The sequence below is a fragment of the Pipistrellus hanaki genome (assembly GCF_964339955.1).
Source record: "Pipistrellus hanaki genome assembly, chromosome: 3".
NCBI lineage: Eukaryota > Metazoa > Chordata > Mammalia > Chiroptera > Vespertilionidae > Pipistrellus > Pipistrellus hanaki.
The window spans coordinates 168,204,882-168,265,175 of record NC_140505.1 but is presented as its reverse complement, the minus strand read 5'-3'; the positions used below and the strand labels follow the sequence as shown (position 1 = coordinate 168,265,175).

At 39.1% G+C, this 60,294-nt stretch overlaps 1 protein-coding gene across 1 annotated transcript; it reads right to left on the bottom strand.

Moving 5' to 3' along the window:
- Window positions 1–23,153: 23,153 nt before the first annotated feature.
- On the bottom strand, window positions 23,154–41,833 carry LOC311619760 (NKG2-A/NKG2-B type II integral membrane protein-like; the record flags this gene model as incomplete). Its single annotated transcript, XM_084878286.1, has 9 exons — window positions 23,154–24,018; window positions 25,183–25,286; window positions 30,186–30,337; window positions 30,812–30,865; window positions 31,357–31,452; window positions 31,836–31,994; window positions 33,139–33,210; window positions 41,184–41,282; window positions 41,764–41,833. The coding sequence occupies 9 exons, from the start codon at window positions 41,831–41,833 to the stop codon at window positions 23,898–23,900; spliced, it is 927 nt and encodes a 308-aa protein (XP_084734412.1). The 3' UTR covers window positions 23,154–23,897.
- Window positions 41,834–60,294: the final 18,461 nt, after the last annotated feature.

Here is a 60,294-nt window from a genome sequence, read left to right as displayed (position 1 = left end):
ATTAACTGAGAAACTTATATGCATATATGCATAGCCCATGGGCACAGACAATGGTCTGGTGAAGGCCTGGAAGTGGGGGTAGGGTGGTGGGAGTCAATGGGGGAGAAGACAAGGGGAAGATCTGTAACACTTTCAACAATGAAGATAAATTAAAAAGTGAAAAGAGTTTGGATCTCTGCCTGCCACCCCCAGTGAACAGTGTCAAAGGAAAATATAGAAGGTTCACTTAGTTAATTTTGAGTTCACATTGACAAACTTTCTGAAGGTCCAGAAGCAAGCTGATGAGAAATAGAAAGTGTTTGTTGCTCCAGTGGGAGCCAGTTCTGGAGAATTTGGTAGTTTTTCCTGAGGAAAGCTCAGAAGAAAAGAATCTTATATCCTGGGAAAGCCAAAGTCCACCTCAGGAGCAGGTGCAGGATGAGGAAATTAGGGAGCATGACCTTTGCCTTGCTCATGAGAGTCTTCTGTTAGGTAATTTGAAGCGGATATTATCGATATAAAGGACCTATTAAAAGATTTGTGCATGCCAAAAGTGGTTTGGCTCAGTGGGTAGAGCGTTAATTTGCGGACTGAAAGGTCCCAGGTTCGATTCCAGACATGGGCATGTACATTGGTTGAGGAAACATCCGCAGGGGGGTGTCTGCAGGAGGTAGCTGATCGATATATCTCTCTCATCGATGTTTCTAGCTCTACATCCCCCTCCCTTTCTCTCTGTGAAATATCAATAAAATGTATCTTTTTAAAAAATGATTTGTGCATGATTATTCATGAGCAAGATGATGTGATAGATAGCATAGAAAGCAAAGTTGAAAGTGTAAGAGTGCATGTCCAACAACTGTCAAGGGCAGCAGAATATCAGAGAAAAGGACTCCTGCATGTTGCTGTGCAATGCCCAAGCCATTAAAGAAGTATAGAAACCTACAAGTGGCTAGCAATGAAGAATGGAACAAAACTATTAACCTTTAAATTTTAAGTGACTATATTATAATTATTTTGCCTCTGGTTTTAATTTGTATTATTGAGATTTTGGATGCAGTAAAAATAAACAATGAGAATAATTTTTGGGCAATTTTTAAAAAGATGTTTCAGTTACAATTGATATCCAGTATTGTTTTGGTTTCAGGTGTACAGCTTGTTGATTGGGCCCATGTATACCTTTTGAGGTGAACACCCCACTGGGTCTGCTACCCATCTGACACCATGCATGCTTATTAGAATACTAGAGGCCCAGCGCACAAAATTCGTGTAAAGAGGGTTTCCTCAGTCCGGCCTGCAATCTCTCCAATATGGGACCCCTCAGGGGATGTCCTATTGCCAGTTTAGGCACAAAACTGGCAGTCAGACATCCCTCTCACAATCTGGGATGACTGGCTCCAGCTTCCTCACCTGCCTGCCTGCCTGCCTAATCGCCCCTAACTCCTCTGCTTCCTAGCCTGATTGCCTCGACCTTGTCCCCCTACCGTTCTGATCACCACTATCCCCCCCCGCCCGAAAGCCAGATCACCCCTAACATCTCTACCTACCTGCCTGATTGCCCCTAAGTGCCCTCCCTGGCTGGCCTGGCCACCACCAACTGTCCTCACTTGCAGTCATTGTCCCTGCCAACTGCCATCCCCTGCAGGCCTGGTTCCCCTTCCAACTGACCTCGCCTGCAGAAGTGGTCACTCCCAACTACCCTCACCTGCAGGCCTGGTTGCCTTTAAATGCCCTCCTCTACCAGCTTGGTTGCTCCCAACTGTCCTCGCTGTAGTACTGGTCACCAACTTCTCTGCTCTGCTAGCCTAGTCACCCCTAAATTCCTTCCCTTGCAGGCCTGATTGCCGCCAACTGCCCTCCATGCTGGCCATCTTGTGGTGGCCATCTTGTTTCCACATTGGGGCAGCCATCTTTGACCACATGGAGGAGGCCATCTTGTGTGTTGAAGTACGGTCAATTTGCATATTACCCTTTTATTAGATAGCATGAGTCATTTAAGTTTTTAATTAATGTGCACAATCATGGTACCTTCAGTTTCCTTGATGTATAGTAAAATCAAGTAGCAAAGTTTACATTAGAAAAAAGCATTTATAGACACATGGTTCTGTATAAAATAAAATGGAAACATTTAAATCTTACCATTTCTTCTTCATTATCTATGTAGAGCAGGCTAGAGTTCTTAGAAGCACAGGCCTTTAAACTCTCATTCCATGTTTTTTTTTCAGTACTAATGTAATACCAATTGTTGGAATATGTAAACCACTCCTTTGGACAAGGTCCACAATGATATGCTAAAGAAAGATTATAAAATTTTATCAAAAACAATTTAAAATTTAAAAAATGAAAATTAATTTACATATTTGCCTAGGTATAGACACATTGGTGCAATACATATAAAAGAAAGCACACTCACAGAGAAGGGTTAGTCTCTTGTTTCCTGGTTTATGTCCCATATTAAGAAAACACACAAAGTATCTACTCTCTACATGTCCTGAATGTCAATTCACATTTTTAGAATCTTTAAATTATCTTTGAGTCCATCTGCAACAATGAGTATGATGATCTTAAACGAATATTTTTTCATATTGTTGCATAAGAAAACACTTTTCTATAATCATTATTTATGAACATTTATTGCCAGGTATTATAATTTATGTCCCCATTCCAAAAGAGCTATTATTTTTGACTACCCTATGTTAGAGATAAAGTATAAACTAAACTAATATCAGAACTGAGAAAGTAATTATGTACCTTTCTGGATCCTGATTTTTAAGGAAGAATTATTCTGCTCCAGCGGAGCATTAGCTGTGGGGGGAAAAGTAATTCTTATAAAAATCAATCTTGATCTTACTTCAACATAATACTTCTATTTCTTACATTTAATTTGTTTTATTGTCTAGGATTAGAACTATCTGGAATAAAGTTTAGTTACCAATGAAAATTAATGTAGTAATGATAATTTTGAGGAAAAACATTTTGAAAGTCTAGAGAACTACATCACTCACAGTATTTGGATAAACAATCTCAAAAAATAATTTGTATTTCTCAATAAGGTGTCCTAAAGCATGTCTTACATTATAAAATGTGGTCATATATTTATAAACTACTCTGTAAAATCATTCTGATATTTATACCTTGGACAATTTCAGAATTACCATTTTTCACTTAATCTAAACGCATACTTTAAGATAACAGTTCTATTCTATAACACTCTGAAGTATTCAGAGGCACTGATGGACATAAAAGTGAAACGTTCTGTATAACATTACAAAAATTTACTTACAAGGAATGACAGTGATTGTCACCACAGCGGATATCAGGACAAGACAAATGACCCCTAGGGTCCCAGCAATGAGCTTCTCTGGAGGTGATGGTGAAACTGCAGGAAGAGAAAAGGAAACACTGAGAAAGGAGAAAGAGACCATTTGTTTAGACAGTTTACGTAAAGAGAATAAAATATATAAACTTGGACACTAAGCCTGTCCCTACAACTGTAATCCTTCTCTCAGAATATGCTATTGCATGTTTAGGAAATAGAATGCTCCATGAGTTAGTACTGGTCAAAGACTACATCTTCAACACTTACCTGAATAAAATTAACCCTGGGCTTTTGTCTTAGAATTCTGTATTCCAACTTTAAGCGCTGGTTCTCACAAATGAAAAAAATATGCGAGCTAATGCCCTATTTCCCCCACATCGCTGCACCCCAGCTGCACACACTAGAACGGTTAGACTGTGTGTCTATTGAATGCGTTACCTTTGGAGTGGTCCTTCTTGTCCCTCCCTGGAAGATCCCGGGAAGCATTTCCAAGAGTTAAGTCTGCGTAGGTTATTTCCTGCTCAGTTACTGGAGTGCAGCTTTGAGTGCCCTTAGGTTTCCTTTGCTGTCTCTTGGCGGACTTGGCCAAATTCAGATCTGCATAGGTTACACTTTGGTTATTCATCGCTGCAGCTGAGTGGCGTTTGAGTCTGTGCTCTAACTTAAGTGTCCTTACAAATAAGTGACATAAGCAATAATGCGATCTCCAATACAGTAAAACTGGGCGGGGTAAAGGATAGTAGGGCTCATTTCCTTGTTGAAAAAACGAAAGTTCTGATTTTAAATTTGTTAGATCTTTAAACAAGTCCTTCATAGTAGATGTAAATTTTACGATATTCTACATTTGGCAATATATTATTTGTTTGAGCCATAAAATCAAGAAATCAGTGAGGAATAAAGAATAGCATAAATAATGGCATTGTCATTAATTGAAAGACAGATTCCATGAAAATATTTTTAACATTATTAGAATGCTTGTATTAAAATTGAAATGTTATATGAGAAAAAAGAGTCTCCAATATTTATGATAAATTTGAAATCAAATAATGATTAAAGACTGAATGCTTCAAAGATGGGACATCAGTTGTGTTGGCATATATTGTAATTTTGAAGTAAATTAATTTTATTTAATGACATACTTTATTTATAATGCAACATAATTCGTTAAACAAGAGTTTCATTGTCAGTGTGGTGCCATTTCTTGCAATGTTTGTTTAATTTTTAAAAAATATCTTTTGATTTTTTATAATTCAGCTTAAACTTGCACTTTATGGGAGCTACTTCATCCTGACTTTTATTAAAAGCCAACTATTTTTATTTATATTAAATAAGTGTACATTTAGATTACCACTGTAATTCAGAAAACTCATTTAAAGAATCTCTTTTTAAAGGCTGGGCTAAGTATAAAATATACCTATATTGATTATAAAATCAAAATAACTCTTCTTTGTCATGATTCTTGCTGGATTCTCCATTAAATTGTTTTTGCTTAACACATCAATTGTGCATGGGTGTATGCACTTGAGTCATTCTCTAACAGGCAAGAATTTGAATAGTTTGATTGCCTCCAACATATTTCATATTTTATTCTTCTCATTTTTTTGTCCTCAATTATTTAAATAAAGACACCAATGTTTTCTTTTATGTGGTTGTATCTTAATTGTACCTCACTTGCATCACATCTACCATTTGTAATCTCCCACTACATGAGACAGGCTAATAGAGGGACAGGAAAATAGACACATACCTTCTGTAGTCTTTAGTGGGAGACCAGGTTTCTCTAGTAAACAAACAATGACTGTGGTCTTCACAGACTGCCCCGTGAAAGTTCAGAATGAATCATGAGTGGAAAAAGTAGATTTCTCATAAAGTTTGAACAGGAAATTCTTACACATGGGCTATTTTTAAGATAGTTTACGTCATCAAACACCTCCAGAATATGGGATACTTGGGGTTGGTAAGTGTGCGCTGTGGTTTATCCCCATTAGCAGTGCCTCTGAGAAGTTGTTATCTTATTCAAAAAGATATCAGAGGACAAAAGACCTCAGCAACCATGCTGTTAACTTACATCTTAATCACAAATTCTGAACACTGAAGCCTTGTTAGGAGTATCTCAGATGTTTAAATCCTACTCTTAGACAGGTTACTAAACCCTGGCATTACATACTTCTTTTCCTTATACTCTCATTATGGAATTTTTATTACAATTGGGAAAATTTCTAAAATCATAATCCCATTAACTATAGTTATTTAATGATATTTGTCTCCAATGATCTGAAGAATTGCTATTATTTTCACCTTTATGTTAACTGTCACAACAATCATTGATCCTCAATTTCTTACCTTCTCAATTTCACCTTCTTGGATCTTAAAAAAAAAGTCCCTCATTCATTTTTTATTCCTAAATGTTAGACTTCTCTTGGCAAAAATAATATCTCTGTGAAGGATATAACATTAGATAATGTTGAACTATAGCACCATGACAGAGATTAAATTATTATATAACTAATGGTTGTATTTTTGTTGGCTCATTTTCTAATCAAAACCATCTCTATTTTAATGATTAATTATGATAAATGACAAAGCAAAACTCTACCTATGTAGAGGGATACAAAGTAATTTTTTTTAAAAATGTCCCTTACTTTAAAAACCAGAGGTCTGGTGCACAAAATTCCTGCACCAGGAGGTCCCTCATCCCACCCTGTCCTCTCTCACAGTTCAGGAGCCCTCAAGGGATGTCCTACTGATGGCTTAAACTCACTCCTAAGCCATCAGTAGGCCTCCCTCTGCAAGAGGCAACCTGGCTGATCAGGGGAATGTGCCAGCCCCATCACCCCACTGCTGCTTCCACTGCCCTCTACCACAGCTGCCAAGATGTTTTCATCAACACGGACTCCAGTACCTTCACCACGAAAAAATGACAACTTTCTTTAGACATTTTCAAGATGTCTTTTATAAGCTATGACCTTTCTTCCTTTCTTCCTTTTTCTCTATCTTTATTTCTTCTTTCTTTCTTTTTTTCTCTTTCTTTTTTTCTCTTTCTTTCTTTCTCTCACTCTTTCTTTCTTTCTTTCATCCTTTCTTTCTTCCTTCCTTCCTTCCTTCCTTCCTTCCTTCCTTCCTTCCTTCCTTCCTTCCTTCCTTCCTCCTCACCTGAGTCTATTTTTCCATTGATTTTTAGAGAGTGGAAGAGAGAGGGGAAGTCAAAGGGAAACAGCACTGTGAGAGGGACACTGCAATTGGCTGCCTCCTGCATGAGCCCAGACCCAGGCCCTGGCCAGGAAGGAGCCTTCAGCCTAGGTACATGCTTTTGATCAGAATCAAACCCAGACCCTGCAGTCCACAGGCCAGGGCTGTATCCACTGAGCAAACTCACTAGGCCAGGATATGAAATTTATTAGCCCCTCCAGCAGCAGACTTCCATTTTTTTCCTCCAGGAGTGAGGTGGAAAAACCCTAGATCACCTTCTTGGATTGTAATTGCCCAAGTTACCAAGAATACTGCAAGTAGCATACAGGGAGCTTAGCTAATGAGCTGTCAGAAAAGGTGTTTCTTCTGCAGCTCAGGCACAGAGGTTGGTTTGCTGGTGAGAGCCTGCCCTCAGCCAGGAGGGAGCCTCCCTCTCCCTCTCCCTCTCCCTCTCCCTCTCCCTCTCCCTCTCCCTCTCCCTCTCCCTCTCCCTCTCCCTCTCCCTCTCCCTCTCCCTCTCCCTCTCCCTCTCCCTCTCCCTCTCCCTCTCCCTCTTCCTCTCCCTCTCCCTCTCCCTCTCCCTCCCCTTCTCCCTCTCCCTCTCCCTCTCCCTCTCCCTATCCCTCTCTTTCTCCCTCTCCCTATCCCTCTCCTTTTCTCCCTCTCCCTCTCACTCTCCCCCTCCCTCTCCCTCTTACTCTCCCTCTTCTTCCCCTTCTCCCTCTCCCTCTCTCTCTCCCTCTCCCTCTCCCTCTCCCTCTTTTTCTCCCTCTCTGTCTCCCTCCGGTCCACTATCTCTAAGAAGCAGTGAAAAAATATCCTCTAGTGAGTACTAAAAAAGAAAACAAAACACAGAATAACGGGCCTTCTCCTTGGAGATGCTGTGTATGTAGGCCTGAAAGAGAGAATACTTGGCTCTGCGAAGATCCCTACATGAATTTTATTAACCGTATTTGGAAAATTAGCCTAAGCCACACCAATTACTCAAATTTGTGCTTTTCTGTGTTCCAGGGAAGAATCAAATGACCCTTTATTCAATTGTGTCAAAACAAAATTGTGCCTGTGTTACATATATAATTCTTATTCAAATATATAATAGCAGATGCAAAAGCTCTGTAAATCAGTGAAGGGAATGGCAGGATGTTAATGCTGTTCAAAGGAGATTGCCAAAGATGAAATCCTGAAGTAAAACTGCTACAATTGATACAACCTGGCTAAAACCTTACAGGACAATAAAACCATCACTTTTTGAATTGGTTTGTCTTCTAGACAGAAATTAGTTACATCTTTAAAAAAACCTAGAAATTATTTTCATCTTCTCACTTTGCTGATCATTATATGTAACTTTCCAGGGCTGTAAAATGTGAAAGTAAATGGAACTTGGTTAATTGTAAATAGTGTGTCAGAGTTATGTGTTTCATAGAAAAGGAAATGATCATTCTGTGGGCCTCCAATGCCCCAATTATACTGAAAGGACTTGCTGTCAACCTTTTACTCCAGGCCTGTGCTCAGCCACAGAGGTTTGGGCGGGGGCAGGCAGCCCGCCCTTTCCTCTCAGCCCTGTGATAGGCCTGTGAGGCTGCTGGGTGGGCTCCCCGCTCCTCTCCCAGCCTGCCCCTCTCCCCACCCTGTCCCTGACCTTGTCAGCTCCAGCAGGCCTGCCAGAGCCATAGCATGATGGCTCAGACCAGCCTCTTTGTACCTGTCTGTGTCTGCTCCTGAGCCACTGCACAGCGGCTTGGCTAGCCTCTCCTGTCTCTGTCTCCATCTCTTTTCAAGGCCTCACCTATGTGAGCAACCTCCTCCTGTCCAGTCATGACCCGTTAAGGCATCATAGCCTAATTTGCATTATATATATATATATATATATATATATATATATATATATATATATATATATATATATATATATAAAACAAGTTAAAATACACACACGCATCAAAAGAAACAAAATTTTACAGCACGGTGGTTTGATATACATGTACTGCAAAATGATCACCACAATACGTTCAACTAACACCCATCTTCTCATACAGATCAAATAAGAAAATAGGAGGATATAGTGTATTCACATTGTATATTCTACCCGCCCACTAATCACATAATAGCTGTCCAGGCTGCAAGACAGACTGCTGTGACATTGCAGTGCTTGTGTTCAAGCAAGCCTTATTTTACAAAATGGAGGCATAAGATCATCCCATGGAGTGCAGTGTTAATGTTACCCATATGATCACCGAAGGATTACAACTTTACAGCAACACATTGATGAGTTAGGGAAACACACACACACACACACACACACACACACACACACACACGCACACACACACACACAGCTACTTCCAGTAACAGTGTTCTTCCAAAACTATTCTGCTGTGATAGTTCCTGCGCGGGTGCATGGTGACCACACTCTGCTGGGGCAGCAATCCGGGAAGTTAGGCCCATCCCTATTGCTTTGGGCCCTGGGGGCCCTCACCTAACAGCAGTGCAATGGCAATGTTCCACCACATTGATGAGGGGATAGGATAAGGACCTGGAGACCTATTTCCACTCTGCTCTTGTGATAACTTCTGCATCACCAAGAAAAACGTGGAGAATGGGGAAGACAAAGCAACCTGTCCTAGCTGCTCTCTTTATAGAAAGTGACTTATGGGCCTGGCCAGGTGGCTCGGTTGGTTGGAGCATGTCCTATACACCAAAAGGTTGCAGATTCCACAATCTCTGGTGGGGGACATTCAGAAGGACTGATGGATGGTCTCTCTTTCTCTCTCTCCCTCTCCCTCTCTCTCTCTCTCTCCCTCTCCCTTCCCACTCCCCCCCCCCTCTCTACTTCCCTCTCTTAAAAAAAATAATAAAAAAATAAAATAAAAAATAAAAAAATAAAAACATGAGTGGCATTTTTGCTGTTGTTGCTGTCATTATTGCCTGCAAGCAGCAAGATTATGTGTGGCCATTAGCTGAGACACAAAACAAATTACCAAAAATGCGTGCTGGAAGTGCTTGCTACACTATATGAAGCACTAGGGGCCCAGTGCAGGAATTTGTGCACCTTGAAAGAAACTGTGGGCTGCAAGGCTGCAGTGAGCACAGGGCTCTGTCTTGGCCTATCCTCTGGCCCCCACCTGGCTTGTTCTTTTGCAACCCCTGGTCACCTCTCTACCAGCAGTTCCACTCCCACCACCACTGCTCCTGTGTGCTGACAGCACTGAGCAATTGGGGCTGGCACCAGCAGTGGTTGTGAGTGGGGCCAGCACTGCCAGTAGGTGTCAGACACAGCTGCTGCCTTATTGACCCTCAGGAGCAGGAGGAGGTGGAGTAGCCCTCAGGGGCAATCAGGACCAGTGCCAGGTGCCTGCAGCAGGTGCAAGAGGGGACATCACTGGCAGCAGGTGCAAGAGGGGACATCACTGGCAGCAGGTGCAAGAGGCAGCTGCTGCCCCAATTGCCCCTCAGGAGCACAGGGAGGTGGAGAATTCCTGAGGGGCGATCATGGCCAACAGTCACGACTCACCTGCTGATGCTGCCAAGCAATTGGGGCCAGTGCTGGGTGCGGGCAGCGGGTGTGAACATGGCCAGTAAGTGTGAGTGCCTGGTGGGATAGCGAACCATGGGAGCAAAGAATCTTCAGTAACCACCAGAGGCTTGTCCCAATGGCAGTGACTGGAACCCCACCTTGGTCTGATGCCCTGTTCACCTGCTCCACCCCCCTTCGGTGGCCTAAACCTGCTATGTTCTGCACATGCCCCCTGGTGGTCAGTGCACATCATAGTGACAGCTTGTTCAGTTGTTCAGTTGTTCTGTCGTTTGGTCTATTTGCATATTAGGGTTTTACATGGAGAGATTTTATATGGAAAAGATTATATGGCATAGGCTGATGTGATGAGACTTCGCATTGCTGTTTGAGACATCTCATTATTAATGCCCCAGTGATGGCTTTGGAACCAGTGATGGCTCAGATGACCAGAGCAGGTGCTGTCTGTCAGAGATGAGCTACAGAGAGAAACCAACTGCCCGGTATTCAACGTTGGTGGCTCTGTAAACATTGATGATTTTAGTTCCCTTGGTTAAGGGTGAATTTCAAACAGGAGCAGAGACTTTAGATACAGGTCTGCGAGCACAGAAGAGCAGGAAGAAAGGTGGTCAGAGTCCAGATGTTTCAGGAGAAAGGAAGCATGAATGGCAGTGATCAACTGTCAACCTGCAATCATGGGAGCGATTTTGTTTCCAAAGCAACCAAGTCACTAAATTTGTTAACAGGAATAAAAGAACTTAGCAGAATTTGATCTAAACTTCTGTCAAACAGGAAGTAAAACCAGAGGGTTTCAGACATGACCAGAGTTCTGTGTGACATGTGTGCCTTAGTTAACACAAAAGGCATTTCTGGAGCCCCTCTGAGTACTCATCTGTCTTTTACTATATTGTAATCTTCTGAAAGGAGAGTGGATTCTTTAGCTCTAAACTTAGGATACCGGGGCAGGTTATTTTTAAAGTGTCAGTTCAGGCTTCATAACCCGCAGGAGCTGAAATGCTCATTGAAATGTATATAAATGCAAAACTATCTAAGTCATGAAAGAGACTCCATTCTTCAGTAACTTTATGTTACCACACTTTTTAGTTTGATGATTATAAAGTCAACTGTGTACATGACTTTGCACATCTTTTACATGTTCAGGAACATTTTCTTACAAAGCACTAAATGTTTCTGTAACTATATAAATCTCTCTGTCTGAGTGTGTGTATTAATTTATCAGAATAGTTCTATTGGCATGTTCAATATATACTAATAAGATAATTTAGACACACACACAAACACCAAAAAAAGTATTTTATAAAATACCCTTTAACTGTCCATCCCTAATCATTGGCATGGTCTGTTCCTGACATCCAAACATTGACATTGTCTTGAGTTGATGATCGAGCATCATCCTAAACCAGTGGTCGGCAAACTGTGGCTTGTGAGTCACATGTAGCTCTTTGGTCCCTTGAGTGTGGCTCTTCCACAAAATACCACGTGCAGGTTTACATGTACAGTGTGATTGAAACTTCGTGGCCCATGCGCAGAAGTGGGTTTTTGGCCTGCGCGAGTCTATTTTGAAGAAGTGGCATTTGGACACTCAAGGGGCCAAAGAGCCACATGTGGCTCTCAAGCCATGGTTTGCCAGCCACTGACCTAAACAGATGATCCTCCATCTGATGTACTGACAGGTCAACAGTAGCTTAATGTTATATCACAGTATCTACATCATTCACCTCATTTTATGTTATCACATAGGCATTATATCATCTGACATAATTATAAGTAAAAAGAAGGTGACTACGATACTATATAATAAAGAGCTAACATGCTAATTAGACTAAACAGCAGGATGACCGTCCAGATGAAGCCTGGGCTGTGAGGGCCAAGGCAGCCCAGGCTACGAGGGCAGAACCCCTTGCATGAATTTTGTGCATTGGGCCTCTAGTATGACAAGATATTTAGAGAGAGAAAGAATCCATTTTCACAAAACTTTCATTACAGTGTATCATTGTCTTTTATTATTAGTTATTATTGTTAATTTTTCACTGTGCCAAATTTTCACATTAAACTATATCAAAGGTATCCTATATATTAAAGAGGTAATATGCAAATTGACCATCACTCCAGCACACCATATGGCCGTCCCTATGTGGTCAAAGATGGCTGCCCCCATGTGGACATAAGATGTCCAGAAGGAGAGGGCAGTTATGGGTGATCAGGCCAGCATATGAGGGCAGTTGGAAGGGACCAGGCTGGCAGGAGAGGGCAGTTGTGTGTGACCAGGCCTAAAGGGAGGACAGTTAAGGGACACAGGCCTGCAAGAGAGGGCAGTTCAGGGTGACCAGGCCTACAGGGGAGGGCAGTTAGGGGAAATCAGGTTGGAAGGGGAGGGCAGTTAAGGGTGACCAAGCTGGCAAGGTAGGGAAGTTAAGGGTAACCAGGCCAGCAAGGGAGGGCAATTGAGGGTGACCAGGCCAGCAGGAGAAGGCAGTTTGGGGCAATGGGACTGGCAAGGGAGCAGTTAGGTGACTATCAGGCTGGCAAGGGAGTGGTTAGGGATGATCAGACTGACAGCAGAAGTGGTTATGGGCAATCAAGCAGGCAGGCAGGCAAGTGATTGGGAGCCAGCCGTCCTGCATTGTGAGAGGAATGTCACAGATTGGAGAAGGCACAGCCTGGGATGAGGGACAACACCCCCCATCCCGCCTCTGTGCACGAATTTTGTGCACTGGGCCTCTAGTATACATATAAGAAAAAATATTGTATATTTTGTGTTCGGTATTATTCATGGTTACAGATATCCACTAAGAGTCTTGAATGTATTCCCAGCAGACACGGAAACTACTACATCACATAGAGCAGTGTTAGCTATAGTCATGTTCTACATTATATCTCTCTTACTTATTTGCCTAATATCTGAACTTTGTGCATTTTGAGAATCTTCCTTTAATACCTCTCTCCTCCAGCCTCCCACCTTTGGCAACCACAAATTTGACCTCTTTTTCTATGAATATTTTGTTGTTTGTTTTATGTACTACTTAAGAGATCAGACAATATTTGATAATTATGGCTTTATAGTAAGCTGTCAGAAGAAAGGGCGCCTGGAGGGACTGGATGGATGAAAGAAGGTGAAGGGATTAGCCAAAGAACATACAGACACAACACACACACACAGGCAGCTTGTGGTAATAGCCAGAGAAAAAGGGAGAGAGGGCGAGGCCTAGGTGGAGGTGGACAAAGGTGGGGAAAATGGAACATCTGTTCTAGAGTCAACAATAAAAAATAAAAGGTGTTGTGTTTTTTTTTAAAGAAATTGAAGCATACATCTCAATAAACTAAAAATGGAAAAACTATAATTAATTCCAAATGAAGATAGCAAACCACACAAAAAAATTCAAAACCAAGAAAAGAAGAAACAAGAGTAGAGAGAATCAACAGGTCAGAGTTATTCTCATTGAAAATGATAAAATTGATAAGATATTGAAAAAAACTAACAAAATCCAAATCTTGCATTATCTAGAGTAAACAGTGGAATAGCCTTAAGTCCTTAGCCAGATTCATTTCTGAGTCATTTTATTCTTGGACATCCATCTTTGAGGCTGAGTTAAGACAGGATGGTGTTTAGGGTAACAGTACTTAAGTATTTAACAAATGATGTGAACAATGACAAGAGCCTTTGGGGGTGGAGTGTGAGATAAGTAACAGTACTCACTTTGCATTTGACCAATGTGAAATCTTGTTCTAACTTACATAGAGATTGAAATGTGCTTCATGATAGAATAATAGTTCTTAAAATGATATTCTGTGTTTGGCATAATATTATTGGTTGAAGCAATGAAAAGTAAATTATCAAAGAATAAAGAAATTCAGAATAATGATATCATTATTAAAGTCAGAGTCCACTGAAACATTTTAATACAGTTAGAATAACTGAAAATTTAAATGTTGTATAGAAAAAAGTGATGCCTTAATTTTTATGACAATTTTTAATTCAGCAATAAACATATTGAGTGTTTTAAAGTTGGGGGAATACTAGTATTAGAATACTTTTCTGTAAGAAATTAATTTTATTTAGTAATTTATATTTATTTATTAAAAGGGCAAATTATATTTTAAAATATCAAGTGATGTTTTAAATAATTGTGGAGTTCTGAGAAATCATTATAATTTAAGAAAATATTTTATATGCTGAAAATGCTACATGACACACTAAAAGTGTCCAAAACTTACAAATAATAAAAGCAATAGAACATTAAAGGAATTTTAAAAATACTAACTTTACACAAGTAACTTATAATTTATTTAATGGTTAAGATACGAAACCATAAAATGACTAAGAAATATCTATGTCATTTATGGAGGAACATTGTTGGTGCAAAATTCCAGAAAGATCCTATGGCTATCAAAGTCAGCGAAGGTGACTTTAGTGTGTAGGCAAATGTAATAAATCTGATAATTTATTCAATAATTCAGTCAATGGGCTCTGCAATCAGTGAGATCTAGAATAAATTCTGGCTTTGAAATTGATAGTGTATTACCTTTAAAAGTTTTTTAGTGTTTAACAACCTAGCTTACTAATCTAAGGTAGGAATAAAAATATGTTAAGATACAATGCATATAAAGATAACACTCAATCTGACATTTATTAACCCTCAATATGTCACTTGATTTAATTATTTTAACACAATTGTCTTGTTACTATTTCTGATTATTATTAGACAATGAAAACATAATTCATTAGACAGGACTCTCTTATCAGTCTGGCATATTTTTGCATGTGTTGTTCAATTTCTAAAAATATTTTGATTATTTATGATTATGTTTAAATATTCAACAACAAACATTTTCAAAAGTTTAAATAAGCATTTTACCAAGACTACTAAATCCTGATTTTTATTGCAAGTTACACTCATTTTATTTAATCAAAGTGTATGTATAAGAAATTATGTTTTACCTTCACGGCTTGATGAATTCTTGTTAAGAATCTATTTTTAAAATCTGGGATAAATATGAAATAATATACATTTATAATTATATCTATTAATTACAAAATACAATGGAATTTTATGGAAGTTATACTGATTTTCAAGCCCAAATATACATGTATGTATGCTCTTTAGTAATTTTATACAGGCAAAAATTTGAATATTTTAAGATATCTACCAACATATTTCATTTTTTACCTTTTTTGCACTAAATTGTTCAAATAAAGATAACAATGTTTTCTTTTATTTGGTTGTATGTGAATTGTACTTCAGTAATACCACATCTAGAATTTGCAATTTCCTATCAAATGAACTGGGCCAGTAGACAGACAGGAGAGTAGACACACATACCTCTGGGAGCCAGAAAGTTATGAATCCTTAGTGAGAGGCCAGGTCACTCCTGCAAACAAACAATGTCTGTGATGTCCACAGACTGTCCTGTGAAGACTGGGAGTGAATCAAAAAAGAAAAAGAAAAAAAGTAGATTTCTCATCTCTGTGTCACTTAGAGTTTGAACAGGAAATACTTACACTTGGGCAAATCGGAAGGTGATTTTTCTCATCACACATCTTCCTAGTATAGGAGACTTTGCTCTTTTAATGCGTCACTTGGTTTGTCCATTGGGAAATGCCTCTGAGAAATTATTCTCATATTCTAAAAGATTTCTGGGACAAAAGACTTGACCCCTCAACATGTTAGCTTATTTTATCTTAACATCACGAAATCTTAGGCCTTGTGAAGAGTATCTCAGATGTGTAAGTTCTACTCTTAGACAAGGTTGCTAAGTAATGGCCTCACGTCATTTTACTTATACACTCTTATGTTATTTTAATTAGAATAAATCTAAAACCATAATTTCATTAACAATAGCTACTTAATGATGTTTGTCACTAATATTCTGAAGAATTACTACATTTTCAACGTATAGTAACTGTTACAAATATTTATTTTCAAATATATCTCCTCACACTCTAGTTTTTAAAATTGCTATATTTAATTTTATTATTTATATATTAAAAATATAAAGTTTCCTGATATTAATAAATATCTGTGAAGGATAAGATAGTAAGCAACACTGAACTATACCATAGTGTATAAAATTGAAATATAAAATTAATACTCATATTGTTGATTAATTCATATTCAAATTATAATCAGTAATTTATATTTTAATAGAAGTATTTGTTTTAAATAACAAACACCCATGTCTAACTATGTAGGAGGAAAACAAATGTAATTTTTAAAAATTTCACTTGATCATAACTGGGGAGGCAAAAATATTAGACTTTGAAAACACATGTTAATTGACACATGAACATTAGAAGAAATCAAACATTACATTTAAATTATCTAGTGTGTATCAGAATTTTTTCATCTGTCTCATATTACATCATGAAAAGAGGAAATGTTTATCTTCATTAGTAAGTAAGTTAAAACTGGGAGTACCACATCATCCAGCAATCTCATTTCTGAATGTGCATCCAAAGAAACAACACAATTATTTTATAATTTTTAATTTATTGATTGATTTTCAAAATAGAGAAGGGGAAGAGGTTAGATAGATAGATAGATATAGATAGATAGATAATAGAAATAAATCAACTTGTTTGATTCCTTTTTAAGATTTTTAATTCATTTATTTATTTAACTTTTTTACAGTTTAAAATTTTTAATAAATTGACAGAATTGTGCATCTATTTTAAAAAAAAAACATCTAAAAACCAAAAAAGCATTTTTAGATTTTTTTTTTATTAAGATATGACATATGTGTCCTTAATCCTCCATTACCCCCTACCCTCCATCCCCCCTCATCATGCCTTCACCTTACTGGTGTCTATGTCCATTGGTTATGCTTATATGTATGCATACAAGTCCTTTGGTTGATCTCTCCTCCTTACCATCACCTCCCCTACCTTCCCTTTGAGGTTTGACAGTCTGATCAATGCTTCTCTGTCTCTGGATCTGTTTTGTTCAGCAGTTTATGTTGTTCATTATATTCCACAAATGAGTGAGACCATATATGCACCCTGCCCAGGGAACAACCAGTAACCTTGGTGTATAGGGACCATGCTCTAAACCAGCGGTCGGCAAACTCATTGGTCAACAGAGCCAAATATCAACAGTACAGCGATTGAAATTCCTTCTGTGAGCCACATTTTTTAAACTTAAACTTCTTCTAATGCCACTTCTTCAAAATAGACTCGCGCAGGCTGTGGTATTTTGTGGAAAAGCCACACTCAAGGGGCCAAAGAGCCGCATGTGGCTCGTGAGCCACAGTTTGCCGGCCACGGCTCTAACCAATTGGGATATCCAGTCAGATCAACGCAATTATTGGCAGAGATATCTGTGCTCCCATGTTCACTGACGCGCATTCACCGTGGTTAATGTTTGAAAGCAACCGAGGTGTCTTCGATGGATGGACGGATAAAGAAAGTATCACACACACAGAGGGTGATTATTCACCCAGGAGGAAAAGAGATTTCCCTGATTTGTCATAGGTATGAACCTGAAGGCAGTTTGCTTAGTGAAACAAGGTAAACAGAGAAAGTAAAAATACTGTATGGTATAATTTATATGTAGAATTAAAAAAAATATGAAATTCATTAAAAAGTGGTTGCCAGAAGTTGGAGTTGCAGAAATTAGGTTTGTAAAAAGGTAGAAACTTCCAGTTATAAGATGAATAAAGCCTAACCATCTAAACTCTTACAGGAGGACTAAAGTCAATAACATTGTATTTAAGAGTTGAAATTTACTAAGAGGTAGAACGTAAGTATTCTCAACCAAAGGTAAAAAAGGTAACAAAATAAACCACAGATTATAAAAATTCCCATTGAGAGGCACCCTTGCTGAAAATTTGAAAAATTCTAAAAGAAAATTCTATAAATTTTTTAAAATCTATTTTTATTGATTTTTTTACAGAGAGGAAGAGAGGGATAGAGAGTCAGAAACATTGATGAGAGAAAATCATCGATCAGTTGCATCTTGCACAGCCCCTACTGGGGATGTGCCCGAAACCAAGTTACATGCCCTTGACATGAATCGAACCTGGGACCCTTCAGTCCCCAGGCCAACGCTCTATCCACTGAGCAAAACCGGTTTTGGCAAATTCTATAAATTGATAGTTACAACATTGTCATGGGGATATAAAGCCTAGGGAATATAGTCCATAATATTGAAATCTTATATAATAAAAACCCAGTGAACATAATGGCATAACAAGAAAAAAAAAAACAATGAGAGACCAGAACCACCTCTGCCCCTTGCAGGGCTGGCCCCGCTCCCCAGCAGGCACTTAGAAGTGATCGGGTATGCAGGCTAGCAGTTGGGGGCAATGAGGCAGGTAGGCAGAGCCCCAGGATCAATGCCTCAAAGAGGGAGACCCAGGCCACAGCTCCTGGGAGGGATGCTGGGTGACTGCAACAGGAGGTGCTGGCAGCGTGGACACTGCAGGGCAGGGCTGGCGCCACAGTGGCTCCTGAGCGGGCATGGCACCTGCAGCCTGGCCCAGGCCCCAGGGTCACAGCCTCTCCCCATGGCTTCTGCAGGGCTGGACTGCCACTCCTCCTGCTATGATGCCTGGGCAGATCCCAGATCCTTCCATGACTTCAGGCTCTTCGGCAAGGCTCAGCTCCCTGACTGGACTCCCCAGCTCAGCCCTGACTGCAGAGGAGCTGAAATACCCTGACATCCACAACACGGGGGCATGATCGCCCCTTTGTGCTTCCTGAAGGTGAATCTGGGCAAGAGGCCTCAACCTGTGAAAAGTGAGCTACATGAGGGAGAGGAGTGGAGGAGAAGGTGTTGGGGAAGAGACAGCCCGACGCTAGAACAAGAAGAATGAGGTTCTGCAACAGGAATCTGAGTGGCTGGAGCTCATGACTGTGGAGCTGAAAACCCAGATGGAGGAGCTAAAGCAGGAGTGGCAGCAGTTCATCCCGATGCTCAATTGCCCCACCTGCATCTTCAGGACCTACAGCATTAAGACCCCAACTCAGAAGGCAACCCACTGCTGGAGCAGCTGGAGAAGTGACCATGGCCGGGAGGAGGAGGAAGAGCAGGAGGAGGAAGAGGAGGAGGAGGAATAAGAGGAGGAGGAGGAAGAGGAAGAGGAGGAAGAATAAGAGGAGGAGGAGGAGGATGAAGAGGAGGAAGAGGAGGAGAAGGAGGAGGAGGAGGAGGAGGAGGAGGAGGAGGAGGAGGAGGAGAAGGAGGAGGAAGGAAGAGGAAGAGGAAGAGGAGGAAAGAGGAGGACCCAGAGGTCTCTTCCTTGCTGCATGAAAACTCTTCAGTGAGGCTCAGCACAGCCAGCATCAGCCAGGCTTTTTTGTGTGAAACTGAAATCAGCCACACCAAGCTGATGAAACCCAGCACCAAGCACTGAAACCATAAAGAGTGCTGAGGAGAGGCTGTTCTGCCTACAGCCTGGCTTGCAGGAGGCAGAACAGAGGCTCTGGGCTGGATAGATGCCCAAGAGGCAGCTGTGGGCACTTCTCTGGCCTCTGCTGGGGCACCCACCCAAGGGACCTGCGACCAGCCAGGAAAAGCCATGAGTTGCAACCAAAATTAGGCTGAGTATGGGTCTCAGAGTGAAACTGCGATCTGCCTGCCCCCAGCCCTGACCCTGACCCTGACCCTGACCCTGATCCAGATGCAAGGCTGGAAAAGTGCATAGTGCCAGGCCCTGCTGTACCCACTCGCCCTGGTCCAGCTCAGTCTTCCCAGACTGGCAGCCTGGGCGCACCTTCACTAGCCCTGCTGGAGTTTCTGTGGGCCTGAGGCATGGGTGCCCTTCCAAAGCACATACTAACTGAACATTTACAGACTGGCTGTCCTGAGGGCTTTTAACTGCACATGCTTTTTATACTTTATTTTTAATGATTTTTACAAAAAAAAAAAAAGATTTTATACAAGCAACATATACATGGATTTCTACAATCACTCAACATGATACAGTATAAATATGCTATGGTTTCTTTGTTAGGAACAGATATTCAACAGTTATGGCCATTGTGTGTAAGTACTGTAGTCTCTGGGTGTTGGGGGTGGTGGGAGCCGGTGCTGTGCATTTCCATCCTGGTAAAACCTTCATAAAAATTCTGCTTCTCTCCGTAAACATTCCTCTTAAAATAAAATAAAAAAGAAAGAGGGAGGCCCAGGCCACCTGCCGGTGACACTGTGGCAAGTGTGCAGCTGGCCAGCGATCGCCCAGCAGAGGGAGGCCCAGGCCAATCAAGCCACCTGCAGAGGAAGGCGACCAGTGTCAGTGGAGGGAGGGAGCAGGGCTGCACAGATGTCACATAGTGGCAGCAGCGGGGACAGGTCCATCTGCCTGCAGCTGGGAGAAGGAAAGCCCCAAGAGTCCCTGATCTCAGGTCAGGCCTAAGGAATCTACCCGGATTGTGAGAGGGTGCAGGCCTGGCTGAGGGACCTCTCCGAGTGCACAAATTTTCATGCACTGGGCCTCTAGTAACTGTATATGGTACTCAATACTTTGAACCAGTGGTCAGCAAAATCATTAGTCAACAGCGACTGCTGTCGTCTACACACGCCTCAGAGGCCAGCAGCCAGACCCTTGTCATGGGCGCTGGGCTGGGGGCTTAAGTCCAAACTGCAGCTTCACCCCAGAGCATCTGCAAGCGGCTGGGGACAAGGTGGGACCATCCCCCACCCCTGTCGCAATTTTCCCACCCTGCCCCCAGCCAATTGGTGCCTGCACTCATAGTCCAGGAGTTTATATGGTTTAACATAACAAAATGCTTAGCACAGGGGTTGGTGAAGGACAATTGCTCAGTATGTGGTAGCTTTGCACTCATAGTCACAGAGTGGCCAGGGGCATAAACACGAACCTATAGGCTAGGAGTGGCCTGGGTCTTGATGATGCTCCTGGAACCTAGGTCACTCCTCACTTGCATATACAAATTAACTACCATCTTTATTGGGTTAATTTACATGCCCACTCTAATTAGATGGTAGTGTAGTGGAGGTACAGTCAATTTGCACGTGTCTCTTTTATTAGATAGCATTGGTTTTGGGGGAATCTATATTTTGTCCCTTTGACCACTATGAGAAGAGTATACTTTGTAGACAATTAAAAAGGTTGGCCATGTGACTTGTTTTGATAATATAGTGTGATCTGGGAAGTAACAGTTTATGAATTCTGAGTTCAGGCATCAAGAAGCACATTTCGGCTAGACGTGCTGAGAGTTACTAATCACTGCTATGAACTTATGTACCAGGTAGTCCACAGTTCAGAGAATAAAATGTTAAAAACAAAGATATGAGCTTTATCTGTGGTCTTGAGCTGAGTCCATACATACCCAGTCTACATCACCTGAAAGCCAACCAAACCACAATAGGGGAAATGAGAAATAAATGAATAAAATAAAAGGTATTTTTTAAATGTCAAAGCAACTTCAGCAATTAGACACAAATTAACTTTGAATGTTGACACATTTTCTCTATGTAAACCTAAGGAATAAATGTACAGAACATAAAGACAACATCTATGTCCAAAGAAATAAATGTATATAACTATTAATTCATTTTACAATTATTAAGTGAGTGCAGGATCTCTCCCACCTGTAATGGAATTATAGCAAAAATATCTCCAAATGATTGTGTCAAATTACTATGGTTCATCCCACTTTCTGTCAATAACTAACTCTTTGATTCACACAGATATTGTATCCTTTTAATTTTTGTTTTCTTCATTACTTAACACTTGATAACACTTGATTGCGTCCATCAAACATGCTTCCAATGCATGTTTTTAAGTAATTAAGAGTGTCAAAAGGAGAGACATAGAATTTAATAAAACAAGGTACCTTCCAAAATATCTAAAATCCAGTAGAAAAACAAAACAGACATGTAAAATATAGCAAAGGACTCTGATTATTATCCAGTGAAACCACCAGTCTTCATCCAAAAAAGATGAATCTAATGACTGATATTGCTGCACCAAATTAGATTTCGAAGATATATGTGTTGGGTCCATATTCTGAATGAATGGGAAATACTTAAATGGCTTTTCTATAGAAATCTTGGTGTTGTGGCATAATAAATAACCTTGAGTGTCGATTAAGAATGTATTACTCTGGACTCCAAATCTATGTTTACTGCCCTTGGTGAGTGAATGGTGCTAGGTCTTCTACACATTGTCTTCCCTGTCAGCTCACCTGATGTTTTCCTGGTAAAAGGCACCAGAGAGGCGTGCCAGAGAAAGGACCCTTCTTCCTGGCTTCACTCTGTGTTCTCACTTTTTGCTAGAGATGTGGTTAACAGCTGAGAGCATGCAGGAAGCTCCTGAGGTGCTGGCCCTCCAGCAAGTGTTTGTAGCTGGTCACAGCTCTCTCCTCCAGCCTCTGCCTGCTGACCTGTGGCAGGGAGGCCTTCCTGCTTGTTAGTCATGACTTGAGGTCCATCCTCAGCAGTGTGGGCCAGCAGACTTGGAACTGCTCTGTCCTAGCACAGCCCAGTGAGCATTCCTGCCATAAAGCTTTCTGCAGTGACACTGTCTTCAATGAAGTCTAAAACCTGGCACCCGTGTGATTTTCTTTTATTCCCCTCTCCTCAGGCTCTCGCCAGCAAGTAGGTAATAATAACCTTGAATCAAACTTTCCCTAGTTTTTTCGCTCCTGACTCAATACATGTATACACCTTGTAACCCTGGGATGTTCAGCCCCCATTTGGAACATTTAAAGGCTAGGTCAAGTACATTAATTTGAAAATATTTGCTCAATTATTGATGTGATTGGAGACTTAGAAATAACAGTTTTGGGGTTTTTTATTATTAATTTCAGAGATGAAGGGAGAGGGAGAGAGAAATAGAAACATCAATGATGAGAGAGAATCATTGATTGGCTGTCTCCTGCACGCCCCCCACTGGAGATCAAGCCCGCAATCTGGGGCATGTGTTGTTCACCAGAATCAAACCCAGGATCCTTCAGTCCAAATGCTGACATTCCAAACCTTGAAGGGCAGAAATAACAGTTCTTGATATTATGATTCATTATATGTACATGATTTATTTTAGTGAATATCAGAAGTTTAACAGTGTACAATATGTAACTGGATAGATAGATTGATAGATAGATAGATAGATAGATAGATTTAAAAATGAATTTGTAATACCAAGGGTGAAACATCAAATTAACTATAGACTTTGAAATAGAAATTTAAAATGATTTTAGAGAGAGGAATAGAAAGATATAAAGATCAATGAGAGGGGAAATTGACAGGCTGCCTCCTACACACCTCCTAATAGGGATTGAGCCTGCAACCTGGCATATTCCCTGATTAGGAATTGAACCATTGACTTCTCGGTGCATGGGATGATGCTCAATTGCTGATCCACGGCAGTCAGGCCAAACTATCGACTTTAAGTGCTATGAAGAGTCAAAGTACAATATGTACCATGGTGGTGAGTGATGTTGATAAAAGGGAGGCTCTGGCCGAAACCAGTTTGGCTCAGTGGATAGAGCCTTGGCCTGTGGACCAAAAAGGTCCCAGGTTCGATTCCGGTCAGGGATTCCAGTACATTGGTTCGATTCCGGTACATTGGTTGCGGGCACATCCCAGGTAGAGGGTGTGCAGGAGGCAGCTGGTCGATGTATCTCTCCCATCGATGTTTCTAGCTCTCTCTCTCTCTCCCTTTCTCTCTGTGAAAAATCAATAAAATATATTTTTTTTTAAAAAAAGGGGGGTGGGGTGGGAGGGAGGCTCTGCTTGGGTGGGAACAGAGGAATAAGGGAAATCCCAATAACTTCCTCTTAATTTTGTTGTGAGCCTAAAGCTGATCTCAAAATAATATCTTAAAAAATAGTTCTACAAAAATAATTGCGGTGCTTTTAAAGAAACTAGAAATGTATTATTTTTAGATGGTGCAGATACCATTGTACTAGATTTAGCTAAGCTAATGTGGCTGGTGCTTACAAACATAGTTGTTATTTTGTAAACAGGATTCAGAAGAGAGCATGTGTTTGTCAAGCCTTGCAAATGTACAATTCTTAGGAAATCCTGACATTATTGCAGATCTGAAATACATAAATAATATATCATTTGTGTGATCATATATAACTTCATATTTTAATGAGTAAACTCTTTACAGTAATATTTACATATCGAAATCTGAACACCTCTTACAATTTTTCAGCAGAAACATTTAGTTTATGGTAAACACTGGATTTAATGGACAAAATTTCAGGTTTGTATATAATATGTGAAATTAACACCTTGCTAATTTTTAAATGTTTTAAAAAAAGGTTTAGCCCTTAGTAGTTTGGTGCAGTGGATAGAGCGTCGACCTGCAGACTGAAGAGTCCCAGGTTCGATTCCAGTCAAGGGCATGTACTTTGGTTGCAGGTACATCCCCAGTAAGGGTTATGCAGGAGGCAACTGATCAATGTTTCTCTCTCATCCATGTTTCTAACTATATCTCTCTCTTCCTCTCTGTACAAAATCAAGAAAATATATTTTTAAAAATCAATGGAAATATATTTTTTTAAAGTTTACTTATAATTATATTAACAGATTATTTTTTTTGTTTTTAATCACCATTTTTTTTTTTAAATTTAGCAACTGGGCCATATGTTGGGAAAAAACAATGTAGTAATTTTACTGACATGAATAAATATTACATATTTACTACTAGAGTCTAAATATTTAAATCCAAGTGTAAAAACTCATAAACAATGTACTGCTAATGGTTAGCACATGATCACAAACCTCAACTGTGGTAACTGGTGCTGTTGCCCTGAGGCCAGACTCTGCAGCTGTTTTACAGCCTGAGGGCTGAAGCAACACCCCAGCCAAGCACATTTGTTCCCAGGCCATGACTGGTGAATGCATACATTTACTAAACCTTTTCAGTATAAAATTTAAATTATAGTAGCACATACAGAAAGCTTTCCTGTGAAATGAAACTTTTCCGATATACTTCCTTTTAATTACACAAGTGTGTCATCATAAGTACAAACAGGTGAACTAATTGGTCAATTTTTGAACATATATATTTGTAAAACCTACTTTCTAACATAATGGCTTTTGGCTCTAGTTGGTAGCTCCTTGCCTGAGTTAGTATGCTCTACCAAAGTTTTACTGTATTTATGTAATCGTTCATGCATTGATGTTCATTTCTAAGATTAATTTCTGACTTAAAGCACAAAGGCATAAATTATATATGTTCTCAAGAAACTTACAGTTTGGAAGAGAAAGCTAAGCCATTTTTCCACACCAATAGATTATTATTGTCTCTCTGGTAGGGTTGAATCCATGAATATTTAACAAAAATATTCAAAAATTTCTATGAGAGATAAAAATGTTTATGAGAAATTAGGTAATTGATTTCATACAAAGAACTAAGTTGGTCCCTGGCTGGAGGAGGAGAAGGGAAACGAGGAGGCAGGGTGACTGCAATTAGTGAATAAACTACTACTTGTGTCTCGCATATCAGGAATTGTCGTGACCCCACCCAGCTGGCCCACCATATCCAAAATCCAGAAGATCCCACACTCTGCCGTGGAAACATAGAGGTCTTTGAATCCACTTGAAACACCTCAACATTCATGTGAATTGAGGCAACAGCTGCAACAGAAGCAGCAGCATCCTAACAAACTTGCCAAAGGAACAGAAAAGTATAGGAAAAAAAAGGAAAACAAAAAACATATAATATTAATTGATGCAGAAAAAGTATCTGATAAAATCCAACAGCCAATTTTGATAAAAAGTCTTTTAGGGCCATAGATGACAAACCTACAGCCAACATCATACTAAATGGCCAAAAACTGAAACCATTTCCCTTAAGAACAGGAAAAAGACAAGGATAACCGACTTCACCACTCTGATTCAGCTTAGTACTGGAAGTCCTAGCTATAGCAATCAGACAGGAAGGAATAAAAGGCATCCAAATTGGAAAAGAAGGAGTAAAGCTGTCATTATCTGCAGATTACATGATACTGTACATAGAAACCCTTAAGGCTCCACTAAAAGACTACTAGATTTAATAAATGAATTTGGCAACATAGCAGAATACAAAACTAACACCCAGAAATCTATGTCATTTTTATACACCAAAATGAACTCACAGAAAGGGAAACTTAAAAAAAAAAAAAAAAGAATCCCATTTATCATTGGAACAAACAAACAAACAACAACAACAAAAGATACATACGAATAAACTAAACAAGGAGGTAAAAGACCTATACTCAGAAAACTACAGGACATTAAAAAAAAAGAGAGAGAGATAGAGGACCCAAACCAGTTTGGCTCAGTGGATAGAACATCGGCCTGCAGACTGTATGGTCTCAGGATAAATTTCTATCAAGAGCATGTACCTTGTTTGCGGGCACATCCCCAGAAGGGATTGTGCAGGAGGCAGCTGATCAAAGTTTCTCTCTCATCAATGTTTCTAACTCTCTATGCCTCTCCCTTCCTCTCTGTAAAATATTAATACTTTTTTTAAAGAGAGATAGAGGAAAATATAACAAGTGAAAGAAGATACTGTATTCATGGATTGGTAGAACCAACACCATTAAAATGTCCATACTGTACAAAGCGATCTATAGATTGAATGAAATCCCTAATAAAACAGTGTATTTCACAGATCTAGAAAAATGCTTCAAAAACTTATATGGAAAGAAGAAAAGATCCCAAATAGCCACAGCAATCTTGAGAGAGAATAACAAATTCGGAGGAATCACAATACTAGATATTAAATTATACTACAAAGTCACTGTAATCAAAACAGCCTGGTAGTGGCACAAGAATAGGAATATACATCAATGGAGCATAATGGTGAACCTAGAAATTGACCCAAACCATTATCCTCAATTAACATTTAACAAAGGAGGCAAGAGCATACAATGGATTAAAGAGCATACAATTGAGTAACGACAACCTCTTCAATAAATGATATGGAGAAAATTGGACAGGTACATGCAAAAACAAAATGCAACTAGACCACCAGTTTACACCATACACAGGAATAAACTCAAAATAAATGAAAGACTTAAGTGTAAGTTGTTGAACCATAAAATCTTAGAAGAATCCACAGGCAGCAAAATCTTGGATATCTCACATAGCAAAATGTTTGTGGATACATCTCTAGAGCAAGAGTTACTAATGATAAGTAAATAAATGGGACTACATAAAAATAAAAGGCTTCTGTACAGCAAAAAAAAAAAAAAAAAAAAAACGCCAACAAAATTAAAAGGGAGCCCACAGCATGGGGGAATATATTTGCTACTGATACATCTGATAAAACGTTAATATACAAATTATATAAGGAACTTAAATAACTTAGCAAAAGGAAAACAAACAAACCAATTGAAAATGGACAAAGGACCTAAAAAGGCACTTCTCCAAAGTTGACATACAGAAGGCCAAGGACAAGTAAAAAACTGTTCAAAGTTACTAATCATCAGAGAGATGCAAATTTAAATGACAGTGAAGTATCACCTCATACCTTTCAGAATGAAAACCATCAACAAAGCAACAAATGACAAGTTGCTGGTGAGGATATGGAGAAAAGGGAACCCAAGTACACTGCTGGTGGGAATGCAGACTGGTGCAACCACTATGAAAAATAGTATGGAGTTTCTCAAAAAGTTAAAAATTGCACTGACATTTGGCCCAGTGATCCCACTTCTGGGAATATATCCTAAGAAACCCTAAACACCTATCAGAAAAAATGTATGCATCTCTATGTTCATAGCAGTGCAATTTACAACAGTTAAGATGTGGAAACAGCTCAAGTGCCCATCAATAGATGGGTGGATTTAAAGGCATAGTATATTCACACCATGAAATACTATGCCAGAGTACAAAGAAAGGATTTCTTACTCTTCGAGACAGCATGGAAGACCTGGAAAGTATTATGTTAAGCAAAAGAAGCCAGTAAGAAAGATAAGTATCATAAGATCTCACTCATACGTGGAATCAAATGAACAAAATTAAATGATGAACAAAACAGACCCAAAATATAGAAGCATAGATTAGACTGATGAATCTTAGAGGGAAGCCTGGGGTAGGTAGGTGGAGAGGGAGAGATTAACTGAGAAACTTATATGCATATATGCATAACACATGGGCACAGACAATGGTCTGCTGAAGGCCTGGAAGTGGGGGTAGGGTGGTGGGAGTCAATGGGGGAGAAGACAAGGGGGAGATCTGTAACACTTTCAACAATGAAGATAAATTAAAAAGTGAAAAGAGTTTGTATCTCTGCTCGCCACCCCCAGTGAACAGTGTCAAAGGAAAATACAGAAGGATCACTTAGTTAATGTTGAGTTCACATCATTGACAAACTTTCTGAAGGTCCAGAGGCAAGCTGATGAGAAATAGAAAGAGTTTGGTGCTCCAGTGGGAGACAGTTCCGGAGAATTTGGTAGATTTTCCTGAGGAAACCTCAGAAGAAAAGAATCTTATATCCTGGGAAAGCCAAAGTCCACCTCAGGAGCAGGTGCAGGATGAGGAAATTAGGGAGCATGACCTTTGCCTTGCTCATGAGAGTCTTCTGTTAGGTAATTTGAAGCTGATATTATGGATATAAAGGACCTATTAAAAGATTTGTGCATGCCAAAACTGGTTTGACTCAGTGGATAGAGCGTTGATCTGCGGACTGAAAGGTCCCAGGTTCGATTCCAGGCATGGGCATGTACATTGGTTGAGGAAACATCCCCAGAGGGGGTTGTGCAGGAGGCAGTTGGTCGATATATCTCTCTCATCGATGTTTCTAGCTCTCTATCCTCCTCCCTTTCTCTCAATTAAATATCAATAAAATGTATTTTTTTAAAAAAGATTTGTGCATGATAATTCATGAGCAAGGAGATGTGATAGATAGCATAGAAATCAAAGTTGAAAGTGCAAGAGTGAATGTCCAACAAGCCAACCAACAACTGTCAAGAGCAGCAGAATATCAGAGAAAAGGATTCCTGCATGTTGCTGTGCAATGCCCAAGCCATTAAAGAAGTATAGAAACCTACAAGTGGCAAGCAATGAAGAATGGAACAAAACTCTTAACCTTTAAATTTTAAGTGACTATATTATAATTATTTTGCCTCTGGTTTTAATTTGTATGTTGGATTTTGGATGCAGGTTTCAGTAAAAATAAACAATGAGAATAATTTTTGGGCAATTTAAAAAAAGATTTTTCAGTTACAATTGATATCCAGTATTGTTTTGGTTTCAGGTGTACGATTTGTTGATTAGGCTCATGTATACATTTTGAGGTGAACACCCCACTGGGTCTGCTACCCATCTGACACCACGCATGCTTATTAGAATACTAGAGGCCCAGTGCACAAAATTCGTGTAAAGAGGGTTTCCTCAGTCTGGCCTGCAACCTCTCCAATCTGGGACCCCTCAGGGGATGTCCTATTGCCCATTTAGGCACAAAACTGGCAGTCAGACATCCCTCTCACAATCTGCGATGACTGGCTCCAGCCTCCTCACCTGCCTGCCTGCCTGATAGCCCCTAACTCCTCTGCTTCCTAGCCTGATTGCCTCGACCTTGCCCCCCTACCGGTCTGATCACCACTATCTTGCCCCCTGCCAGCCTAATCACTCCAACCTTGCCCCCCAACCCCGAAAGCCAGATCACCCCTAACATCTCTACCTACCTGCCTGATTGCCCCTAAGTGCCCTCCCTGGCTGGCCTGGCCACCACCAACTGCCCTCACTTGCAGTCATTGTCCCTGCCAACTGCCATCCCCTACAGGCCTGGTCCCCCTTCCAACTGACCTCACCTGCAGAAGTGGTCACTCCCAACTACCCTCACCTGCAGGCCTGGTTGCCTCTAAATGCCCTCCTCTACCAGCTTGGTTGCCCCCAACTGTCCTCCCTGTAGTACTGGTCACCAACTTCCCTGCTCTGCTAGCCTGGTCACCCCTAAATTCCTTCCCTTGCAGGCCTGATTGCCGCCAACTGCCCTCCCCTGCTGGCCATCTTGTGGTGGCCATCTTGTGTCCACATGGGGCCAGCCATCTTTGACCACATGGAGGAGGCCATCTTGTCTGTTGAAGTACGGTCAATTACCCTTTTATTAGATAGCATGGTCATTTAAGTTTTTAATTAATGTGCACAATCATGATACCTTCAGTTTCCTTGATGTATAGTAAAATCAAGTAGCAAAGTTTACATTAGAAAAAAGCATTTATAGACGCATGGTTCTGTATAAAATAAAATGGAAACATTTAAATCTTACCATTTCTTCTTCATTATCTATGTAGAGCAGGCTAGAGTTCTTAGAAGCACAGGCCTTTAAACTCTCATTCCATGCTTTTTTTTCAGTACTAATGTAATAGCAATTGTTGAAATATGTCAACCACTCCTTTGGACAAGGTCCACAATGATATGCTAAAGAAAGATTATAAAATTTTATCAAAAACAATTTAAAATTTAAAAAATGAAAATTAATTTACATATTTGCCTAGGTATAGACACATTGGTGCAATACATATAAAAGAAAGCACACTCACAGAGAAGGGTTAGTCTCTTGTTTCCTGGTTTATGTCCCATATTAAGCAAAAACACAAACAAAAGTATCCACTCTCTACATGTCGTGAATGTCAATGAAGAAAAACACGTTTTTAGAATCCTAAAATTATCTTTGAGCACATTTGCAACAATGAGTATGATGATCTTAAATGAATATTTCTTCATATTATTGCATAAAAAAAAAACTTTTCTCTAATCATTATTTAGGAACATTTATTGCCTGGTATTATAATTTATGTCCCCATTCCAAAAGAGCTATTATTTTTGACTACCCTATGTTAGAGATAAAGTATAAACTATACGAATATCAGCACTGAGAAAATAATTATGTACCTTTCTGGATCCTGATTTTTAAGGAAGAATTATTCTGCTCCAGCGGAGCATTAGCTGTGGGGAAAAAAGTAATTCTTATAAAAATTAATCTTGATCTAACTTCAACATAATACTTCTGTTTCTTACATTTAATTTGTTGCATTATCTAGGATTAGAACTATCTGGAATAAAGTTTAGTTACCAATGAAAATTAATGTAGTAATGATAATTTTGAGGAAAAACATTCTGAAATACTAAAGAACTACATCTCTCACAGTATTTGGATTAAACAATCTCAAAAAATAATTTGTATTTCTCAATAAGATATCTTAAAGCATGCCTTACATTATAAAATGTGGTCATATATATGTACATATATTTATAAACTACTCTCTAAAATCGTTCTGATATTTATACCTTGGACAATTTCAGAATTACAATTTTTCACTTAATCTAAATGCATACTTTAAGATAAAAGTTCTATTCTATAGCACTATGAAGTATTCAGAGGCACTGATAGACATAAAAGTGAAACCTTCTGTATACCCTTACAAAAATGTATTTACAGAGCATAATAGGGATTGTCACCACAGCAGACATCAGGACAAGACAAATGACCCCTAGGGTCCCAGCAATGAGCTTCTCTGGAGGTGATGGTGAAACTGCAGGAAGAGAAAAGGAAACACTGAGAAAGGAGAAAGAGAGACCATTTGATTAGAGAGTTTACATACAGAGAATCAAATACATAAACTTGGACACTAAGCCCATCCCTACCACTGTAATCTTTCTCTCAGAATATGCTATTGCATGTTTAGGAAATAGAATGCTCCATGAGTTAGTACTAGTCAAAGGCTACACCTTCAACACTTACCTGAATAAAATTAACCCTGGGCTTTTGTCTTAGAATACTGTATTCCAACTTTAAGCGCTGGTTCTCACAAATGAAAAAAAAATATGCGAGCTAATGTCCTACTTTCCCCCACATCGCTGCACCCCAGCTGCACACACTAGAACAGTTAGACTGTGTGTCTATTGAATGCGTTACCTTTGGAGTGGTCCTTCTTGTCCCTCCCTTGAAGATCCCGGGAAGCATTTCCAAGAGTTAAATCTGCGTAGGTTATTTCCTGCTCAGTTACTGGAGTGCAGCTTTGAGTGCCCTTAGGTTTCCTTTGCTGTCTCTTGGCGGACTTGGCCAAATTCAGATCTGCATAGGTTACACTTTGGTTATTCATCTCTGCAGCTGAGTGGCGTTTGAGTCTGTGCTCTAACTTAAGTGTCCTCACAAATAAGTGACATAAGCAATAATGCGATCTCCAATACAGTAAAACTGGGCGGGGTAAAGGGTAGTAGGGCTCATTTCCTTGTTGAAAAACCTAAAGTCCTGATTTTAAATTTATTAGATCTTTAAACAAGTGCTTCATAGTAAATGTAAATTTTAAAATATTCTACATTTGGCAATATATTATTTGTTTGAGCCATAAAAAGCAAGAAATCAGTGAGGAATAAAGAATAGCATAAATAATGGCATTGTCATTAATTGAAAGACAGATTCCATGAAAATATTTTTAACATTATTAGAATGCTTGTATTAAAATTGAAATGTTATATAAGAAAAAAGAGTCTCCAATATTTATGATAAATTTGAAATCAAATAATGATTAAAGACTGAATGCTTCAAAGATGGGACATCAGTTGTGTTGGCATATATAGTAATTTTGAAGTAAATTAATTTTATTTAATAACATGCTTTATTTATAATGCAACATAATTCATTAAACAAGAGTTTCATTGTCATTGTGGTGTCATTTCTTGCAATGTTTGTTTAATTTTTTTAAAATATCTTTTGATTTTTTATAATTCAGCTTAAACTTGCACTTTATGAGAGCAACTTCATCCTGATTTTTATTAAAAGCCAACTATTTTTATTTATTCTAAATAAGTGTACATTTAGATTACCACTGTAATTCAGAAAACTCATTTAAAGCATCTCTTTTTAAAGGCTGGGCTAAGTATAAAATATACTTATATTGATAGTAAAATAAAACTAACTCTTCCTTGTCATGATTCTTGCTGCATTTCCCTTTAAATTGTTTTGCTTAACACATCAATTGTGCATGGGTGTATGCACTTGAGTCATTCTCTAACAGGCAAGAATTTGAATAGTTTGATATCCTCCAACATATTTCATATTTTATTCTTCTCATTTTTTTTTGCCAATTATTTAAATAAAGACACCAATGTTTTCTTTTATTTGGTTCTATCTTAATTGTACCTCACATCTACCATGTGTAATTTCCCACTACATTTGAGACGGGCTAATAGAGAGACAGGAAAATAGACACACATACCTTCTGTAGCCTTTAGTGGGAGACCAGGTTTCTCTAGTAAACAAACAATGACTGTGGTCTTCACAGACTGCCCTGTGAAAGTTCAGAATGAATCATGAGTGGAAAAAGTAGATTTCTCATAAAGTTTGAACAGGAAATTCTTACACATGGGCTATTTTTAAGATACTTTATGTCATCAAACACCTCCAGAATATGGGATACTTGGGGCTGGTAAGTGTGTGCTGTGGTTTATCCCCATTGGCAGTGCCTCTGAGAAGTCGTTTTCTTATTCGAAAAGATATCAGAGGACAAAAGACGTCAGCACACATGCTGTTAACTTACATCTTAATCACAAACTCTGAACACTGAAGCCTTGTTAGGAGTATCTCAGATGTTTATATCCTACTCTTAGACAGGTTACTAAACCCTGGCATTACATACTTCTTTTCCTTATACTCTCATTATGGAATTTCTAATACAATTGGGGAAATTTCTAAAATCATAATCCCATCAACTATAGTTATTTAATGATATTTGTCTCCAATGAACTGAAGAATTGCTATTATTTTCTCCTTCTCCCTTCCCTCTCCCTCTCCCTTTCCCTCTCCTTCTCCCTCTCTCTCTCCCTCTCCCTCTTTTTCTCCCTCTCTCTCACCCTCCGGTCTACTATCTCTAAAGAGCAATGAAAAAATATCCTCTAGTGAGTATTAAAAAACAAAACAAAACACAGAATAACGGCCTCATCCTTGGAGATGCTGAGTATGTAGGCCTAAAAGAGAGAATTCTTGGCTCTGCGAAGATCCCTACATGAATTTTATTAACCGTATTTGGAAAATTAGCCTAAGCCACCCCAATGACTCAAGTTTGTGCTTTTCTGTGTTCCAGGGAAGAATCAAATGACCCTTTGTTCTATTGTGTCAAAACAAAATTGTGCCTGTGTTACATACATAATTCTTATTCAAATATATAATAGCAGATGCAAAAGCTCTGTAACTCAGTGAAGGGACTGGCAGATGATAATGCTGTTCAAAGGATATTGCCAAAGATGAAAGCCTGAAGTGAAACTACTACTTTAGATACAATCTGGCTAAAACCCTACAGGACAATAAAACCATCACTTTTCGAATTTGTTTATCTTCTAGACAGAAATTACTTACACCTTTAAAAAAACCTAAAAATTCTTTTCATCTTCTCACTTTGCTGATCATTATATGTAACTTTCCAGGGCTGTAAAAATGCGAAAGTAAATGGAACTTGGTTAATTGTAAATAGTGTGTCAGAGTTACGTGTTTCATAGAAAAGGAAATGATCATTCTGTGGGCCTCCAATGCCCCAATTATACTGAATGGACTTGCTGTAAACGTTTTACTCCGGGCCTGTGCATGGCCACTGAGGCTTGGACCGGGGCTGGCGGCCCGCCCTTTTCTCTCAGGTCTCCACCTGGCTTGTCCTTTTGCCGCCCCTGGTCAGCTCTCTACCAGCAGTTTCACTCCCGCCACCACTGCTCCCATGTGCTGACAACACTGAGCAATTGGGGCTGGCACCAGCAGTGGTTGTGAGTGGGGCCAGCACGGCCAGTAGGTGTCAGCCACAGCTGCTGCCTTATTGACCCTCAGGAGCAGGGGAAGGTGGAGTAGCCCTCAGGGGCAATCAGGACCAGTGCCAGGTGCCTGCAGCAGGTGCTAGAGGGGACATCACTGGCAGCAGGTGCAAGAGGCAGCTGCTGCCCCAATTGCCCCTCAGGAGCACAGGGAGGTCGAGAATTCCTGAGGGGCGATCATGGCCAACAGTCACCACTCACATCCGCTGATGCTGCCAAGCAATTGGGGCCAGTGCTGGGTGCGGGCAGCGGGTGCGAAGATGGCAGGCATCAGTAGTAGGTGTGAGTGCATGGCGGGACAGCGAACCATGGGAGCAAAGAATCTTCAGTAACCACCAGAGGCTTGTCCCAATGGCAGTGACTGGAACCCCACCTTGGTCTGATGCCCCGCTCACCTGCTCCACCATCCTTCCGTGGCCGACACCTACTATGTTCTGCACATGCCCTGGTGGTCAGCACACATCCTAGTGACAGCTTGTTCAGTTGTTCAGTTGTTCTGTCGTTTGGTCTATTTGCATATTAGGGTTTTACATGGAGAGATTTTATATGGAAAAGATTATATGGCATAGGCTGATGTGATGAGACTTCGCATTGCTGTTTGAGACATCTCATTATTAATACCCCACTGATGGCTTTGGAACCAGTGATGGCTCAGATGACCAGGGCAGGTGCTGTCTGACAGAGATGAGCTACAGAGAGAAACCAACTCCCCGGTATTCAAGGTTGGTGGCTCTGTAAACTTTGATGATTTTAGTTCCCTGGCTTAAGGGTGAATTTCAAACAGGAGCAGAGACTTTAGATACAGGTCTGTGAGCACAGAAGAGCAGGAAGAAAGGTGGTCAGAGTTTAGATGTTTCAGGAGAAAAGAAGCATGAATGGCAGTGATCAACTGTCAACCTGCAATCATGGGAGCGATTTTGTTTCCAAAGCAACCAAGTCACTAAATTTGTTAACAGGAATAAAAGAACTTAGCAGAATTTGATCTAAACTTCTGTCAAGCAGGAAGTAAAACCAGAGGCTTTCAGACATGACCAGAGTTCTGTGTGATATATGTGCCTTAGCTAACACAAAAGGCATTTCTGGAGCCCCTCTGAATACTCATGTCTTTTACTATATTGTAATCTTCTGAAAGGAGAGTGGATTCTTTAGCTCTACACTTATGATACCGGGGCAGGTTATTTTTAAAGTGTCAGTTCAGGCTTCATAACCCGCAGGAGCTGAAATGCTCATTGGAATGTATATAAACGCAAAACTATCTAAGTCAAGAAAGAGACTCCATTCTTTGGTAAATTTATGTTACCACACTTCCTAGTTTGAAGATTATAAAGGCAACTGTGCATATGACTTCCCATATCCTTTACATGTTCAGGAACATTTTCTTACAAAGCACTAAATGTTTCTGTAACTATATAAATCTCTCTGTGTGAGTGTGTGTATTAATTTGTTATCAGAATAGTTCTACTGGCATGTTCAATATATACTAATAAGGTAATTCAGACACAAACACACACCAAAAAAGTATTTTATAAAATACCCTTCAACTGTCCATCCCTAACCATTGGCATGGTCTGTTCCTGACATCCAACCATTGACATTGTCATGAGTTGATAATTGAGCATCATCCGAAACCAGTGGTCGGCAAACTGTGGCTTGTGAGCCACATGTGGCTCTTTGGCCCCTTGAGTGTGGCTCTTCCATAAAATAGCACATGCGGGTTTACATGTACAGTGTGATTGAAACTTGGTGGCCCATGCGCAGAAGTAGGTTTTTGGCCTGGGTGAGTCCATTTTGAAGAAGTGGCATTAGGACACTCAAGGGGCCAAAGAGCCACATGTGGCTCTCAAGCCATGGTTTGCCAACCACTGACCTAAACAGATGATCCTCCATCTGATGTACTGACAGGTCAACAATAGCTTAATGTTATATCACAGTATCTACATCATTCACCTCATTTTATGTTATCACATAGGCATTATATCATCTGACATAATTATTAGTAAAAAGAAGGTGACTACGATACTATATAATAAAGAGCTAACATGCTAATTAGACTAAACAGCACGATGACCATCCAGATGAAGCCAGGGCTGCGAGGCCCAAGGCAGCCCGGGCTATGAGGGCAGAAACCCTTGCATGAATTTTGTGCACTGGGCCTCTAGAATTACAAGATATTTAGAGAGAGAAAGAATCCATTTTCACAAAACTTTCATTACAGTGTATCATTGTCTTTTATTATTAGTTATTATTGTTTATTTTTGACTGTGCCTAATTTACATATTAAACTATATCAAAGGTATCCTATATATTAAAGAGGTAATATGCAAATTGACCATCACTCCAACACACCATATGGCCGTCCCTATGTGGTCAAAGATGGCTGCCCCCATGTGGACATAAGATGTCCAGCAGGAGAGGGCAGTTATGGGTGATCAGGCCAGCATATGAGGGCAGTTGGAAGGGACCAGGCTGGCAGGAGAGGGCAGTTGTGTTTGACCAGGCCTAAAGGGAGGACAGCTAAGGGACACAGGCCTGCAAGAGATGGCAGTTCAGGGTGACCAGGCCTACAGGGGAGGGCAGTTAGGGGAAATCAGGTTGGAAGGGGAGGGCAGTTAAGGGTGACCAAGCTGGCAAAGTAGGGAAATAAAGTGTGACCAGGCCAGCAAGGGAGGGCAGTTGAGGGTGACCAGGACAGCAGGAGAAGGCAGTTTGGGGCAATGGGACTGGCAAGGGAGCAGTTAGATGACTATCAGGCTGGCAAGGGAGTAGTTAGGGATGATCAGACTGACAGCAGAAGTGGTTATGGGCAATCAAGCAGGCAGGCAGGCAAGTGGTTGGGAGCCAGCAGTCCTGCATTGTGAGAGGAATGTCACAGATTGGAGAAGGCACAGACTGGGATGAGGGACAACACCCCCCCTCCCGCCTCTGTGAACGAATTTTGTGCACTGGGCCTCTAGTATACATATAAGAAAAAATATTGTATATTTTGTGTTCGGTATTATTCATGGTTACAGATATCCACTAAGAGTCTTGAATGTATTCCCAGCAGACACGGAAACTACTGCATCACTTAGAGCAGTGTTAGCTATAGTCATGTTCTACATTATATCTCTCTTACTTATTTGCCTAATATCTGAACTTTGTGCATTTTGAGAATCTTCCTTTAATACCTCTCTCCTCCAGCCTCCCACCTTTGGCAACCACAAATTTGACCTCTTTTTCTATGAGTATTTTGTTGTTGGTTTTATGTACCACTTAAGAGATCAGACAATATTTGATAATTATGGCTTTATAGTAAGCTGTCAGAAGAAAGGGCGCCTGGAGGGACTGGACGGATGAAAGAAGGTGAAGGGATTAGCCAAAGAACATACAGACACAACTCAAACACACAGGCAGCGTGTGGTGATAGCCAGAGGGAAGGGGAGAGAGGGTGAGGCCTAGGCGGAGGTGGACAAAGGTGGGGAAAATGGAACATCTGTTCTAGAGTCAACAGTAAAAAATAAAAGGTGTTGTTGTTTTTTAAAGAAATTGAAGCATACTTCAATTTCATACTCAGGAAACTAAAAATGGAAAAATCCAAATGAAGATAGCAAACCACACAAAAAAATTCAAAACCAAGAAAAGAAGAAACAAGAGTAGAGAGAATCAACAGGTCAGAGTTATTCTCATTGAAAATGATAAAATTGATAAGATATTGAAAAAAACTAACAAAATCCAAATCTTGCATTATCTAGAGTGAACAGGGGAATAGCCTTATCCTATTTATAGATTGTAAGTAGATAATAAAGCCACATTATGAGTACATTTGTCTACATTAAATTTTTTAAAATATGAAAATGCAATGCAACAAATGGAAACTTCAGTATAACTAGCATGTAGTATAAGAATTGAGTTCATTTTATGAACTTTCCTACAAAAAAGTTAGGTTACATGGGGCAGGACCATGGGAGGAAGAAGTGAAACCAGAGTTACTAAGACATCCCAACAGGGTGGGAAGGAAGGGTGTGAGCCAGAGGCATGAACTTTAAAATGGAAGAATGTTACTACCGTGTTTTCCCGAAAATAAGACATCCTCCAAAAATAAGACCTAGTGCATGGAAAGATAAGACATCCCCTGAAAATAAGACCTAGCACAACTTTGGGACAAAAAATTAATATAAGACACTGTCTTATTTTAGGGGAAACAGGGTAGCAATATTATGGAATTGTTTTTATATGACAAAGGTCTGATGAAAAAAAAACTTTAAAACAAACCTCATGCTTAAGGATGAAATATTTAAATATGGTCCCCCAAAATAGAGGATTGAGCCAAAACCAGTTTGGCTCAGTGGATAGAACATTGGCCTATGGACTGAAATGTCCCAGGTTTGATTCTGGTCAAGGGCATGTACCTTCGTGGAGGGTGTGCAAGAGGCAGCTGATCGATATTTCTCTCTCATTGATGTTTCTAACTTTCTATCCTTCTCTCTTTCTCTCTGTAAAAAATAAATAAAATATATTTTTTAAAAGAAAAGAAATATTTTTAAAAAATAGAGGATACATATAGCACTTTTACTATCCTTACTATTCAACATTGGAAATAAAACTGTAACCTAAGAAAATAATTACACCAGGGATAAAAAAATTAAATAACTCTTCATATACACTATGCAGAAGAACATATATTTGAAATGATAGGATTAATAGAAAAATCAATAGCAAACCAAAACTGCATTTATGTTTAAAGCAGCAAAAATAACTAAAGAAATTTTTAAATAAGTATACCATTTACAAAATCATAACTATAGAAGAATCATATTTCTTTGACTACAACATAGAAAATTTTTAAACATAGTAGAGAAATTAAAGAAAGCCTAATACATGGAGGGATAAAGCATGATATTGATTGGAAGAATCAATATTGTAAAATGAGATCTTTATAAATTATTTAAAGTTTAAATGCAGTCTCTAACATAACTTCAAGGTTTTTGTTTTTTTTAACAGCTGCATTGAGGTTTAATTTACAAAGAAAAAAAAATCGTCAATGTAGAGTATATATGTTAGTGATTTTTAGTATATTCAACCGAGTTTGCAACCATCACTACTAACAAAATTTAGAAAGTACCCGGCCCCCAAAAGTAACAGTGCACCAATTAGCATCGTTTGTTATTCCTATCTCCCTTCAACCTTTGGCAACCACTAACCTACTTTCTGCCTCTATGGGTTGTCCTATTCTTGATAACACGTATAACATGACTCACACAACATAAGATCTTTTAGAAATGTTGAAGGCCACAAATATAACATTGAGCAAAACCCGTCAGACACTACAAGCAATGAATATTTGCACTTTTGGATGTGTATGTTATTGTTCAAAAACTGTTATAGAAAATTATTTCATTATTAGAACAAGTGATATAATTCATTTGAAGATATATGCAATCATAATATTATTTCTATTTCATGAAAATAAAGTTACCAGCCAGAATCCAAACTCAGGTGTTTTATCTCTAAGGCTCATGCTTGCAGCTAAATATTTTTGAAGCTCCACAATTCCATGATGTGAGGCCATATATGTTTAGCACCATACAGTTACCTTTACTAAAAGGCAGCTTATCAAGACCAAGTGATAACTCTTCTATTCTGTAATGGAGAAAAATGCATTATTTTGTTGTTATTGTGTGGGGCCAATCTATGAAGCAATAAATAGCATTTTCCATATAACTGCAATCAGAGAATATTTTGAAAGTGGGTAATGATATTTTTCATAGAATATTAGTAAGAGTTGGTTATTAGGAAAATTAGTCACTTTAAATTTATATCAACTTTGACAATCATTCTTCATGTGTATAATTCAACTTATACAAAAACAACAATAATACTCTTTAGAATGTTTTTTTTTGAATTTTCCTTTTATATAGCATTTAAAACTTACTGAAGTTTGAAAGTTGAACCATTTATCAACATCCAAGGATGATCACTGCTGGTACGAAAAACTCCAATCCATGATGGAGGAAATATGGAACTCATAAATTTCTATTCCAAAATAAATAATTTTTATTTAAAAAATAATCATGAAAGTTTATCTTTTTAAAGCAAGTAGGGTATTCTCTCAGAAAAACCTTCATTTTTGGAACAAAATAAGATTGTTTTATCCTAATCTGACAAGAAAGATATATGAAGACTTTTTATTAAAGATATATTAAAATCACTTTTTATATTTTCAAAAACTTTCAGAAATGTTTATACATTTGATTTAAATTAACACAAATATTTATGTTTAAAAGTCTCGGTCTTCTTAAGTAAATTAAAAAAATTCTGATTCATGTAATTTAGTAGTTACCCAGGTTGAAAAAACTAACATAACAGATTAATTTGATAAAGTTAATTTGATAAAGTTGAAATAAGTTCTGTAATACCATATTATGAAATCCTTAGAACAATCAGATTTTTTAAAATTATGTCTCCTTGAAATCTACCAAAAACTTACAAGGCATAAAATATATCGCTCTCACTACAATGTACATCAAGATAAGGCAGATAACTCCCAGGACACAAGCAAAGACCTTCTCTGGAGGTGATGGTGAATCTGTAGGAAGAGAAAAGAGAGATGGAGACATTATTTAAACAATTTACATATAAGAGAACCCACATGCACAGTGAATCATATATAAAGTTGAACCCCAAAACCATATCTACCAGTGGAATCTTCCTCTCAGATGAACCATTTCATTTTCACAATTCTCCATGAGTTGTTGGTCAAAGACGACACCTTACAACAATGCCTGAAGGAAATTAGCCCTCAGATTTCATTTTAGAATACTGTGTTCCAACTTCAAGCTCTGGACCTTACAAATGAAAAAACGTGAGCTAATTCCCTACTCCTTTGCACACCTCTGTATTCCAGCTGCACCTCCTAGGACCATTATACCGTGTGTCTATTAAATGTGTCACCTTTGCTTTAGTCATCCCTGTAATTCCATTGAAGATCTTGAAAAGCATTTGAAAGTTTATTCCTACATCGAATATTTATTGTTCATTTGATACAAAGGAGCTACTCAAGCCCTTACCTTTCACTTGATGTCTCCTTAAGTCCTTAGCCAGATTCATTTCTGAGTCATTTTCTTGTTCCACATCCATCTTTGAGGCTGAGTAATGACAGGATGGTGTTTAGGGTAACAGTACTTAAGTATTTAACAAATGATGTGAACAATGACAAGATCTCAAGGAGAGTCTTTGGGGGTGGGGTGTGAGATAAGTAACAGTACTCACTTTGCATTTGACCAATGTGAAATCTTGTTCTAATTTACATAGAGATTTAAATGTGCTTCATGATAGAATAATAGTTCTTAAAATGATATTCTGTGTTTGGCATAATATTATTGGTTGAAGCAATGAAAACTAAGTTATTGAAGAATAAAGAAATTCAGAATAATGATATTAAAGTCAGAGTCCACTGAAACATTTTAATACAGTTAGAATAACTGTGAAAAGAAAAATGCTGTATAGAAAAAAAGTGATGCCCTAATTTTTATGATAATTTTTAATTCAGTAATAAACATATTGAGTATTTTTAGTTGGGGGAATACTAGTATTAGAATACTATTCTGTAAGAAATTAATTTTATTTAGTAATTTATATTTATTTATTAAAAGGGCAAATTATATTTTAAAATATCAAGTGATGTTTTAAATGATTGTGGAGTTCTGAGAAATCATTATAATTTAAGAAAATATTTTATTGCTGAAAAATACTAATGACATACTAAAAGTGACCAAAACTTACAAATAATAAAAGCAATAGAATATTAAAGGAATTTTAAAAATACTAACTTTACACAAGTAACTTACAATTTATTTAACGGTTAAGATATGAAACCATAAAATGACTAAGAAATATCTATGTCATTTATGGAGGAACATTGTTGGTGCAAAATTCCAGAAAGATCCTATAGCGATCAAAATTAGTGAAGGTGACTTAAGTGTGTAGGCAAATGAATAAATCTGATAATTTATTCAATAATTCAGTCAATGGGCTCTGCAATCAGTGAGATCTAGAATAAATTCTGGCTTTGAAATTGATAGTGTATTACCTTTAAAAGTTATTTAGTGTTTAACAACCTAGCTTACTAATCTAAGGTGTTAATAAAAATATGTTAAGATACAATGCATGTAAAGATAACACTCAATCTGACATTTATTAACCCTCAATATGCCACTTGTTTTAATTATTTTAACACAATTGTCTTGTTACTATTTCTGATTCTTATTAGACAATGAAAGCATAACTCATTAGACAGGAGTCTCTTATCAGTGTGGCATATTTTTGCATGTGTTGTTCAATTTCTAAAAATATTTTGATTATTTATGATTAAGTTTAAATATTCAACAACAAACATTTTTAAAAGTTTAAATAAGCATTTTACCGAGACTACTAAATCCTGATTTTTATTGCAAGTCATGCTGATTTTATTTAATCAAAGTTTATGTATGAGGAATTATGTTTTACCTTCACAACTTGATGAATTCTTGTTAAGAATTTAATTTTAAAACCTGGGATAAATATGAAATAATGTACATTTATAATTATATCTATTAATTACAAAATACAATGGAATTTTATTGAAGTTATACTGATTTTCAAGCCCAAATATACATGTATGTATGCTCTTTAGTAATTTTATACAGGCAAAAATTTGAATATTTTAAGATAGCTACCAACACATTTCATATTTTACCCTTTTTGCCCTAAATTGTTCAAATAAGGATAACTATGTTTTCTTTTATTTGGTTGTATGTGAATTGTACTTTAGTAATACCACATCTAGCATTTGCAATTTCCTATTAAATGAACTGGGCCAGTAGAGGGACAGGAGAGTAGACACACATACCTCTGGGAGCCAGAAAGTTATGAATCCTTAGTGAGAGGCCAGGTCACTCCTGCAAACAAACAATGTCTGTGATGTCCACAGACTGTCCTGTGAAGACTGGGAGCAAATCAAAAGTAGAAAGAAAAAAAAAGTAGATTTCTCATCTCTGTGTCACTTAGAGTTTCAACAGGAAATTCTTACACTTGGGCAAATCTGAAGGTGATTTATCTCATCACACATCTTCCTAGTATAGGAGACTTTGGTCTTTTAATGCGTCACTTAGTTTGTCCATTGGGAAATGCCTCTGAGAAATTATTCTCATATTCTAAAAGATTTCTGGGACAAAAGACTTGACCCCTCACCATGTTAGCTTATTTGATCTTAACATCACAAAATATTAGGCCTTGTGAGAGAATCTCATATGTTTAAGTTCTACTCTTAGACAAGGTTGCTAAGTAATGGCCTCACCTCATTTTACTTATATACTCATTATGTTATAAATCTAAAACCATAATTCCATTAACAATAGCTAGTTAATGATGTTTGTCACTAATATTCTGAAGAATCATTACATTTTAAACATATAGTAACTGTTCCAAATATTTTTTTCAAATATATCTCCTCACACTCTTGTTTTTAAAATTGCTATATTTAATTTTATTATTTATATATTAAAAATGTAAATTTTCCTGATAATAATAAATATCTGTGAAGGATAAGATAGTAAGCAACACTGAAGTATACCATAGTGTATAAAATTGAAATATCAACTTAATACTCAGATTGTTGATTAATTCATATTCAAATTATAATTAGTAGTTTGTATTTTCATAGAAATATTTGTTTTAAATGACAAACACCCAAGTCTAAGTATGGAGGAGAAAAACAAATGTAATTTTTTAAAATTGCACTTGATCATAACTGTTTTGGTAGAAATAGTAGACTTTGAAAACACATGTTAAGTGACACATGAACATTAGAAGAAATCAAACATTACATTTAAATTATCTAGTGTGTATCAGATAGAATTTTTTTATCTTTCTCATATTATCTTATGAAAAGAGGAAACGTTTATCTTCATTAGTAAGTAAATTAAAGCCGGATTACCACATGATGCAGCAATCTCATATCTGAATGTGTATCCAAAGACACAACACAATTATTTTATAATTTTAATTTATTGATTGATTTTCAAAATAGAGAAGAAGAGGTTAATAGATAGATAGATAGATAGATAGATAATAGAAATAAATCAACTTGTTTGATTCCTTTTTAAGATTTTTAATTCATTTATTTATTTAACTTTTTTACAGTTTAAAATTTTTAATAAATTGACTGAATTGTGCATCTATTAAATGAAAATCTAAAAACCAGAAAAGTATTTTTAGATTCTTCTTTTTTTTTATTAAAATATTACATATGTGTTCTTATTTTCCCATTTTACCCTCGCTCCACCCCATCATGCCGTCACACCCCTGGTGTCTGTGTCCATTGGTTAGGCTTATATGCATGCACACAAATCTTTTGGTTGTTCCCTCCTCCTTACCACCACCCTCACCTACCTTCCTTCTGAGGTTTGACAGTCTGATTGATGCTTCTCTGTCTCGGGATCTGTTTTGTACAGCAGTTTATGTTGTTCATTATATTCCACAAATGAGTGAGATCATATATGCACCCTGACCAGGGATCAACCAGTAACCTTGGTGTACAGGGACCATGCTCTAAACCAGTGGTCGGCAAACTCATTAGTCAACAGAGCCAAATATCAACAGTGCAGCAATTGAAATTCCTTCTGAGAGTCACATTTTTTTAACTTAAACTTCTTCTAACGCCACTTCTTCAAAATAGACTTGCTCAGGTTGTGGTATTTTGTGGAAAAGCCACACTCAAGGGGCCAAAGTGCCGCATGTGGCTCGTGAGCCACAGTTTGCCGGCCACGGCTCTAACCAATTGGGATATCCAGTCAGATAAACACAATTTTTGGCAGAGATATCTGTGCTCCCATGTTCACTGACGCGCATTCACCCTGGTTAATGTTTGAAAGCAACGGAGGTGTCTTCAATGGATGGACGGATAAAGAAAATATCACACACACAGAGGGTGATTATTTACCCAGGAGAAAAAGAGATTTCTGCGATTTGTCATAGGTATGAACCTGAAGGCAGTTTGCTCAGTGAAACAAGCTAAACAGAGAAAGTAAAAATACTGTATGGTATAATTTATATGTAGAATTAAAAAAATATATGAAATTCATTAAAAAGTGGGGGAGCGTGGAGAAACTTTGGTTGGTACAAAGGTACAAACTGCCAGTTATAAGATGAATAAGGCCTAAGGAACTAAACTCTTGCAGGTGGACTAAAGTTAATAGCATTGTATTTTAGAGTTGAAATTTACTAAGAGATAGAACTTAAATATTCTCAACCAAAGGTAAAAACGGTAACAAAATAAACCACAGATTATAAAAATTCCCATTGAGAGGCACCCTTGCTGAAAATTTGAAAAATTCTAAGAGAAAATTCTGTAAATTGATAGTTACAGCATTGTCATGGGGATGGAAAGCCTCGGGAATATAGTCCATAATATTGAAGTCCTATATAATAAAAACCCAGTAAACATAATGGCGTAAAAACAAAAAAACAATGTGAGACCAGAACCACCTCTGCCCCCCCAACCCCCACAGGGCTGGCCCCGCCCCCCAGCAGGCACTTAGGGGTGATCAGGTGGGCAGGCGAGCAGTTGGCGGCAATGAGGCAGGTAGGCAGAGCCCCAGGATCAATGCCTCAAAGAGGGAGAATAGGACTCTCTTTCACGGCCTGAATAGAAAGAGTTCGGATTCAGGGTTCAGGTTCTGGAGAAGGGCCGCACACAAATGAAGAGATTTGAGACTTTGAAGAAATTCAACTTGGCGATATGGGGAGCCAGGCAGTAGTCCAGCTCTAATGGGATAACTACTCTTGCTCTGGCCCTGCCATCCCCATTTATTGAGGCTTTGGGGAAAACATCTTAGGCAACCTAAACAGAAATTTACATGTGGCCTTTAGGCAGTAAATAACAGAAACTTTCACAGGATAAACAAGGTGGAGGCTGCTTCAGCTAACAATGTCTCAACTAAAGGTCAGAGCAATTAAGGTTGGTGACCAGCCTTCCTGGCTTCCTGTTAACATCATTCTTTAGTGAAACTGATTTATTTTCCAGCAAGGGAGACCCAGGCCACAGATCCTGGGAGGGATGCTGGGTGGCTACAATGGGAGGTGCTGGCAGGGTGTGGTGCATTTCCATCCTGGTGAACCCTTCATAATACTCAGTTCTGTGTCACTCAGTAAACATTCCTCTTACTTAAAATAAAATAAAAAAGAAAGAGGGAGGCCCAGGCCACCGGCCAGTGACGCTGTGGCAGGTGTGCAGCTGGCCAGCGATCTCCCAGCAGAGGGAGGCCCAGGCCAATCAAGCCACCAGTGTCAGGGGAGGGAGGGAGCAGGGCTGCACAGATGTCACGTAGTGGCAGCAGTGGGGGCAGGGCCATCTGCCTGCAGCGGAGTGGGGGGAAGGAAAGCCCTAAGAGTCCCTGATCTCAGGCCAGGCCTAGGGACTCTATCTGAGGGTTCCCAGATTGTAAGAGGGTGCAGGCCTGGCTGAGGGACCTCTCCGAGTGCACAATTTTCCATGCACTGGGCCTCTAGTAACTATATATGGTGCCAAGTGGGTAAGAGACTGATTTAGGGGTTACTTCATAAATTACATAAATGTCTAACCACTATCCTCAATGCTTTAAACCAGTGGTCTACAAACTCTTTAGTCAACAGAGAGGTGAGCTGCTGTTTACCAACCATTGTCTTAAACAGTGAATAACTAGAGTCCTCATGCACAAAATTTGTGCACGTGGGTGTGTGTCCCTCAGCCCAGCCTGACTCTCTCCAATCTGGGACCCCTCAAGAGATGTCCCCTTCAGGTCTGATAAATGGGCAGTCAGACATCCCTCTCCCAACCCAGCAGGTCGTCTGGAAAGTTGTCTGGCTATTTGGTCTAATTAGATTATTACTCTTTTTATTATTATAAACTAGAGACCCAGTGCTAGATTTCGTGCACAAGTGGCATCCAGCAGGCCTGCCCTGATTGGAGCTGAACAGGTGGGGCCAGGTGAGGGGAGGGCTGCAGATGGTTAGCCAGCTGGCCCTGCCCCCATTGGCATGTGGGGGGCCAATCAGGGTTGGGGCCAGCCAGGGTGGGAGGGAACTGTGGGCAGTTGCCAGTTGCCTCCATCTCCCCCTCCCCCACCCTGGTTAACCTCCAGGTTGAACTCCCAATCAAGAGGACAATTTAAATATTAGCCTTTTATTATATAGGAATGATAAGAATCAAATGAGATATTAGGTAGAACCATGTGAAATTACAACCATTTGTCTATTTTTGAGTTGAAAACCCTAAATTTATGTGGTTTAACATAACCACGTGTTCAGCACAGGGGTTGGGGAAGAACAACTGCTCAGTAAGTGGTAGCTTTGCTTCTTATTACCCAAACCAGTGACCGGGTGTACAAAATTTGTGCAAAGTTGAGGGGTTCCCTCAGCCCAGCCTGCCCCCTCTCACAGACTGGGAGCCCTCAGGGGGATGTCCATGGGGAGCGGGCCTCAGACACAGTATGGGCTGATCAAGGGAAGGTGCCAGCCCCATGACTCTGCTGCTGCAGCCACTGCAGCCGCCAAGCTGTTTTCATCAACACAAACGCCAGTCCCTTCACCATGAAAAAATTACAACTTTCTTTAGGCACTTTCAAGATGTGTCTTTTATAGGATATGACATTTCTTTCTTTCTTTTTTATCCTCACCTGAGGATATGCTTCCATTGATGTTTAGAGAGCTTGTAAGAGAGAAAGACAGAGAGAAATGTCAATGTGAGATCACTGCAATTGGCTGCCTCCTGCATGAGCCCTGACCTGGGCCCCAGCCAGGGAGGAGCCTGTAACCTAGCTATATGGCCTTGATCAGAATCAAACCCAGACCCTGTGGTCAACAGGTCAAGGCTCTATCCTCTGAGCCGGCTAGGGCAGGATATGACATTTTTAGCCCCTCCAGCAGTGGACCATCATTTTTTCCTCCAGGAGTGAGGTGGAATAACCCTAGATCACCTTCTTGGATTCTTATAACCCAAGTTACCACAAACACTGCAAGTGAAGATGTACAGGGAGCTTAGCCAATGAGCGGTCAGAAAAGGTATTTACTCTTGAACTGGTTTGGCTCAATAGATAGACCAATAAACCAGGGGCCTGCAGACTGAAGGGTCCGAGGTTTGATTCCTGTTAAAAGCATGTACCCTGGTTGGAGGCACATCCCAGTGGGGAGTGTGCAGGAGGAAGCTAATCAATGTTTCTTTCTCATCGATGTTTCCGAATGTCTATCCCTCTCATCTCTTCTCTGTAAACAAATCAATAATATATACATATATTGAAAAAGTGTTTCCTCTGCCAAAACCGGTTTGGCTCAGTGGATAGAGTGTTGGCCTGTGGAATGAAAGGTCCCAGGTTTGATTCCAGTCAAGTCATGTACCTTGGTTGTGGACACATCCCCAATTGGGGGTGTGCAAGAGGCAACTGATCAATGATTCTCTCTCATCGATGTTTCTAACTCTCTATCCCTCTCTCTTCCTCTCTGTAAAAAATCAATAAAATATTTATATATTTTTTAAAAGTGTTTCCTCTGCAGCTCACGCGGCTCTTGCATTGTGTCCACTGGGCAATTGGCATGTCCCCACCACTCAGAGGTGGCAGCTGGGGTCTCCGCAGCCCCAGAGGCTGGTAGCCAGCCCCCTGTTGTGGGTGCTGGTCTGGGGGCGTGGACCTGAACCACAGCTTGGCGCTGGAGCACATGCAAGCGTCTGGGGGCTGGGCAGAAACATACCTGTCTTCGAACACCCTCGAGGGGAGGCCAGGAGCCAACTGGGCTGGTGGGCATGTTTGGACCTCTGGGACACGCATGGCAGTGGTTGCCAGTGTCTCCACATGCCCCAGAGGCCAGCAACCAGACCCTTGTCATAGGCCCTGGGCTGGGAACTTGGACCCGAACTGCAGCTTCACCCCAGAGCACCTGCAAGCATTGGGGACAAGGTGGGACCATCCCCCACCTATGTCAAATTTTCCCACCCCGCCTCCAGCTATTTGGTGCCTGCACTCATATTTCCGGAGTGGTCAGGGGCATAAACACGGACCTACAGGCTAGGAGTGGCCTGTGTCTCAAGGATGCTCTTAGGACCTAGGCAGCTCAGCACCTGCATATTCAAATTAACCACTATCTTTGTTGGGTTAATTTGCATACTCACTCTGATTGGATGGTTGATGTATTGGAGGTACAGTTAATCTGAATGTGTCTCTTTTATTAGATAACATTGGTTTTGGGGGAATCTACATTTTGTCCCTCTGACCACTATGAGAAGAGTATACTTTGTAGACAATGAAAAAGGTTGGCCATGTGACTTGTTTTGATAATATACTGTGATCTGGGAAGTAACAGTTTATGAATTCTGAGTTCAGGCATCAAGAAGCACATTTCTGCTAGACATGCTGAGAGATGCTCATCACTGCTATGAACTTATGTACCAGGTAGTCCACTGTTCAGAAGATAAAATATTAAAACAAAGATATGAGCTTTATGTGTGGTCTTGAGCTGAGCCCATACATACCCAGTCTACATCAACTGAAAGCCATCCAAACCACAATACGGGAGCTGAGAAATAAATGAATAAAATGAATGCTGGTGTATAAATGTCAAAGCAACTTCAGCAATTAGATACAAATTAACTTTGAATATTGACACATTTCTCTATGTGAACCTAAGGAATAAATGTACAGAACATAAAGACAACATCTATGTCCGAAGAGATAAATGCATATAACTATTAATTCATTTTGCAATTATTAAGTGAGTACAGGATCTCTCCCACCTGTAATGGAATTATAGCAAAAATATCTCCAAATGATTGTGTCAAATTACTATGGTTCATCCCAAATTCTGTCAATAACTAACTCTTTGATTCACACAGATATTATGTCCTTTTAATTTCTGTTTTCTTCATTACTTAACACTTGATAACACTTGATTGCGTCCATCAAACATGCTTCTAATGCATGTTTTTAAGTAATTAAGTGTCAAAAGGAGAGACAGAGAATTTAATAAAACAAGGTACATTCCAAAATATCTAAAATCCAGTAGAAAAACAAAACAAAACAGACATGTAAAAAATAGCAAATGATTCTGATTATTATCCAGTGAAACCCAAAAGTCTGCACCAAAAAAAGATGAATCTAATGATTGATATTGCTGCACCAAATTAGATTTCGAAGATATATGTGTTGGGTCCATATTCTGAATGAATGGGAAATATTTAAATGGATTTTCTATAGAAATCTTGGGGTTGTGGCATAATAAATAACCTTGAGTGTCGATTAAGAATGTATTACGCTGTTTTCCAAATCTATCTTTACTTGGTGAGTGAAGGGTGCTAGGTGAGCCCTTGGTGAGTGAATGGTGTTAAGTCTTCTACACCTTTTCTTCCCTGTCAGCTCACCTGATGTTTTCCTGGTAAAAGGCACCAGAGAGGTGTGCCAGAGAAAGGGCCCTTCTTCCTGGTTTCACCGTGTGTTCTCATTTTTTGCTAGAGATGTGGTTAACAGCTGAGAGCATGCAGGAAGCTCCTGAGGTGCTCGCCCTCCAGCAAGTGTTTGTGGCTGGTCACAGTTCCCTCTCCTCCAGCCTCTGCCTGCTGACCTGTGGCAGGGAGGCCTTTCTGCTTGTTACTCATGACTTGAGGTCCATCCTCACCAGTGTGGGCCAGCAGACTTGGAACTGCTCTGTCCTAGCACAGCCCAGTGAGCATTCCTGCCATAAAGCTTTCTGCAGTGACACTGTCTTCAATGAAGTCTAAAACCTGGCACCCGTGTGATTTTCCTTTTGGTACCCTTCCTTAGACCTACGGTACATTTTGTAATTTCCTTTTATTCCCCTCTCCTCAGGCTCTCGCCAACAAGTAGGTAATAATAACCTTGAATCAAACTTTCCTGAGTTTTTTCGCTCCTGACTCAACACATGTATACACCTTGTAACCCAGGGATGGTCAGCCCCCATTTAGAATATTTAAAGGCTAGGTCAAGCACATTAATTTGAAAATATTTGCTCAATTATTCATGTGATTGGAGACTTAGAAATAACAGTTTTTTGTTTTGTTTTTTTAATTCATTTCAGAGATGAAGGGAGAGGGAGAGAGAGATAGTAACATCAAGGATGAGAGAGGATCATTGATTGGCTGTCTCCTGCACGCCCCCCACTGGGGATCAAGCCAGCAACCTGGGGCATGTGCTGTTGACCAGAATCAAACCCAGGATCCTTCAGTCCAAATGCTGACACTCCAAACCAGGAAGGGCAGAAATAACAGTTCTTGATATTATGATTCATAATATGTACATAATTTATTTAGTGAATATCAGAAGTTTAAAAGTGTACAATATGTAACTGGATAGATAGATAGATAGATAGATAGATAGATAGATAGATAGATTTAAAAATAAATTTGTAATACCAAGGGTGAAACATCAAATAAACTATAGACTTTGAAATAGAAGTTTATAATGATTTTAGAGTGAGGAATAGAAAGATAGAAAGATCGAAGGGAGAGGAAATTGACAGGCTGCCTCCTACACACCTCCTAATAGGGATTGAGCCTGCAACCTGGCATATTCCCTGATTAGGAATTGAACCATTGACTTCTCGGTGCATGGGATGATGCTCAATTGCTGATCCATGGCAGTCAGGCCAAACTATCGACTTTAAGTGCTATGAAGAGTCAAAGTACAATATGTACCAGGGTGGTGAGTGATGTTGATAAAAGGGAGGCTCTGGCCAAAACCGGTTTGGCTCAGTGGATAGAGCGTTGGCCTGTGGACCAAAAAGGTCCCAGGTTCGATTCCGGTCAGGGGCATGTACATTGGTTGCGGGCACATCCCCAGTGGGGGGTGTGCAAGAGGCAGCTGATTGATGTATCTCTCCCATCGTTGTTTCTAGCTCTCTATCTCTCTCCCTTTATCTCTGTGAAAAATCAATAAAATATATTTTTTTTAAAAAGGGGGGGGGGAGGAGTCTCTGCTTGGATAGGGACAGAGGAATAAGGGAAATCCCAATAACTTCCTCTTAATTTTGTTGTGAGCCTAAAGCTGATCACAAAATAATATCTTAAAAAATAGTTCTACAAAAATAATTGCGGTGCTTTTAAAGAAACTAGAAATGTATTATTTTTAGATGGTGCAGGTACCATTGTACTAGATTTAGCTAAGCTAATGTGGCTGGTGCTTACAAACATAGTTGTTACGTTGTAAACAGGATACAGAAGAGATGTTGTGATTGTAAAGGATGGCAAATGTACAATTCTTAGGAAATCCTGACGTGATTGAGGATCTGAAATACAGAAATAATATATCATTAGTCTGATCATATATAACTTCATATTTTAATGAATAAACTCTTTACAGTAATATTTACATATCTAAATCTGAACACCTCTTACAATTTTTGAACAGAAACATTTAGTTTATGGTAAACACTGGATTCAATGGACTCAGGATTTAATGAACAAAATTTCAGGTTTGTATATAATATGTGAAATTAACACCTTGCTAATTTTTAAATGTTTTATAAAAAGGTTTAGCCCTGACCAGTTTGGTGCAGTGGATAGGGCGTCGACCTACAGACTGAAGGGTCCCAGGTTCGATTCCAGTCTAGGGCATGTACCTTGGTTGCAGGTACATCCCCAGTCAGGGTTATACAGAAGGCAGCTGATCAATGTTTCTCTCTCAACCATGTTTCTTTTTCTGTTTTTTTTTTTTTGTTTTTTTTTTGTTTTTGTTTTTTTTTACAATAAGGAAGGGAGAGGGATAGAGAGCCAGAAACCTGGATGAGAGAGAATCATAAACTGCCTACTGCACACCCCCCACCGGGGAAGTTCCCACAACCAAAGCACAAGCCTTTGACTGGAATCGAACCCTGGACCCCGCAGTCCACAGGTCGACACTCTATCCACTGAGCCAAAAACGTTTTGGCTCTCATTGATGTTTCTAACTCTCTATCCCCATCCCTTCCCTCTCTATAAAAAAATCAACAAAAATATCCGAAACCAGTTTTGCTCAATGGATAGAACATAGGCTTAGTGACTAAAAGGTCCCGGGTTTGATTCCGGTCAAGGGCATGCACCTTAGTTGCAGGCATATCCCCAGTAGGGGGTGTGCAAGAGGCAGCTGATCAATGACTCTCTCTCATCGATGTTTCTAACTATCTCTCTCTCTTCCTCTTTGTACAAAATCAATAAAATATATTTTTAGAAATCAATGGAAATATTTTTTTTAAAGTTTACTTAAAATTAAATTAAAAGATTAATTTTTCTTTTGTTCTTAATCACCATTATTTTTTAAATTTGGCAACTAGGCCATATGTTGGGAAAAAACAATGTAGTAATTTTACTGACATGAATAAATATTACATATTTACTACTAGATTCTACATATTTAAATCCAAGAGTCAAAGCTCATAAACAATGTACTGCTAATGGTTAGCACATGATCACAAACCTCAACTGTGGTAACTGGTGCTGTTGCCTGAGGCCAGACTCTGCAGCTGTTTTACAGCCTGAGGGCTGAAGCCACACCCCAGCCAAGAACATTTGTTCACAGGCCAAGACTGGTAATTGCCTGCATTTACTAAACCTTTCAGTATAAAATTTAAATTATAGTATTACATACAGAAAGCTTTCCTGTGAAATGAAACTTTTCATATGTACTTCATGTAAATTACACAAATGTGTCATCATAAGTACAAACAGGTGAACTAATTGGTCAATTTTTGAACATATATATTTGTAAAACCTACTTTCTAACATAATGGCTTTTGACTCTAGTGGGTAGCTCCTTACCTGAGTTAGTATGCTCTACCGAAGTTTTACTGTATTTATGTAATCGTTCATGCATTGATGTTCATTTCTAAGATTAATTTCTGACTTAAAGCACAAAGACATAAAATATATATGTTCTCAAGAAACTTACAGTTTGGAAGAGAAAGCTAAGCCATTTTGCCACACCAACAGATTATTATTGTCTCTCTGGTAGGGTTGAATCCATGAATATTTAACAAAAATGTACAAAAAATTCTATGAGAGATAAAAATGTTTATGAGAAATTAGGTAATTGATTTCATACAAAGAACTAAGTTGGTCCCTGGCTGGAGGAGGAGAAGGGAAACGAGGAGGCTGGGTGACTGCAATTAGTGAATAAACTACCACTTGTGTCTCGCATATCAGAAATTGTCGTGACCCCACGCAGCTGGCCCACCATATCCAACATCCAGAAGATCCCACACTCTCCCGTGGAAACATTGAGGTCTTTGAATCCACTTGAAACACCTCAAGATTCATGTGAATTGAGGCAACAGCTGCAACAGAAGCAGCAGCATCCTAACAAACTTGCCAAAGGAACAGAAAAGTATAGAAAAAAATTGGAAAACTAAAAACATATAATATTAATTAATGCAGAAAAAGCATCTGATAAAATCCAACAGCCAATTTTGATAAAAAGTCTTTTAGGGCCATAGATGACATACCTACAGCTAACATCATACTAAATGGCCAAAACTGAAACCATTTCCCTTAAGAACAGGAACGAGACAAGGAAAACCGACTTCACCACTCTGATTCAGCTTAGTACTGGAAGTTCTAACTATAGTGAGCAGAAAGGAAGGAATAAAAGGCATCCAAATAGGAAAAGAAGAAGTAAAGCTGTCATTATCTGCAGATTATATGATACTGTACATAAAAACCCTTAAGGCTCCACTAAAAGACTACTAGATTAAAAAAATGAATTTGGCAACATAGCAGAATACAAAACTAACACCAGAAATCTATGTCATTTTTATACACCAAAATGAACTCACAGAAAAGGAAACTTAAAATAAAAAAATCCCATTTATCATTGGAACAAACAAACAAACAAACAAACAAAAAAGAAACATAGGAATAAACTAAACTAAGGAGGTAAAAGACCTATACTAAGAAAATTACAGGACATAAAAAAAAAAAGAGATAGAGGACCCTAACAGGTTTGGCTCAGTGGATAGTACATCGGCCTGCAGACCATAGGGTCTCAGAATAAATTCCTATCAAGAGCATGCACCTTGTTTGCAGGCACATCCCCAGTAGGGGTTGTGCAGGAGGCAGCTGATCAAAGTTTCTCTCTCATCAATGTTTCTAACTCTCTATCCCTCACCCTTCCTCTCTGTAAAATATTAATAATTCTTTTTTTAAAAGAGATAGAGGAAAATATAACAAGTCAAAGAAGACACTGTATTCATGGATTGGTAGAACCAACACCGTTAAAATGTTCATACTATACAAAGCAATCTATAGATTCAATGAAATCCCTAATAAAACAGTATATTTCACAGATCTAGAAAAATGCTTCAAAAATTTATATGGAAAGAAAAAAAGATCCCAAATAGCCACAGCAAAATTGAGAGATAATAACAAAGTAGGAGGAATCACAATACTAGATATTAAATTATACTACAAAGCCACTGTAATCAAAACAGCCTGATACTGGCACAAGAATAGGAATATACATCAATGGAGCATAATGGAGAACGTAGAAATTGACCCAAACCATTATCCTCAATTAATATTTAACAAAGGAGGCAAGAGCATACAATGGATTAAAGAGCATACAACTGAGTAAAGACAACCTCTTCAATAAATGATATGGAGAAAATTGGACAGGTACATGCAAAAACAAAATAAAACTAGACCACCAGTTTACACCATACACAAGAATAAACTCAAAATAAATGAAAGACTGAAGTGAACGGTGTTGAACATTAAATTTTAGAAGAATCCACAGGCAGCAAAATCTTGGATATCTCTCATAGCAATATGTTTGTGGATACATCTTTAGGGCAAGAGTAACTAATGATAAGTAAATAAATGGGACTACATAAAAATAAAAGGCTTCTGCACAGCAAAAAAAAGAAAAATGCCAACAAAATGAAAAGGGAGCCCACTGCATGGGTGAACATATTTGCTACTGATACACCTGATAAAACATTAATATACAAATTATATAAGGAACTTAAATAACGGCAAAAGGAAAATAAACAAACCAATTAAAAATGGACAAAGGACCTAAAAAGGCACTTCTCCAAAGTTGACATACAGAAGGCCAAGGACAAATAAAAATTTGTTCAAAGTTAATAATCATCAGAGAGATGCAAATTTAAATGACAGTGAAGTATCACCTCATACCTTTCAGAATGACTACCATCAACAAAGCAACAAATAACAAGTTGCTAGTGAAGATATGGAGAAAAGGGAACCCTAGTACACTGCTGGTGGGAATGCAGATTGGTGCAACCACTATGGAAAATAGTATGGAGTTTCTCAAAAAGTTAAAAATTTCCCTGGCATTTGGCCCAGTGATCCCACTTCTGGGAATATATCCTAAGAAACCCTAAACACCTATCAGAAAGAATGTATGCACCCCTATGTTCATAGTAGTGCAATTTACAACAGTTAAGATGTGGAAACAGCTCAAGTGTCCATCAGTAGATGGGTGGATTTAAAAGGCATGGTATATTCACACCATGGAATACTATGCCAGAGTACAAAGGAAGGATTTCTTACTCTTTGAGACAGCATGGAAGACCTGGAAAATATTATGGTAAGCAAAAGAAGCCAGTGAGAAAGATAAGTATCATAAGATCTCACTCATGTGTGGAATCAAATGAACAAAATTAAATGATGAACAAAACAGACCCAAATATAGAAGCATAGGATAGACTGATGAATCTCAGAGGGAAGGCTGGGGTAGGTAGGTGGAGAGGAAGAGATTAACTGAGAAACCTATATGCATATATGCATAGCCCATGGGCACAGACAATGGTCTGGTGAAGGCCTGGAAGTGGGGGTAGGGTGGTGGGAGTCAATGGGGGAGAAGACAAGGGGAAGATCTGTAAAACTTTCAACAATGAAGATAAATTAAAAAGTGAAAAGAGTTTGGATCTCTGCCCGCCACCCCCAGTGAACAGTGTCAAAGGAAAATATAGAAGGATCACTTAGTTAATTTTGAGTTCACATTGACAACCTTTCTGAAGGTTCAAAAGCAAGCTGATGAGAAATAGAAAGTGTTTGTTGCTCCAGTGGGAGCCCGTTCCAGAGACTTTGGTAGTTTTTTCTGAGGAAAGCTCAGAAGAACAGAATCTTATATCCTGGGAAAGCCAAAGTCCACCTCAGGAGCAGGTGCAGGATGAGGAAATTAGGAAGGATGACCTTTGCCTTGCTCATGAGAGTCTTCTGTTAGGTAATTTAAAGCTGATACTATGGATATAAAGGACCTATTAAAAGATTTGTGCATGCCAAAACTGGTTTGGCTCAGTGGATATAGCGTCAATTTGGGGACTGAATGGTCCCAGATTCGATTCCAGGCAAGGGCATGTACATTGGTTGCGGGCACATCCCCAGTGGGGGGTGTGCAGGAGGCAGCTGGTCAATATATATCTCTCATCGATGTTTCTAGCTCTCTATCCCCCTCTCTTTCTCTCTGTTAAATATCAATAAAGTATATATTTTTTTAAGATTTGTGCATGTTAATTCATGAGCAAGGAGATGTGATAGATAGCATAGAAAGCAAAGTTGAAAGTGCAAGAGTGCATGTCCAACATGCCAACCACCCACTGTCAAGGGCAGCAGAATATCAGAGAAAAGGATTCCTGCATGTTGCTGTGCAATGCCCAAGCCATTAAAGAAGTATAGAAACCAACAAATGGCTAGCAATGAAGAATGGAACAAAACTCTTTACCTTTATATTTTGTGACTATATTATCATTACTTTGCCTCCGGTTTTAATTTGTATGTTGAGATTTTGGATGCAGTTTCCAGTAATAATAAACAAAGAGAATAATTTTTTGAGCAATTTTAAAAAAAGATTTTTCAGTTACAATTGATATCCAGTATTGTTTTGGTTTCAGGTGTACAGCATGTTGATTGGGCACATGTATACCTTTTCAGATGAACACCCCAATGGCTCAGCTACCCATCTGACACCATGCATGATTATTAGAATACTAGAGGCCCAGTGCACAAAATTCATGCAAAAAGGGGGTTCCTCAGTCCGGCCCGCACCCTCTCCAATCTGGACTCCTTAGGGGTTGTTCTATTGCCGGTTTAGGCCCAAAACTGGCAATCAGACATCCCTCTCACAATCTGGGACAACTGGCTCCTACCCTCTCACCTGCCTGCCTGCCTGATCGCCCCTAACTCCTCTGCCTGTTGGTCTGATTGCCCTGACCTTGCCCCCCTACAGGTCTAATCACCCCTATCTTACCCCCTGCCAGCTTAATTGCCCCAAGCTTGTCCCCCTGTCAGCCAGATCGCCCCTAACATCTCTTCCTGCCTGCTTAATTGCACCTAACTACCTTCCCCTGCAGGCCTGCTCATCACCACTGCCCTCTCCTGCATGCTTGGTCCCCCTCAACAGCCATCTCAAGCAGGCATTATCCCTTCCAAGTGCCCTGCCCTGCAGACCTGGTCCCCCCTCCAACTGTCTTCGCCTGAAGACTTGATCACTCCCAACTACCCTCCAATGCAGACCTGGTTGCTCCCAACTGCCCTCGCCTGCAGGCCTGGTCCCCCACAACTGTCTTCTCCTGCTGCTCTGATCTCCCACAACTGTCCTCCCCTGATGGCCATCTTGTGGTGGCCATCTTGTGTCCACATGGGGGCAGTCATCTTTGACCACATGGAGGAGGCCATCTTGTGTGTTGAAGTGATGGTCAATTTGCATATTACCCTTTTATTAGATAAGATGGGTCATTTAAGTTTTTAATTAATGTGCACAATCATGATACCTTCAGTTTCCTTGATGTATAGTAAAATCAAGTAGTAAAGTTTACATTAGAAAAAAGCATTTATAGAAGCATGGCTGTCTATAAAATAAAATGGAAACATTTAAATCTTACCATTTCTTCTTCATTATCTATGTAAAGCAGGCTAGAGTTCTTAGAAGCACAGGCCTTTAAACTCTCATTCCATGTTTTTTTTTCAGTACCAATGTAATAGCAATTTTTGTAATATGTCAACCAATCCAGTGGACAATGACCACAATGATTTGCTAAAGAAAAATTATAAATGTTTAACTGAACACATTTTGAATAAAAAATTAATCTACATATATGCACAGATAATACAATGCATATTTGTGCACAATATCTATGCACATTCACAGGCTGATACATATACCCACTCACAGAGAAGGATCACCCCTTATTGTCTAATTCATGTGCTCACATAAAGAAATAACACATAGAAAAATATTCAGTCTCTAATACCTGGAAATCATTGAATGAAACCACTTTTTTTAGAATAGCAATTGGATTTTGTCTCAACATAATAGAGCAGTAGGAATTTTTAGATAATTGGCAATAGTGGGTATGGTGTTTTTTAAGTAAATATTTTTCTTATTGTTGCATAAGAAGAAATACTTCCTTTATAATTATTTGTAAATATTTATTGCTCATTTTAAAATTTATGTTCTCCCCACTGAAAGGGTCTATTGTCATTTTTGCCCAACTTAGAATAGAGACAAAAATATAAACTTTGCTAGTATCAGAACTTTGAAAATCATTATGTACCTTTGAGGTTCTTTGTTTGGGGCGATGAATTG